Consider the following 72,089-nt stretch of genomic DNA (forward strand, 5'->3'; position numbering starts at 1 on the left):
CTTATCTGAGCTAAGCACTAAGTCAGACAAAAGGTCAGAAAAATCACAAAGAAACTCACAGTAAAGACCAGGTGGTCGATAGATAATAACAAATAAAACTGGTTTTTGAGACAAACCAGTAGCTGAGCACATCTGTGAAAATTGTAAGCATATCCTACCCACGGCAGCTGATCGCTCCAAAAGGAAAGGTAGGAGGAAGTCACACACCGGAGGGTGGACTCATGTTCTTTGTGGACCCGCTAGGATTGGCCGTTGGTTTGCAGGTGGAACCCAGACGAGAGACTGACCATGGCCCCATGCACCAAGCAAAAGGTCTTCCATACTTGCGATGTGAACTGGGGCCCTCAGTTCAATACGATGTTCAGGAGAATGCCATGCAGCCGAAACACATTGGACTTGGAGGCTCGCGGTCTCCTGGAGTGATGGCTAATTGGGCAGGGCCACAAAGTGTGCTGCCTTGGAAAAATAATCTACAATGCTGAGGATGGAGGTCATTCCTTTGGAGGAGGAGAGGCATGCGATGAAATCCAGGCAAATGTGTGACCAAGAGGAGGCAGTGGATGGAGGAGTCTGGATGGTGACAGATGGGAAGACTTACTCCTGGTGCTGAGGGTGCAAGCCTTGATGTAGTCTCGCACATCTGCCTGGACAGAGGGCCACCAGACATTCTGTTGTAGGGGATGAAGGGTTCTTCAAATACCAGGGTGACAGAAGAACTTTGAGGCATGGATGAAGTGAAGGACAGCGGACTGGGCAGCAGGTGGCGTGAAGAGCCATCTGGGAGGTCCTCATCCAAGAGTCAGGTAAGTCTTCAGGGCCTCCCAGGTGAATGCTCCAACAACCATATGGTCAGGAATAACATTGTCTGGCGATGAAGTACAGTCTTTCAAGGAGAATTGGCATGATAGTGCTTTAATGATCTGGGTCTGTAAATAATGGAGTTAAACTGTCCAAAAAACAATGACCACCTGGCCTGTCTGGAATTAAGTCTCTTGGCAGATTGAATATATGCAAGGTTCTTGTGGTCTGTCCAAACAATAAAGGGAACAGATACACCTTCAGGCCAGTGTCTCCATTCCTGTAGTTGCTCCTCCACGGAGCACCATAATTCTGCTCAGCAGGAGACAGACATACAATTGAAGACCATCTGAAATTCCTGTTCAAAGTTTCTGTGTAGGCTCTCAGTTGTCCAGGTGGTTTCCATAGTAGAGAAGCTTGAATCTTTGACTGGACTGGGTTGCTTGACGCGAGGACGTTTCGCTTCAAATCGCAGAAGCTTCCTCAGCTAAAATTCTTGCTCTGGAAGTCTGACTCTTGTAGAGAAGAATAAAACAGAAGCCAACAAAAGCTGGAGTTTTAAACCTAACCAGACCCCTCCTACTGAGAGGCAGACTGCTATAGGCTAGTGACTAAACAATAGCTCTAATTAGCAACTATTGTGCTCTAGTTAGCACACCTAATGACAGGACAGCTGTCCCTCTGATGATGGGATGGATGCCTTTCTGATGGCTCCCTTGATGACATGAATGACTCATTACCATGAACAAAAGACTGAAGCTCCTTTGACCTGAGTATCCCATTGTAAACAGGGGATAAAGCATGTCTCAGACCCCCTACCCGGTTAAGGCTGGGTTTCAAACGTTTTACAAAGAATGCCTCCTTGACCCCTCTCTCAAACTATTTCTTCTCTCTGGCTAATATTTTAACTTCCTTGTCCTCAAACGTGTGGTTACTGTCTTTAAGGTGGAGATGAGCCGCAGACTGAGGTCCACAAGCGTCCTGTTCAAAGGTTGCATATAAAGATAAGTTTGGTGACTTCTGTTCCCACAGCGCCGTAGCCCAGACCAAGGCATCACTGCGGAGCAGACTGATTAGATAACCTATTTTATGAGTGTCAGCAGTGTACCTGGATGGTTTCTGTGAGAAAACTAGAGAATATTGAAGGAGAAATGCAGCACGTGTCTACAGATCCAGAGTATGGTTTGGGGTGAAAAATAATAGGTTCCTAAGCCGCACCATGAACTGGTGCAGGTGTCAATACTAGTGAGGCAGAGGTGGACTGAGCTGAGGGTGCAATGGTTGTGGCTATGCTAACAGACAATCGTTCATTCAGGACTGAGAGGTGGGTGCATAACTGGGTTACCTGGGCAGCGAGTGCCTTCTCTTGCTGTGCTTGTGCTGTGATTTGCTGCTGTAGTTGTGCTAATAAGGTCCCCTGTGAGCTGAGGGCCTTGTGGATCGGTTCTGCCCTCGCTGGGTCCAGGTGGTGGCCAAAAACCTGTTAAGCTGGGCTTACACTGTGCAAGTTTTGGCTGTTTTCAGCCGATTTTTCACTCGTGCGAGAATTTTTTGGATCGTGCCAAGTTTCAGCTTAATTGTGCTTCCTACATCGTGTATTATACATGGAGTAACGAGCTGCGTTTAAGCTCTCATGACCACCTCCCGATCGGCAATCGCATGGTTGGATGAAAATCAAACCTGTTTGATATTCTGGTCGGCCATCTTGACGGTTCTGTGCTGTTGAAGCAGTGCTACAAGCGTCTCTCGCACTGTGCCTGTGCAAACACTGGAGAGAGCATAAACAGTGATCATCTCTTTGGGAGAGCAGCTTCTGTTTCTTTTTTCCCCATTATTCTTCAACTCATTTAAAGTCTTGTATTTATTTATTTATTTTTTTTTTTAACTTTGATGTCTCCCATCGAGAGTTTTTGGAAAAATAAGAAATGTAAATAAAGTTTAAAAAAAAAGAAAAAGAAAAAAAAAGCTGTTTATGTTTTGCTTCTGGAAACACGAGTCCAATGTGTGGTTTTTGAACGTACAATGTGAGCAGTCAGATCACATCAGAACATCGGGCCGTACAGTGCGAGAACATAAATCGTGCGCTCTGAACTTTTACACTGTGCGGTTTTGTCGCACAGTTTGAGCTGGAGCCAAGTACAACGATTGAAAATATCGTACAGTGTTTGCCCAGCTTTAAGAATAAACCAGAGATAAGTATTAGGACCTAAAATGCAGGGAGCCACAATTAAGCAAAAAAATAACAATTATATTGCGCAAACAATGTTGGAATTGGAAATGTACAAATCCAGGGAGGATCACATCAGAACAAGAAGATGCTGGCTTAATCAAAACAATGGATGGAGTGGGTTCCTGAGCCAGATGGCAGATGATGAGTGAACCAGAACAAGAACCAGGAGGTTGCGATGGAGGTGACTGCAGGCAGGAATGCTGAAGACACGAGGAAAATGGAATTATCACAGGACCAAAATACGAGGACTTAGAAAGGATCATTCGGAGATGAAGTAAGGCCAGGTACCACACAGGCAAAGCTTAATTTCTGGCGAGTGTGAAGAGGCAGGATCAGGGTTTATATAGAGCTGAGATGATTGACACCAAGGCAGCACAATAAAGTGAGGTACAGACTGGCACTCACTTTCACCTGACTTTTAACTGGATCTGATTGTGGATTTGTGGACATTTAAATTTAATATTGAAAAGCCCATTTGGTGTACGTTTTGCATTATATCTCAATCAAAAGTATCTCAATCACTCTCTTTTTTTTCTGTTATGGATTTACCTACACTACCAAAATTGGGTGGAAATTCCAATTTTGTGCCTGTTTTCTGCCAGATATCAGTAGGAAATAAATCACCAAAAAACAATGACAAATTGACCATAGCAGGGATAACCAATGTTCTGTGAAAATTATTGAAAAAGAATTCAGAAACCAAAAAAGTAAAAAAAAACAAAAAAAAAAAACTGACAACACCACAAAAAAAAACTTTGATTCAAGTCTATGAACTAAATACATACTCCTGACATTTGATCACATCTAATTTAGCTTATGAAAAGACACTTAGGACTTTGACCTTGAAAATTTTTCCAAGGTAAAAATGAGTGGAATTGGAAAATAGTGTTGGCAGAGGTTTACGCTCTACGAGCGCGTTGCTGTAGTTTGAATATCAATCTACAAACAGGGTAAGAAGGGGGGTGGGTTAGTGAGCTGTTTGACAGACGTGATGTGATGCATCAGTGGTGTGGAGCAGCTGTGTATCAAATTAATTGTCCAAGTAAGTGTCTGTGTATTTATGTCACATGGAGATAAGACAGCTTCAGACATGCCAGGAAGGACAACTGCACAACTGAGCAGAACCGAGTCGAATCAGGTACAGAACTGAATGAGTAAAGGATGAAAACTGTATAGCTGTGAAAAACTGCAGGAGATGGAGGGAGAAATGGAAAGACATCCCTGGTGAAATGTTTTTCTTTCTTTTTTTACTATATTTGACAGACTGAATAAACTCTTTTGTCCCATTTAATGCAAATATGTCCATAAGAATTTGGACAGTGACCATTCAGATTTTTATTTTGGTTCTGTACACCACAGTCATGGTGTTTAAACCAAATCAAAATGTGCTTGCAGTGCTGACATCCAGCTTTAATTGAAGCATTTTATAACATGAAATAAGTATTTGATCCACCAGAAAAACAGACCTTAACAATTGGTACAAAAACATTTGTTTGCCATTATAAATGTCAGATGTTTCCTGTAGTTCTTCACCAAGTTTTCACACACTGCAGCAGGGATTTCGGTCCACTCCTCCATACAGCTCTTCTCCAGATCTTTCAGGTTCGGAGTTTCAGCTCCCTCCAAAGATTTTCTATTGAGTTCAGGTCTGGAGACTGGCCAGGCCACTCCAGGACCTTGAAATGCTTCTTACGGAGCCCCTCCTTAGTTGCCCTGGCTGTGTGTTTGGGGTCATTGTCATGCTGGAAGACCCAGCCATGACCCACCTTCAATGCTCTTACTGAGGGAAGGAGGTTGTTTGTCAAAATCTCACAGTACATGACCCCATCCATCCTCCCTTCAATACGGTGCAGTCGTTCTGTCCCCTTTGCAGAAGAGCACCCCCAGAGTATGATGTTTCCACCCTCATGCTTCACAGTTGGGACAGTGTTCTTGGGGTTGTTCTCATCCTCCAAACCATCCTCCTTGCCTCATCTGACCACATGACCTTCTCCCATGCCTCCTCTGGATCATCCAGATGGTCACTGGTGAACTTCAAACGGGCCTGGACATGTGCTGGCTTGAGCAGGGGGGCCTTGCTGCCCTGCTGGATTTTAAACCATGACAGCATCATGTGTTACTAATGTAATCTTTGTGACTGTGGTCCCAGCTCTCTTCAGGTCATTGACCAGGTCCTCCTGTGTAGTTCTGAGCTTTCTTAGAATCATCCTTACCACACGAAGTGAGATCTTGCATGGAATCCCAGACCGAGGGAGATTGACAGTCATCTTGTGTTTCTTCCACTTCCTAATCAGCCCAGTCTCACTTTTTTTTGTTTGTTTGTTTGTTTGTTTGTTTTTTCATGCTACTGTCATGAAATGAGTCAAATTTTCATGACGGGATTTTTTTAAACTCACTATTCCTGACCCTACTCCTACCCCAACCTTAACCTTAACCATAACCTAATACTACTCCTTCCCCCAACCCTAACCATAAACCACCCCGATCCCGCTTCACTTTTAATTTTGTGCAGCCATCACAGAATGAATTAGAATGAATTTGTGCTGCCGTGACAAAAATGAGGCGCTTTTTGTCACAATATCACAAACCAATAGATTAATGTATATTTCGTGCTGAATCACGACTTGCCATGAGATCAGGTTGTTCTAATAATAATAATCATAACAGTTGTCTTCTCACCAAGTTGCTTGCCTGTTGTCCTGTAGTCCATCCCAGCCTTGTGCAAGTCTACAGTTTTGTCCCTGGTGTCCTTAGACAGCAGAATAGGAGGGCTTCTTAAAGAAGAACAAACAGGTCTGAGAGAGCCAGAATTCTTGCTGGTTGGTAGGTGATCAAATACTTATTTCATGCAATAAAATGCAAATTAATGATTTCAAATCATACAATGTGATTTTCTGGATTTTTTTTTTTTTTTTTTTTTAGATTCTTTCTCTCACAGTTCAAGTGTACCTACGATAACAATTTCAGACCTCTCCATTCTTTGTAGGTGGGGAAAACCTGCAAAATTGACAGTGGATCAAATACTTATTTCCCCCACTGTATGAAGTGTTCATGACAGTGTCATGTAACAGTTATGACAGTGTCATATTACTCTTATGGCAATACCTTCAAATAAAGTGTTACCTCATTTTTATACAGTGCACCCGGAAAGAATTCACAGTGCTGCACTTTTCCCACATTTTATGTTATAGCCTTATTCAAAAATGGATGGAATTCATTTTTTTTCCACAAAATTTGACACAGAATACCCCATAATGACAATGTGAAAATTTTTATTTTTTATTTTATTTTTTTTTTTTTTTGAGATTTTTGGAAATGTATTCAAGCCTGGCGTGTTACCTGTGGGGATCCATAGGCTTTAGATTGGGTACTGTTTATAAACTAGGTAGCTGACATTTCTCAACAGTGGTAATAAATTCTGCAAAGTTTCTATAATGACTTGTATTGGTGTGTGAGTCCAGAATGTTTTTAGAACAGTCGACCTGAAACCTCAACAATTTTTTAGAGGAAGAAGTCAACCCTATTATTTCCTGTTAGTTATGTAATTTTTTTTAGTGTTAATTTATTGTCTTAATGTATTTAGAAATTGTTTAGGTTCTTGTTATCATATACACAACATTATTAATATTTTATTTTATTATCACTTATATATTGTCATTTGATTTTTAAATGGACCACAATGGAAACAAGTGTTTTCACTTTCTTGTGTCATCCATGTATTTTTTTTATGTATTTACAATTGCATTATGTACTTACATTGAACTTATTAATGAAGTCATGTACGCACGCATACAGATGCCACTTTGCTTTTAATATGTAGATGATTTACCACCCTCTGCTGGATTGTCTTGTGAGTCCAGAATGTAATTATCAATATCCATTGTTCAGTGTTGTTAGCTAATATCCATAGTTTCTCCAAAAATATTAGGCCTATCAATGTTCCCTTTTGACAGTGTTGAGCCATGACCCAAAATACATAAGAATACCAAATGGCAAAAGTCAGCTCTCCCCAGTTTATATGTGATTTATGCCATACACATGCATGCATGCATGCACACATACATACAGAGGCCACTTGGCTCTTAATATGTATTTAGATTAAAAAAAAAAAAGATCACAAAAAAAAAACTAAGAAATCACATTTATGTAAGTATTCACAGCCTTTGCCATGAAGCTCAAAATTGAGCTCAGGTGAATCCTATTTTCTTGAGATGTTTCTACAGTTTATTCGGAGTACACCTGGGGTAGGTTAAGTTAGGGTTGGGGTCTGTTGAGATCATTACCATTCCATGTCTGTTCACTAGGTTGTGACCTGTGAGAGTCCCAACTACTGTACTTATTATACTTCAAGGCTGGCCAACTAGCTCCCTGGAAAACCTTAAGTTTGGTCCTTTCATGAGCTATCTTGCATGCCTGCAGTTACTCAAGCACTGCTATTGTTTGTGGTGCTACTTCCTGATCCAGTTCTGGAGGGTGGTCTCCTGCACAGCAGTTGACACCCCTACAAAGGGCTTTGGAACCACAAACTTAGTTGAGCTCCCCGACATGTTTGGACTGCAGAGGTACGTTGATAGAATCAACTGATGCATTATCAAATGCTCCCTGAATACTGAGAAAACAATCTAATCCATGCTGTCAACGAGACAGGGTTCTCTCAATTCTCATAACAAGATCATGCATCGCAGTCTCTGTGGAGAGCCCTGCTTGATATGTATGTTTCCTTAAATTGAGTGGTGACCTTTTAAGGACACCATCTCTGACATTATTAATTAGTCTCTCCAAACTTTTTAAAAGGAATGATGTGAGACTGATAGGTCTAAATGCTTTTGTTTCTTTGTAAGAAGGTTTGCTCGGCTTGGGTAGAAAATCACCCTGGCTCATCTCCTCAATTTGGGAACATAGCCATTAGCTAGACATGCTTGATACACCTTAGTTATAATATTGATTAGAACTCCAAGTCCTTCTGTAGAACAGCAGGGAAAAACCTATCAATGCCACTAATTTTGTATGGGCCAAACAAATTGATTGCCCATTCCAATCTAGTTTGATTAACTCTCTTAACCGCTATAGTCTACTCTTCCACAGTGGGGACACAAGGAGGCTCATCCACTGGGTGCTCCTCATTATGGGCCTTTCACACCGCATGCTTTATATGCTTCAGGGAACGCCTCCCAACGTGTCATGATGTCACATCAGATGCCTCAAGGGGGCAGGGATTTTCAGTCTGATTTTTTCCTGAGAAAGCTGAGCAATCGCCATGTTGGATTTGTGTCAATAAAACCACAAAAAAGTTTTAAAAAACAGCAGTCGAACGATTCTTCCATCACTTTGCTGGGAGAAGCTTTTTTCAGCTACTTTTTGCAGTAATGCCGAGCCGAGGTGGACTGACTACTTGGTGGGATATCCATCGAACCGCGGCAGCGGGCTGACCCGCATGGAGCAGCTGGGGTTCAGGTCTCATCCCTGGGCAGACCGAGGCAGGCAGCTGGGGTGATGGAACAGACACACTCAGTCCGAAATTCCTCACTTATGGATATATAAAAACACCCAGTTTAAGCAACGGAGGTTACTAATGCAAATATGTCTGAGGTTAGAATAATTTAAAAATAAATTGTGATGTGCGCTTCTGAAGATTTAATGTTCAGCTAATGTTATCTTAGCCTTTTAGCTGCAGAATCACAGTCAGCTGAGTGAATGTTTTAGCCCTCTGGAGCCATATACGACAGCTAAGACCAAGCTTTACTAAATTATAAATAACGTTTTAATGATATAAGATAGAAACTTACTTTTTTTTTGCTGAAAAGTTAACTCCGTGGACTTTCGAACCATCGGCCATCTTTGTACTCCTCAAAGAAGCTGTGTGATGACATGGGCAATGTGAGTGTCCAATCGGAATTGGTTCACCGTCACATGGTTTTCCAAAATCCAATCGTAGGGCAGATTTACCTCACGTGAAAAGCCAAAGATCATTTTCAGGAGTGATATGTTACTAGTTGCCCATTTGAATAGCCCCCTGGGTGCTCCAATGAGTACATACTATTAGTACATAATCAGTGTGCCCTGCGCCATTACGCACAGTGAAAGTGAAAGCACACGGAGCACCTCTGATGACAATCTCACGTGCTCAAACAAAGAGTGTGTAACTATCAGAATTACCCAGAGGGTTAACTTGGAAATAATTCTCTTTTTTTTTTTTTTTTTTTTTTGCAGAGTTTTTGTTAATTCTGAGACCATAAAAACTCAACTATAAATAACTTTTTCCTTTTTTTCATTTGTATTATTTTTAACTGTTTAGTGTTTCTTTATATTTTAAAATAGAATTTTTATTTGTCCCACAATCAGGAATATGTGCTGTGCAGACACACTTCAAAAACTTCAAGTGATGAGCTGAACATAAAACCCTGAAGTCCAGTCTGATGAAGACATCTCTGCTCTTCAATATGGGAGAAAGTGTCTTTAAAAACTCCACCAGAGGACAAAGCTGCAGAGGAGACTTTCATCTGGTTAAATTAAATGGCCTGAGAGTCCAGCAAACCAACACCTCCTAAAAAACAAACAAAAAACCCAACTATTTTGGATCATTAAACATGTCCGTGAAGGTAGAAGAAGCCCTGCCCTGGTTTTGCATAATTTTAAAACATTTACAATCTTAACAATATTCAAATCTTAATTCACAATATTTTAGAAATTGCTTTGTCCTGATTGCAACATTCAAACAATCACATAGTCAACGAAGACATAAATGTTGAAATCACTAAATTAAAAAATGATTTCATCATGAGGTTTATGTCTCATTAACAATCACATTGCAGTCATTGATAAATTATCTCCTGTTGCATTTATAATAAACATTTGTATTTATTTACAGTGTCTTTTTCAGGTTGAAATGAGATATGAATAATCTACCAGACTTAAAAATGTACAAATTTCCATGCTTTTTTATTTGTTCAAAAATAAATGTCCAAGGTTCCTTATGTTAAACAAGAAATAATCTAATCTGAAATAACAGGTAAGTTATGGTTTTAATTTACAGATGAAGAAAGCTTTGTAAAGAATCTTTTATTGTCTTTTTTAATCACAAGTGTTCTAAACTTTTTTTTTACAGTAATCAGAAATTAATTTTGAGGTAAAAATAAAAACATTTGCAAGGGTTTGGTTTTTCTTCAGAAAACTGCTTTGTATAAATGAGCAGTCCTGTGACACATTTGTTTTGTAGAGATCAGTGGATTCTGCCAGTAGTCTTCCATGTTTTGGCCTGACGCATCATTTCTATTGGACAGCGCGAAGCTACGTCACAGCTCAGAACAGTGAAAGTTGGATTGTGTTGAACTTTGACCACGGAAGCCTGTTGACAAGCAGTAATTGGCGCTCCCGGCAGAAATGTCACATTAGCTCGGCTTTAGATGTGACACTTCTGCCGCATCTAAAAAGCAACATGTCTCATTGAAAATAATGCTTTAAGAGCAAATCGTGATGCCTCTGCCACTTCCAAAGTGTGCGGTGTGAAAGGCGCATTAGTCCCCGGGAAGTGTACCTGGAACAGATTCTTCAGGACATTCAACTGGGTGTTCAGAATGCCCTGTGGTGAATAAACAAACTGCAGGTAACTGACTGGATCCTCCCCTAAGATTCTGTACAGTTTGGAGGAGGCACTTTGTCCCTCCACCTCTCTACAAAAGGTTCTCTAGGAAAGTCTTTTGGCTTTCTTAATGGCTGCTTTGTAACTATTTTGAGTCTTAACATGTTGCTCCCATCTTTTCTAGATGTTTGAGGTCTATATCTGCACCACTTGGCTCTGACTTCTTACTGGAGTCCTGTTAGCTCTGGTATCCACCATGATGGCTGCTTACCAGGCTTCCAGGTCTTCTGCAGACAAGTCATCTCATAGGCCCTCAACACAGATTCCTGGAAACCTCACTTTCTATCTGTTGTACAGTCTTACATCTGACAATTCTACCCCCCATGAGCAATGCCAGGGTCTTATGGTAATAATCCAAGTCTGTCCTCATGGGTTTCTACAACTGGTTCTATTATTCCGGCCTTAAATGTGAAGTGGAGTTGTTGATGGTCTGACATAGACTCCTCCTGGGAAACAGACTAGTTACTGACAGTTTATTGGACATGATTTGGAAAGGCACACACCTGTCTACATGTACATACACGGTCCCACAGTTGACAGTGCATGTCAGCGCACAAACCAAGCATGAAGTGAAAGGAATTGTCTGTTGACCTCTGAGACAGGATTGGCTTGAGGCACAAAGGCACAGGAATATTTCTGCTGCTTTGAAGGTCCCAATGAGCACAGTGGCCTAAGTGGAAAAAGTTCTGATCCACTAGGAATCTTCCTATAGCTGGTTGCTCTCAACTGAGCAATCAGGGGAGAAGGTCCTTAGTCAAGGAGGTGACCAAGAACCCAATGGTTACTCTGTCAGAGTTCCAGCATTCCTCTGTGGAGAGAGGAGAATCTTCTAGAAGGACAACCATCTCTGCAGTAATCCACCAATCAGACCTGTATGGTGGTGGAGTGGCCAGACAGAAATCACTCCTCAGTAAAAGGCACATGGCAGCCCACCTGTAGTTTGCTAAAAGGCACTTGAAGGACTCTCAGAACATGTGAAACAATTTTCTGGTCTAATGAGACAAAGATTGAACTCTTTGGCGTTTAGGCCAGGGTCTTGTTTGAAAAAAAATCAGGCCCCATCCCTACAGTGAAACATGGTGGTGGCAGCATCATGCTGTGGGGATGTTTTTCAGTGGAATGAACTGGGAGACTAGTCAGGGTTGAGGGAAAGATGAATGCAGCAATGTACAGAGACATCCTGGATGAAAACCTGCTCCAGAGTCCTGTTGACCTCAGTCTGGGGCGACGGTTCATCTTTCAGCAGGACAATGAACCTAAGCACACAGTCAAGATATCAAAGTACTACTCTTGGCTTCATAGTGGAGTAGAGCAGAGAAGGATTTTCTTTCACCAAAACAGATCAAATCCAGGCTTGCATCTCAGATGTACCTTCTGGCAATTTGTAGCTAAACTTTTAGGTCTTCTTTTTAAGAAAATCCTCCTCTATTCCACTTCATCATGAAGATGGATAACTGGTGATACAAAATGAAAAGCTTGTACTATGCATAATTTCTCCAATCACAGCCATGTAAGCTCATAACTTCTCCTGGGTTATCTGGGTGTCTTGGTGGCTTTCCTCACTCTTCTCCTTCTTGCACAGTCACTCAGTTCTTGAGAACTGTCTACTCCATGCAGATTTACCATATTGTTTGTATTTCTTTGTAATTGATGTAAATAAAGTCCAAAACATATTCAGTGGCAGTTATACCATCAGAGAGCTTCGTCCACAGCGACCACAAAAGACTCCAAGCTGTCGATGTTAAAGGGGCAATACACAGTATAAAGAACAGGGGTATGTAAACTTTTGATCAGGTTCATTTGGGTAGTTCTCTTGTCAGTTGTTTGACAATAAATGGCTTCACCCAACCACTAACCATGAGTGAAAAAAAAGTTTTTATGTTGCCATTCATATTCTCTTAAAAATGGCGAAAAAGCAAAAATTCTGCCAGGGTATGTAAACTTTTGAGCACAACTGTATTCTCCAAGCGGCTAATGTCAGTGCCGTTTTATGATGGAGTGATGTGTTTTGACTCATTCACCTCACTTTATTCTTTGTGACTTCCTCATCCTCTTGCTTCAGTTCTTTGTTTTCTCCTGTTTCCACAAAGAGTTGCAACAACTCGAGATGTCAGCTGAGTGAACAGGTTGTCAAATATTGCGTTTGATTTAATGCACCACTCAAAAACACCATGTTAATAAACAGTGAGACGGATGACCAAATCTGTGACAGAGATCTGTTCTTTCAGGTGAAAGATTAGCTCTTTGAAACTATTTGTCATGCCTCATGAAGACCACTTTTTCTGACTTTTCCTGAGTTGCACTGAGCTTGGTGCATTCAGGTACACCATTAAAATCAACATGCAGTTTTTTCACCTGTTAGTGTTTTTGTTGTAGCTACATATTTTAACATTTTGTGCAGTTAAAGAAGTGGAACAAGCTTAATTGTTTGCTGATAAACCACCATACATTTAGTTACATTATTCTCATGGTGGAAAACTGAACACAGAAAAAAACTATTATCCAGCTTGGAAAGAAAATATGTGATTTTTTTTTTCTGCTCGTTATAAAATTTTACACAACAGAGCAGAAAACTTTTTTTTTTCTGTGTTAAACTATAGTGGTGTCCTGTGCAGAGAATGAACACTGCCTCTGTGTGTTGTAATCTGAGCTTTTCTGTTCTTTGTTTACACAGTCAGCCAGGATGGCCACAGGTGTATTTTTAATGTACAGTAGTGTTCCGAATAATAGTAGTGCTATGTGACTAAAAAGATTAATCCAGGTTTTGAGTATATTTCTTATTGTGACATGGGAAACAAGGTACCAGTAGATTCAGTAGATTCTCACAAATCCAACAAGACATTGATGATATGCACACTCTTAAGGCTATGAAATTGGGCTATTAGTAAAAAATAAGTAAAAAAGGGGTGAAAGTAAACCCTCGTAAGGCTCCTGGGCCCGACGGCATCCCAGGGCGGGTGCTGAAAGTCTGCGCTGACCAACTCGCTGAGGTGTTTACCAACATCTTCAATCTGTCACTGAGCTTGTCTATTGTGCCCACCACCCTTAAGACCTCCACCATTGTTCCTATCCCAAAGAACCCTACAGCAACCTGCCTAAATGACTTTGGGCCCATAGCACTCACATCTGTCATCATGAAGTGCTTTGAGAGGATCATTAAGAAACATATCTGTGCCTCCTTCCCCGACACCCTAGATGCCCTGCAGTTTGCATACAGAGCAAACAGGTTGACAGAGGACGCCATTGCTCTGGCAGTTCACACCTCCCTCAGCCATCTGGAGAAGGGGAATACATATGTGAGAATGCTCGATTGATTACAGCTCAGCATTCAACACCATAATCCTGTCCAAACTGGTCACCAAGTTCACTGCCCTAGGCCTGGAGAAGTCCATATGCTTCTGGATCTTGGACTTCCTCACTAACAGACCACAGGCGGTGAGAATCGGCAGACACCTCTCCTCCACACTTGTCCTCAGCACGGGTGCTCCTCAGGGCTGTGTTCTCAGTCCACTTCTCTACTCCCTCTTCACGTATGACTGTACAGCCAAGCACTGCTCTAACGTGATCCTCAAGTTTGCTGACGACACCACCATCTTGGGCATCATCACTGACAACAACGAGACTGCCTACAGAGATGAGGTGAAATCACTGACCAGCTGGTGCCAGGAGAATAACCTCTCTCTGAATGTCAGCAAAACTAAGGAGATGATAGTGGACCTCAGGAGACAGCGCGGAGGTCAGCACTCCCCCATCCACATCAACAACACCGAGGTGGAGCAGGTCAGCAGTTTAAAGTTCCTCGGCGTCCACATCACCGAGGACTTATCCTGGACCTTACATGCAGACACTGTGGTTAAGAAAGCCCGGCAGAGACTCTACTTCCTGAGAAGGCTGAAGAAGTTTGGCACGAACACCACCATCCTCACGAACGTCTACAGGTGCATCATCGAGAGTGTGCTGACGGGCTGCCTCACAGTGTGGTACGGAAGCTGCACCAGCCAGAGTCAGAAAGCACTGCAGAGGGTGGTGTGCACGGCTGAGGACCTCACTGGCAGCAGTCTTCCCACCATCCAGGACATTTACCACAGTCGGTGCCAACGTAAGGCACGCAGCATCATTAAGGATCACACTCACCCCGCAAAAGGACTATTCAAACTGTTACCCTCTGGCAGGAGGTATAGCAGTCTGCCAGCCCGTACCAAAAGACTCAGGAACAGTTACTATCCACAGGCTGTCAGACTACTGAACTCTAAACAACACAGAACTATGATAATAACACTGCACTAAGCCACTTCTTTAACACTATATGTCTATTGCTGTTATCAATGTGACTGTATCTTGTATGTCACCACCTTACCTTTCATAACTCATCTCAGTTTTTACTATTTATTATTACCTGTGCAATAACTTGCTACACAACTGTGCAATATGTCATGTGCAATAATACTATCTGCAATATGAACAATACTACAACCTGTGAATACTACAGCTTGACTACTGCTGACTATTATTATTATTATTTTATTTATTTATTTATTTTTGCATATGCTTATATTTTCGGTATTTATATTGCATGCTATTAGTACTTCCTGCGAGTTTGAACAGTCCTTCTCATCCTAAGCATTTCATTGCACTGTTGTCTCTGTGTTAACCTGCATATGATTAATAAATTATCTTGTATCTTGTTCACAATAATAGTAGCATCTGCTGTTGACGCTACAAACTCAAAACTATTATGTTCAAACTGCTTTTTTAGCAATCCCGTGAATCACTAAACTAGTATTTAGTTGTACAAGGTCTGTCCAAAAAGTAACAGACCTTTTTATTTTTTTCAAAAACTATATGGATTTGAATCACGTGTGATTGCATCAGCCAAGCTTGAACCTTCGTGCGCATGCGTGAGTTTTTTCACGCCTGTCGGTTGCGTCATTCACCGGTGGGCAGGCTTTGAGTGAGCACTGGTCCACCCCTCTCGTCGGATTTTTATTGTCAGGGAAATGTCTGAATGATTTGGAGCTTTGCTGCATCAAATTTTTCCAGAAACTGTGAGAGACAGCCAGGTGGACACCATTCGCTAAATTCAGATGGCTTTCAAGGACGATTTTATGGGGATCACACAGACTGAGGAGTGTTACAGCCGGTTAAAAGACCGCCCACAGCGGCTGAGAGTGTGCAGCGTTCCGAGCAGCGATCGACAGGCTCAAATGACCAGATCATTTCCAAACTGAACACTGTGTTGATCCGGGATGTCGTCTGACTACCACAGAAATGGCAGAAGATGTGGACATCAAGACTTTTTCGGCACATTCCACTGTTACAGGAGTTTTTGTCATGGAAAGAGGAGCGGAGGAATGCGCCACCGTGCCGCAAATGGCGCGACACAAAACCACCTCCGTGTTGGTCCCACAGGACGGCTTTCAGATGGCTTTCAGACGGCTTTCGGTGGCTTTTCAGTCGTGTGACTATCTGAGAAATTGTGGATTAGCTGGACATACCAGAACATGTCCTGTGAGGCTTCATCACGGCATTGCTTTGCACCATGTGGCTCCGTCCTGACGCGTGAATTCCTGTGGTTTTGTCCGCGCCATTCACGGCATTTCCCTGACAATGAAAATCCGATGAGGGGGGGGACCAGTGCTCACTCAAAGCGTTCTCACAGGCGAATGACACAACCGACAGGCGTGAAAAAACTCACGCATGCGCACGAAGGTTCAAGCTTGGCTGATGCAATCACACGTGATTCAAATCCATATAGTTTTTGAAAAAAATAAAAAGGTCCATTACTTTTTGGATAGACCTCGTATAACCACAGTTTTTCATGATTTCTTCACATCTGCGAGGCATTAATTTTGTTGGTTTGGAACCAAGATTTTGCTGGTTTACTAGTATGCTTGGGGTCATTGTCTTGTTGAAACACCCATTTCAAGGGCATGTCCTCTTCAGCATAAGGCAACATGACCTCTTCAAGTATTTTGACATATCCAAACTGATCTATGATACCTGCTATGTGATATATAGGCCCAACACTGTTATGTGTCGACGCGGGTTGAGGAGCGGACCTGCGTCCGACGGAACCCAGCGCTAAAATAACCAGAAAGCGGTTCCAATAACAAAAACAATTTATTTTTTCAACCTCTGGTGCATAATAAAGTGTAGAAACTAAAACAGCGTCATTCAGGTGGAGTGAAGGCTGGCACGCTCTCCAGCGCCCAAAAGGATCGAAGCCCGGCGCTTCTGGACTCACTGTTACCGCCAAACACCCCCCAGGTGGACACGACAAACCGACTCTCTGCGAAGGATAGAAGAGGTGAGGTAAGTCAGCAGTTACAACCAATATCCTTCAAAAGACACACACTATCAGCAACACATTCAGGTCTGTATTTTAAACTTTATGCAAATGAGCAGCTTCTCACAACAGGTGGAGGATCAGTTGTCCCCATGCCACGGCAGTGAGAAGCGAGCTGCACAACTCTCATCACAATTCAAATATACTACGTAACAAAATACCAAGTTACTATCAACAATTAGTCAAACAATTAATCACCTCTGATGTGTGCTGACAGCATGTGTCCCTCACCCTTCTTCCTTCAGAGGCACGATGTGTCAAACCCAGGCGCGGTCCTCAGCGTCTCACAAACGAACATCACAAGGTCGAGTTCCCGGCAATTCTGCTTGAATCACACATGGCTTAAATGCAGAACGCCATCTCATTATCTGCTTCAGCTGAAAGTCTTTAAAGCTGCACGTGAGCACCATCCACAGGTGCTGCACATACTGTTGATGAGGGTGAAGGACTCTTCTGCCAGCACCTTCTCCACAGACAAATCAGTTTTCATACCACCTGGAGAGCAAAGAAAAGAAAAGAACACCAAAATGTCCAGCCACACCCCCCCAACACACAACAAACACCATAGTAGGAGAAACATGCCCATATCATGATGCTTGCACCACCATGCTTCACTGTCTTCACTGTGAACTGTGGCTTGAATTCAGAGTTTGAGGGTCGTCTCACAAACTGTCTGCAGCCTTTGGACCCAAAAAGAACAATTTTACTCTCATCAGTCCACAAAATATTCCTCTATTTCTCTTTAGGCCAGCTGATGTGTTCTTTGGCAAATTGTAACCTCTTCTGCACATGTCTTTTATTTAACAGAGGGACTTTTCAGGGGATTCTTGCAAATAAAATTAGCTTCACACAGGCATCTTCTGTCACAGCACTTACAGGTAACTCCAGACTGTCTTTGATCATCCTGGAGCTGATCAGTGGGTGAGCCCTTGCCATTCTGCTTATTCTTCTATCCACTTTGATGGTAGTTTTCCATTTTCTTCCACGCGTCTCTGGTTTTTTTTTTTGTCCATTTTAAAGCATTGGAGATCATTGTAGATGAACAGCCTATAATTTTTTGCACCTGTGTATAAGTTTTCCCCTCCCCAATCAACAATGTCTTGAATGTCCCATTTTCCTCAGGCTTTCAAAGAGAAAAGCATGTTCAACAGGTGCTGGCTTCATCCTTAAATAGGGGACATCTGATTCACACCTGTTTGTTCCACAAAATTGACGAACTCACTGACTGAATGCCACACTGCTATTATTGTGAACACCCCCTTTTCTACTTTTTTTAATAATAGCCCAATTTCATAGCCTTAAGAGTGTGCATATCATGAATGCTTGGTCTTGTTGGATTTGTGAGAATCTACTGAATCTACTGGTACCTTGTTTCCCATGTAACAATAAGAAATATACTCAAAACCTGGATTCATCTTTTTAGTCACATAGCACTACTATTATTCTGAACATTACTGTATGAGAATCTTGTTTGTGCACGTGTGAGTCCTTCCCTGTGAAGCTGTTACTCCTCCCCAAGTTTAGAAAGAAACAGCATTGCATTGCTACTATATCCAAGATGACAAGGGGCTTTCACAGTGGCGTATTCGTACAGCTGCTCATTGCGGCATTGTGAGTCATTGAAATACGCCCCAAATATGCGTGTGCTCGTTTTTTTCTGTTGTGCATTCCGTTAGTAGAGCTGCGTATTGCGGCGTGTGTGGCTATTTTAATACACCCGGAGTGCGCGCGTACCTTGAGTGTTCATTCCGTTCCTATAGCTGCGTGTTTATGTGTGCACAGCGTGTTTCTTTTGCCACTATAAAAAGCCACTTCCCCATTTTTTTCAGTTCTCTCCAGACAGCTGAGCAGAACACATCGCTGCGCTTGAAATTCAGCGTGATTTTATGCCTCTATAAAAAGCCACTTCCCCCTTTTTTTTAAGTTCTCTCCTGTCGGTACACACACCGAATGTTTTGGCGCGCAAACACACTTTTGGCACGTGAAGCGAGGCGCAAACACTTGGTGCGCACAGCGCACAAAAAACACATAAAAACTGCTTTTTGAGCATCAATTTCTTCTATACACACATACAAACACATACTGAGGGGGGCGAGCACACACACCGAATGTTTTAGCACGCAAACACACTTTGGGTGCGCGAAGCACAAACACTTGGTGCGCAAAGCAAAACACACTTTTTTGGCACGCCAAAAGCGCAAACACACTTCTTTTGGCGGCGCAAAAAATGAGGTGCTTAAAAAGTAAATAAGGAACTTGTTCACACGTTCTTAAAAGCAACAATTACTACATTTTAAAAATACAATACTCAAAAAAGAATGGCATGTACTTACCAATCCACCGACACTGGTACAGACATTTTTAATGTTCTGGTATTGATGAATCCAGCCAAAGCGTTTCAGGAAACGTGCATTCTCCGCCGTCATCCCGACCGCGCCACTTCCCGAAACTCCTTTTGCCGTCTTCATCAATCGGCCAACTTTGTCTCGCTGGGTTTTGACCCAGGTCTGCAGATGTAGAGCTGGTTCATCGCCGACACCTTCCACGCCCAAGTCCCTCGCCTTTTGAGCGTATAACTGCAGTTTGGCCTCCCGGTTGCAGAAGTCGTCCTAAGACTTGTCGTATAACATGGGGTGGAGCTGAACCCACTCCATGATCTCGACATGTTCCCGCTCCGTTGAAAATTTAAGTGGCGGAAGTTTCGCCTGCCGTTTCCTCTTTGCCAGGGGCTCAGTGGGTGCCGCTCGCTCGGAGAGTGGTGGCGATGATGACTCCACATCAATGGAAGCCGAAGGAGCAGGAGATGTGGGCTTGTTCGGCATTTTTCGGATATAATGAAATGCAGCCCAAGGGAGAAATTTAAAAAGTGGCCCAGAAGAATAAAATGCGGGCAGGAATAAAAACAAAACTGTGGGACACAAAAAAGCTGCCCAAAAAAATAAAAAATGACCAGAAATTAAATGACAACAGTCAGCTTCGCAACGGTGAACAGTCCTCAAATAATGAGTCCAATAAAAGTGCAGCAATGATCTTGCAGTATTTATAGTGAAGAACAATGGAGCCCGGCAGGAGGTGTGAAGTGGCGCCCAGTACCGTGTTGAAGTGTGGGCGCGCTCACAATAGCAGACAGTAGCACGGCGCTGCGTGTTCTCGCGCAAAGGCTCCATGCTGTGCTGTACGCCGAAGAAAATTAAACAGGTTTAATTTCTTCCATCCTACGCGCGTAGCCCTCAACATATGGCTGCGTATTGAGAAAAAACTCCTCGCGAAGTGGGCGGAGAGCTGCTCATTACAGCATAGACAATACGCTGTAATGAGCACCTGTATGAATACGCCACTGTGAAAGCCCCTTAATCTGGATTGGCAATGAGTGATCAAAGAGGAAATTCTTGCTTTGGTCTTGAAAAGCTGTAGCTCGTCTGATGTCTAATTGGGGGGAAACAAAAACAGTTACTTATAGCACCTTTTACTGCATGTGTGACAGGGCAGCAGGAGTCACTGTGCATATGTTTTTCACACACACACACACACCCCCACCACCACCATGTGAACCAGTCTGTATATATTCTGAGGTTTTGCTAATGTGCTTCAGAGATGGCGCACCCGCAGTAATAAAGTAAAGACTTCAAATTGAAGCAAGATGTCTGTCTTCCTCTTCCTCTGCCATGACTCAAGGTGGTTGTTATTATTATTATTTTTTTCTGATAATATGGTAGCCCATAGGCCTCACTCCCACAACAGCCAAAGGATAATTTGGCTACTCGGGCCAGAGTCTGAGTTTTAGCCAACTGGACAGAGTGTCCACCTCCCATACAGGAGATTGTGAGTTTGCCTCTCGAGTGGAGGAAGTGGGAGGAGTCAATCACACAACACAATGAAGAGAAACCACTACACATTCATAAACATAGAATCAATACTGAAATATGTTTCTCAGGGTTTAGTGGGTGACTCCTGGGAATTTCATAGCCTTAAGAGTGTGCATATCATGAATGCTTGGTCTTGTTGGATTTGTGAGAATCTACTGAATCTACTGGTACCTTGTTTCCCATGTAACAATAAGAAATATACTCAAAACCTGGATTAATCTTTTTAGTAACATAGCACTACTATGTTGTCTTTAAGTATCATATCCACTTTAAAGTTGCTCTAATTTTGGTAAAAAATTGATGCAAAGTATAGGTTGAAATAAAAGGCTTAATAAATTGTCCAAAGTATTGGTCAAACAAGGTCAGTATCCTTTGTATTTGATAACATATGACATGTTTGCCTGTAATATGATAACTAAGCATCAGAGATGTTTCAAATATTCCTTTACAGACCCTATTAATATAACCCTTTTAATACAAAAACATCATTTGCAATTTTCACTTGTTCCTGCCATTTCATTGCAAAACTGTTATGTGCAGACGCGAGTTGAGGAGCGGACCAGCGTCTGACTGAACCCAGCGCTAAAATAACCAGAAAGCGGTTCCAAAAACAAAACACATTTATTTCCCTTTTGTGCAATAATTTGTGTACAACATAAATGTGCGGTTGTCTGGCGAGGTGAAGGACGGCGCGCTCTCCAGCGCCCAAATGGATCGAAGCCCGACGCTTCTGGACTCAGATTCACCACCAAACACCCCCCAGGTGGATACGACAAACTGACTCTGTGAAGGATGGAAAAGGTGAGGTAAGTCAACAGAGCTTCAGCAAATATCCTTCAGAGGCACACACTATCAGCAACACATTCAGGTCTGAATTTAAGCTTTATGTAAATGAGCAGCTTCTCACAACAGGTGGAGGATCATCATTCCGTACGCCACGGCAGTGAGAAGCGAGCTGCACAATTCTCATCAATGTTCAAATATACTGCGTAACAAAATACCAAATTACTGTTAACACTTATTCAGACAATCATCACCTCTGATGTGTGCTGACAGCATGTGTCCCTCACCCGTCCTCCTTCACAGGCATGATGTGTCAAACCCAGGCACGGTCCTCAGCGTCTCACAAACGAACATCACAAAGTCGAGTTCCCGGCAATTCTGCTCGAATCACTCATGGCTTAAATGCAGAACGCCATCTCATTATCTGCTTCAGCTGAAAGTCTTTAAGTTTGCACGTGAGCATCATCCACAGGTGCTGCAAGTCATTAGGCCTGCACATGAACATCCTCCACAAGTGCAGCCAATAATGTTGATGAGGGTGAAGGATTCTTCTGCCAGCACCTTCTCCACAGACAAAAACCAGTTTGCATACCACCTGGAGAGCAAAGAAAAGAAAACAACACAAAAATGTCCAGCCAAACCCCCCAACACACAACACAAAACATGTCAACACTCATCACAACATGCACTGCAACTTTTCAGAAAAGCTGCCATGAAATCAGACAATTTTTTTAGTATCAATCCTCCCAAAAAGCATGTGAAATCCATCAGGAACAGACCTTTGTTCATGTAGTGAAATACAGAAGAACCATGATGGCCGTGTCAGTGCAGTCTGTGTCTCTGTCGATACAAATCCTGCAGTTCGCTACTGGGAACAGTTTCCTCAAATATTTATTCACTGTACTACAAACAAGATGAATCTCAGCTACTGCTGGGGGAATACAAAGACTTTTCTGCCTCTTCTACTCTGCGATTCACAGAAGCATGGCTGTATGGATCCATTCTGGACTATTTAATGCAGCTGGCAGGCTTCCAGCTGTTCAGTGCAACTCACAATACAGATTTCTACCAAAATGAAAGGCAGAGGTATTTGTTTTTATATCACTAGTGACCATTGCACACAAAACAGAAAGTGATTCTTTGGCTCATAATTATAAGTGAAACACTTTAGTTGCTAGATAGCACCTTTAAGTGGTGCTGCATACCTGGTGCTATATAGCACCTAAAGTAGTTCCCCTATGATTATGAGCCAGTGCGTTATTTTTGTTTTGTGGGTGTAAAGTTGTAGTAATGATTCTGCAGCACCATTTTCCTGGGCAAGGTCCTTAATCCCTGAGTTGCTCCTGGTGTGTAGTGAGCGCCTTGCAAGGGTGCAATTTAGAACTAGAAATTGGGGGGACAAAGTGCAAGCCCACCTGACCGAAGCCCATAGGCTTTAGGCCCCCAGAAGCCAACGGTTTCTAGATAAGCTTAGATGCATTCTGAGCATCCAGAACAGTAATTTTAATGTTTTGAGAATCAATCAATCAATCAATTTTATTTATATAGCGCCAAATCACAACAAACAGTTGCCCCAAGGCACTTTATATTGTAAGGCAAGGCCATACAATAATTACGTAAAACCCCCAACGGTCAAAACGACCCCCTGTGAGCAAGCACTTGGCGACAGTGGGAAGGAAAAACTCCCTTTTAACAGGAAGAAACCTCCAGCAGAACCAGGCTCAGGGAGGGGCAGTCTTCTGCTGGGACTGGTTGGGGCTGAGGGAGAGAACCAGGAAAAAGACATGCTGTGGAGGGGAGCAGAGATCAATCACTAATGATTAAATGCAGAGTGGTGCATACAGAGCAAAAAGAGAAAGAAACACTCAGTGCATCATGGGTACCCCCCAGCAGTCTAAGTCTATAGCAGCATAACTAAGGGATGGTTCAGGGTCACCTGATCCAACCCTAACTATAAGCTTTAGCAAAAAGGAAAGTTTTAAGCCTAATCTTAAAAGTAGAGAGGGTGTCTGTCTCCCTGATCTGAATTGGGATCTGGTTCCACAGGAGAGGAGCCTGAAAGCTGAAGGCTCTGCTTCCCATTCTACTCTTACAAACCCTAGGAACTACAAGTAAGCCTGCAGTCTGAGAGCGAAGCGCTCTATTGGGGTGATATGGCACTATGAGGTCCCTAAGATAAGATGGGACCTGATTATTCAAAACCTTATAAGTAAGAAGAAGAATTTTAAATTCTATTCTAGAATTAACAGGAAGCCAATGAAGAGACGCCAATATGGGTGAGATATGCGCTCTCCTTCTAGTCCCCGTTAGTACTCTAGCTGCAGCATTTTGAATTAACTGAAGGCTTTTCAGGGAACTTTTAGGACAACCTGATAATAATGAATTACAATAGTCCAGCCTAGAGGAAATAAATGCATGAATTAGTTTTTCAGCATCACTCTGAGACAAGACCTTTCTAATTTTAGAGATATTGCGTAAATGCAAAAAAGCAGTCCTACATATTTGTTTAATATGCGCTTTGAATGACATATCCTGATCAAAAATGACTCCAAGATTTCTCACAGTATTACTGGAGGTCAGGGTAATGCCATCCAGAGGAAGGATCTGGTTAGACACCATGTTTCTAAGATTTGTGGGGCCAAGTATAATAACTTCAGTTTTATCTGAGTTTAAAAGCAGGAAATTAGAGGTCATCCATGTCTTTATGTCTGTAAGACAATCCTGCAGTTTAGCTAATTGGTGTGTGTCCTCTGGCTTCATGGATAGATAAAGCTGGGTATCATCTGCATAACAATGACAATTTAAGCAATTCTGTCTAATAATACTGCCTAAGGGAAGCATGTATAAAGTGAATAAAATTGGTCCTAGCACAGAACCTTGTGGAACTCCATAATTAACCTTAGTCTGTGAAGAAGATTCCCCATTTACATGAACAAATTGTAATCTATTAGATAAATATGATTCAAACCACCGCAGTGCAGTGCCTTTAATACCTATGGCATGCTCTAATCTCTGTAATAACATTTTATGGTCAACAGTATCAAAAGCAGCACTGAGGACTAACAGAACAAGCACAGAGATGAGTCCACTGTCTGAGGCCATAAGAAGATCATTTGTAACCTTCACTAATGCTGTTTCTGTACTATGATGAATTCTAAAACCTGACTGAAACTCTTCAAATAGACCATTCCTCTGCAGATGATCAGTTAGCTGTTTTACAACTACCCTTTCAAGAATTTTTGAGAGAAAAGGAAGGTTGGAGATTGGCCTATAATTAGCTAAGATAGCTGGGTCAAGTGATGGCTTTTTAAGTAATGGTTTAATTACTGCCACCTTAAAAGCCTGTGGTACATAGCCAACTAATAAAGATAGATTGATCATATTTAAGATCGAAGCATTAAATAATGGTAGGGCTTCCTTGAGCAGCCTGGTAGGAATGGGGTCTAATAGACATGTTGATGGTTTGGATGAAGTAACTAATGAAAATAACTCAGACAGAACAATCTGAGAGAAAGAGTCTAACCAAATACTGGCATCACTGAAAGCAACCAAAGATAACGATACGTCTTTGGGATGGTTATGAGTAATTTTTTTCTCTAATAGTTAAAATTTTATTAGCAAAGAAAGTCATGAAGTCACTACTAGTTAAAGTTAAAGGAATACTCGGCTCAATAGAGCTCTGACTCTTTGTCAGCCTGGCTACAGTGCTGAAAAGAAACCTGGGGTTGTTCTTATTTTCTTCAATTAGTGATGAGTAGTAAGATGTCCTAGCTTTATGGAGGGCTTTTTTATAGAGCAACAGACTCTTTTTCCAGGCTAAGTGAAGATCTTCTAAATTAGTGAGACGCCATTTCCTCTCCAACTTACGGGTTATCTGCTTTAAGCTGCGAGTTTGTGAGTTATACCACGGAGTCAGGCACTTCTGATTTAAAGCTCTCTTTTTCAGAGGAGCTACAGCAGGGGTAGGCAACCTGTTCCAGAAAGAGCCATGAGGGTGCAGGTTTTCTTTGCAGCCACTGACTCCACCAGGTGATTTTACTGATTAATATCACTTTGAGCAGATGGAATCAATTAATCAGTGAAATCACCTGGTGGATTCAGTGGCTGCAAAGAAAACCTGCACCCTCATGGCTCTTTCTGGAACAGGTTGCCTACCCCTGAGCTACAGCATCCAAAGTTGTCTTCAATGAGGATGTAAAACTATTGATGAGATACTCTATCTCACTTACAGAGTTTAGGTAGCTACTCTGCACTGTGTTGGTATATGGCATTAGAGAACATAAAGAAGGAATCATATCCTTAAACCTAGTTACAGCGCTTTCTGAAAGACTTCTAGTGTAATGAAACTTATTCCCCACTGCTGGGTAGTCCATCAGAGTAAATGTAAATGTTATTAAGAAATGATCAGACAGAAGGGAGTTTTCAGGGAATACTGTTAAGTCTTCAATTTCCATACCATAAGTCAGAACAAGATCTAAGATATGATTAAAGTGGTGGGTGGACTCATTTACATTTTGAGCAAAGCCAGTTGAGTCTAATAATAGATTAAATGCAGTGTTGAGGCTGTCATTCTCAGCATCTGTGTGGATGTTAAAATCGCCCACTATAATTATCTTATCTGAGCTAAGCACTAAGTCAGACAAAAGGTCTGAAAATTCACAGAGAAACTCACAGTAACGACCAGGTGGACGATAGATAATAACAAATAAAACTGGTTTTTGGGACTTCCAATTTGGATGGACAAGACTAAGAGTCAAGCTTTCAAATGAATTAAAGCTCTGTCTGGGTTTTTGATTAATTAATAAGCTGGAATGGAAGATTGCTGCTAATCCTCCGCCTCGGCCCGTGCTACGAGCATTCTGACAGTTAGTGTGACTCGGGGGTGTTGACTCATTTAAACTAACATATTCATCCTGCTGTAATCAGGTTTCTGTAAGGCAGAATAAATCAATATGTTGATCAATTATTATATCATTTACTATCAGGACTTAGAAGAGAGAGACCTAATGTTTAATAGACCACATTTAACTGTTTTAGTCTGTGGTGCAGTTGAAGGTGCTATATTATTTTTTCTTTTTGAATTTTTATGCTTAAATAGATTTTTGCTGGTTACTGGTGGTCTGGGAGTAGGCACCGTCTCTACGGGGATGGGGTAATGAGGGGATGGCAGGGGGAGAGAAGCTGCAGAGAGGTGTGTAAGACTACAACTCTGCTTCCTGGTCCCAACCCTGGATAGTCACGGTTTGGAGGATTTCAGAAAATCGGCCAGAGTTCTAGAAATGAGAGCTGTTCCATCCAAAGTGGGATGGATAATGTCTCTCCTAACAAGACCAGGTTTTCCCCAGAAGCTTTGCCAATTATCTATGAAGCCCACCTCATTTTTTGGACACCACTCAGACAGCCAGAAATTCAAGGAGAACATGCGGCTAAACATGTCACTCCCGGTCCGATTGGGGAGGGGCCCAGAGAAAACTACAGACCATAAAGTGGACACCATTTGACTTATGCAATTTGAAACTGTGGATATAAGTACTTTATCCTGAGAATAGCCAGCATTGATTTGATTAACATCCTGGTCAGTGGTGTAGTCTACATTTTTGAAGTGGGTAGACTGTGTTTTTTGCCCGTCATCAACCCCGTGCGTATGCGCCCCCGGTTATTAACATTTTTAACACCATAACAACAAATACTTTCCATCTGATCATTTATATTCTATATTTGCCACTATAAATGTGAGAAATGTGTCAGAATGTAAGTAAGTAATTTGCACCAATTGCAAAATACAGTATACAACAGTAAATCTAAAAGGGTGATTCAAAAATACAAAGATCAAATACATTTAGTTTTTGGCATCTGAAAACCTAATTTAATCAGGTCATAAACCAGGAATAAACAATCTTTAAATCCAGCCAAAACTATCATATGCAAGCTACCGTGTATTGTTTAACAGTAAATAAGACAACTTTAAGTCACAGTCACTCAAAAAAAAAAGACTGTGACTCCTTGTTATTAAGAAAGAAAAGTTCTCTTAACAATAATAAGGAGCAGATTATTGCCTCCCAAGTACTATAGTAGTATATTGCAAGAGTTCACTTTTCCTCCCTCTATTTAGAACCGGATATGAGCCTGTACTGTCAAATTCAGCAGCTGCAAGATTCACCCTTCATATAATCTGCATGCCCCCATGTTGTTTGTGTACAGTTTAGACGCATAAACAAAAACAAAACAGAACACACCGGTCTACATGAGCCTGCACTGGCTGCAGAGCCTCACGCCTCCTACCACAATTTCTGTTGAAGTTGACAGTCCATCATCAGGTCCAGACGGGGGACTGGAACCTGTAGGCTTTGTGGTCCATTAAGAAACCTACCCAGTATAAACAAGCTAGTATTAGTATATGTTAAGTTACATTAAAACAGCAGCTAGGCTGAAGGACAGAAGCCGGGACAGAAGCTCGCTCCCAGAAAATTCACATACAACAATGAAAATGTGGTAGATGCTTTACTTTGCAGAAACCTTTTCAACCCATGACAAAAACATTATAGGCCAAATCAGTGGCACAAAAGTATAGTATGAAGACAACCATGCAACTAATACCAGAGAGTATGCCACTTACCAATTCCAGTCATTTTAAAACTAAACTATCCAACAGCCAACGGGACTCAAGAGACATCTGTAGATTACGGGCAAAACTATTATTTTTTAAAAAGCTGTTTCATTTTATATTTTAACAATGAATGAATGGATCATTAAAAATGTCCACGAATCAAAGTCAAAACACATTTGCATAGGTAGAAGCTCTCCACTTATTGTGCTCAAATTCATATTTTAGAAATGACATATTTTGGCGAAATTACAAGTTGAAATGACCATTAAAAAAAATTCATCATGAGGTTTATGTCACAGAAATCCTGCTTTACAATCACTGCAGTTACTCGTGTTGTTAAATTATTTCCTGTTGCATTTATAATAAACATTTGTATTTATTTACAGTGTGTTTTTCTGGTTGAAATGAGATATAAATAATCTACCAGACTTAAAAAAAATGTACAAATTTCCATGTTATTTTGTCTAAAAATAAATGTCCGAGGTTCCTTATGTTAAACAAGAAATTATCTAATCTGAAATAACAGGTGCTTTTAATTTATAGATGAAAGGTTGCTAAAGAACCATTTATTGATTTATTTAGCTATTTTAATTACAAGTATTCTAAACTTTTTTAACAGTAATCAGAAATTCTTAAGTAACACAACAATAAAAAACATTTCCAAGGATTTTTCTTCAGAAAACTGTTCCATAAATGAGCAGTCCTCTGACACATTTGCTTTTTTACAGATCAGTGGTTTGTGCCACTAGTCTTGCATGTTTTGGCCCGACATGGCGGTGAATGGGGATGGGACACATACGGTGCACTCTGCAGTGATGGACGCCTGATGGCTGTCTTAAAGGGAGAAAATAAAATTACAGTCAATAAGCGCTCATTTTATTTACACCGTCACGTTCCCCGGGGCAATTTGAAGTGGGTAGACGGAAATTCCGGGTCTTTTTAGGTGAGTAGATGGCATCTACCTGCGTTCCCCATAGACTACACCACTGATCCTGGTGTAAGTAAGGTATCACCACATGTGTAGAACTCAAAAAGAATGATAGGTTGAGTTTTCATTTAAAAAAACAACTGCAATGTGGTAAAATGTATTCATAAATATGAAAGAACAGACTATTAACTATTGCATACTGTATTTTTTTTTCTCAAGATTTGTTTTGGCATAAGTTTGAAAAAACAACAGATCATAAGTTTAGGATAAATTACTTATGAATTTAACTTTCGAAGTGGCACTAATGACAACACTCATACTGAACATAATTTTGCTTGCATAGACTGATTTTGGAGATCAAGCAATAATTGCAGATGGGCTTTCTGAGGTCCCAGATAGCTTTTCTGATTTCCTATTCTAACTTTCAGAATTTAGTAAATTAGCATATGGTCCACTGATACTTATGTGTAGACACTAGTCCCTAGAGGCAACTATTTTTGGTTTCAAATCTGGGCAACTGCAGTCCCAGCAAATTCCGAATGTGACAAACAAGAAACAGGTGTTATAAACAAGTCAGTGCTGCTAAAAATACAAACTTGCAGAAACAAAGATACTATTCTGACATGGTTTTGCACATAAGACTGGTATAGCATGTTTCAAGTACACACATATATGTCAGAAGGTGGGGGGACATACGATATTCTGTCCCTCCTGGTTGAAAAGGTGGGGGGACATGCCCCCCCTACCCCCCACCAAATTGCGCCCATGGCGCCTTGCATGGCAGCACCCTGACATTGGTGTGTGAGTGTGTTGGTATAAATGGGTAAATGTGAGGCATAATTGTAAAACGCTTTGAGCGTCTGATGCAGATGGAAAAGCGCTATAAAAATGCAGCACATTTACTATTTTCCTGGTCAGGATGTTTTAAGTAAATGTTCTACTCCTCCCATGTGTTTGCTTCATTGATTCTGATTGATGCTACAATACATTCTGTTGCAGGACTCCGTGTGCATGCACCAACAACATACTGTGATTGAAACAGACATAGCCAGACTGGTGTGTTATTGTAGCTAGTGGCCTTAACAAAAGAACTGCAGAGAGGGTCAGGTTAATCCTAGGAGCATGTGTCAATGCTGTGCGACACTGCACCCATGGAACCATCCAGGTCTGGGATACCAACCTAGGAAGGAAGGAGAACAATCCATCCTCACCTCTCAAAGTAGCCATGTATAACTCCTCAACCACATGAAACCGAGGCACCCCCTTGGTCATTTCCAGTTGCTGGGATCCTCAACATTGATTCACTTGTATATTAAGTCATACCCAGAAAATTGTGCCATATGATCAAACTGCTGTCACTGACATTTGCTCACTGCCCAAGAGATACTCATCTAAATCTTCGTAAGTAACTATTCATTTAATACAAAGTAATTCCAGTAGTACCCAAGGATTCTAACAATAATGACTTCCAGTTATTGCCTTAGGTCACTAATTCGTCACCAACATTCGCAACCATTCAGTAAGAGAAGAAGCACTAGGAATCTTGAGACTTAGACCTTTGTTCTGGTGCATAAGTATTGTGTCAACAAACACCTCGATCAGGAAACCTCATTCTTCTGTACAATGCTCCCAGCCTCAAGAACCAAGAGACATGAATAAGAGATAAGTAACTCTCTCTCTATCCCTCTCGAAATGTTTGACACTTTCACTGTACAAAAATACAACTCTGACGGCAGAGCACCGGAAGACGTTAGAGGACAGAACTTTTTAATCACTTTGTTTGACAATCGTGCTGTTCCCCATGGGGCACTGGTACACTGAGACCACATCAGTGTCACTAGTTTCTGCATACAAGCAGAAATTAAAACTCCCTGATCCTGTTGTGAGGATATATAAGAAGTGGGCCAGTGAAGTTTGGATGGCCTAAGGAGCTCATAAAGCCCCTTTCACATTGGTGTATTCATAGAGCTGCGCATTGCAGCATTGTGTTTCATTTAAATACGCCTGAAATGTGCGCGTACTCAGCCTTTTTCAGTGTTCATTTCATACTTGCCATTATTATACAATCCCTGGCAAAAATTATGGAATCACCGGCCTCGGAGGATGTTCATTCAGTTGTTTAATTTTGTAGAAAAAAAGCAGATCACAGACATGACACAAAACTAAAGTCATTTCAAATGGCAACTTTCTGGCTTTAAGAAACACTATAAGAAATCAAGAAAAAAAATTGTGGCAGTCAGTAACGGTTACTTTTTTAGACCAAGCAGAGGGAAAAAAATATGGACTCACTCAATTCTGAGGAATAAATTATGGAATCACCCTGTAAATTTTCATCCCCAAAACTAACACCTGCATCAAATCAGATCTGCTTGTTAGTCTGCATCTAAAAAGGAGTGATGACACCTTGGAGAGCTGTTGCACTAAGTGGACTGACATGAATCATGGCTCCAACACAAGAGATGTCAATTGAAACAAAGGAGAGGATTATCAAACTCTTAAAAGAGGGTAAATCATCACGCAATGTTGCAAAAGATGTTGGTTGTTCACAGTCAGCTGTGTCTAAACTCTGGACCAAATACAAACAACATGGGAAGGTTGTTAAAGGCAAACATACCAGTAGACCAAGGAAGACATCAAAGCATCAAGACAGAAACCTTAAAGCAATATGTCTCAAAAATCGAAAATGCACAACAAAACAAATGAGGAACGAATGGGAGGAAACTGGAGTCAACGTCTGTAACCCAACTGTAAGAAACCGCCTAAAGGAAATGGGATTTACATACAGAAAAGCTAAACGAAAGCCATCATTAACACCTAAACAGAAAAAAACAAGGTTACAATGGGCTAAGGAAAAGCAATCGTGGACTGTGGATGACTGGATGAAAGTCATATTCAGCGATGAATCTCGAATCTGCATTGGGCAAGGTGATGATGCTGGAACTTTTGTTTGGTGCCGTTCCAATGAGATTTATAAAGATGACTGCCTGAAGAGAACATGTAAATTTCCATAGTCATTGATGATATGGGGCTGCATGTCAGGTAAAGGCACTGGGGAGATGGCTGTCATTACATCATCCAGGCCTGTGGCATCAGCGGAGGTGATCCACCCGGGCCCGCAGCGGAGGCGATCCACCCAGGCCCGCGGCGTCGGTGGAGGCGACCCATCCAGGCCCGCGGCGATGGTGGAGGCGACCCATCCAGGCCCGCGGCGTTGGCGGAGGCGACCCAACCAGGCCTGCGGCGTCGGCGGCGGAGGTTAACTGGCTCCAATGGCTATCGGCTACCCTACAGCTAAGTCACTCTACTCGTCGTCATGTCACCTAAACCCCATTAGCGAAGGAGAATGAGGACATCAGGAAGGCACTCAACTTTCTTTCACATGAAGTCTGTGAGATCAAATCAAAACAAGACAAGATTTTGCAACTTGTGGAGGACGTTGCAAAATTATGGGCGCAGGTCGAGGAGAAGGACAGGAAAATCGCAGCCCTGGAACAAAGAGTGGATGATTTGGAACAATACTCAAGAATAAATGATATTATTGTGACTGGGTTGAAGATAAAACCCCGGTCATATGCGCACGCTGTGACCGCAAACAGCGTGGACAGAGCCGGCGAGCTGGAGATGAGCTCCGTGGAGCAACAAGCGGCAGCTTTTCAATCAATCATTCAGTTTTATTTATATAGCGCCAAATCACAACAAACAGTTGCCCCAAGGCGCTTTATATTGTAAGGCAAGGCCATACAATAATTACGTAAAAAAAAAACCAACGGTCAAAACGACCCCCTGTAAGCAAGCACTTGGCGACAGTGGGAAGGAAAAACTCCCTTTTAACAGGAAGAAACCTCCAGCAGAACCAGGCTCAGGGAGGGGCAGTCTTCTGCTGGGACTGGTTGGGGCTGAGGGAGAGAACCAGGAAAAAGACATACTGTGGAAGAGAGCAGAGATCAATCACTAATGATTAAATGCAGAGTGGTGCATACAGAGCAAAAAGAGAAAGAAACACTCAGTGCATCATGGGAACCCCCCAGCAGTCTAAATCTATAGCAGCATAACTAAGGGATGGTTCAGGGTCACCTGATCCAGCCATAACTCTAAGCTTTAGCAAAAAGGAAAGTTTTAAGCCTAATCTTAAAAGTAGAGAGGGTGTCTGTCTCCCTGATCTGAATTGGGAGCTGGTTCCAGAGGAGAGGAGCCTGAAAGCTGAAGGCTCTGCCTCCCATTCTACTCTTACAAACCCTAGGAACTACAAGTAAGCCTGCAGTCTGAGAGCGAAGCGCTCTATTGGGGTGATATGGTACTATGAGGTCCCTAAGATAAGATGGGACCTGATTATTCAAAACCTTATAAGTAAGAAGAAGAATTTTAAATTCTATTCTAGAATTAACAGGAAGCCAATGAAGAGAGGCCAAAATGGGTGAGATATGCTCTCTCCTTCTAGTCCCTGTCAGTACTCTAGCTGCAGCATTTTGAATTAACTGAAGGCTTTTCAGGGAACTTTTAGGACAACCTGATAATAATGAATTACAATAGTCCAGCCTAGAGGAAATAAATGCATGAATTTCAGTATCACTCTGAGACAAAACCTTTCTAATTTTAGAGATATTGCGCAAATGCAAAAAAGCAGTCCTACATATTTAATATGCGCACTGAATGACATATCCTGATCAAAAATGACTCCAAGATTTCTCACAGTATTACTAGAGGTCAGGGTAATGCCATCCAGAGTAAGGATCTGGTTAGACACCATGTTTCTAAGATTTGTGGGGCCAAGTACAATAACTTCAGTTTTATCTGAGTTTAAAAGCAGGAAATTAGAGGTCATCCATGTCTTTATGTCTGTAAGACAATCCTGCAGTTTAGCTAATTGGTGTGTGTCCTCTGGCTTCATGGATAGATAAAGCTGGGTATCATCTGCGTAATAATGAAAATTTAAGCAATGCCGTCTAATAATACTGCCTAAGGGAAACATGTATAAAGTGAATAAAATTGGTCCTAGCACAGAACCTTGTGGAACTCCATAATTAACCTTAGTCTGTGAAGAAGATTCCCCATTTACATGAACAAATTGTAATCTATTAGAAGAATATGATTCAAACCACTGCAGCGCAGTGCCTTTAATACCTATGGCATGCTCTAATCTCTGTAATAAAATTTTATGGTCAACAGTATCAAAAGCAGCACTGAGGTCTAACAGAACAAGCACAGAGATGAATCCACTGTCTGAGGCCATAAGAAGATCATTTGTAACCTTCACTAATGCTGTTTCTGTACTATGATGGATTCTAAAACCTGACTGAAACTCTTCAAATAGACCATTCCTCTGCAGATGATCAGTTAGCTGTTATACAGCTACCTTTTCAAGAATTTTTGAGAGAAAAGGAAGGTTGGAGATTGGCCTATAATTAGCTAAGATAGCTGGGTCAAGTGATGGCTTTTTAAGTAATGGTTTAATTACTGCCACCTTAAAAGCCTGTGGTACATAGCCAACTAATAAAGATAGATTGATCATATTTAAGATCGAAGCGTTAATTAATGGTAGGGTTTCCTTGAGCAGCCTGGTAGGAATGGGGTCTAATAGACATGTTGATGGTTTGGAGGAAGTAACTAATGAAAATAACTCAGAACAATCGGAGAGAAAGAGTCTAACCAAATACCGGCATCACTGAAAGCAGCCAAAGATAATGATATGTCTTTAGGATGGTTATGAGTAATTTTTTCTCTAATAGTTAGAATTTTATTAGCAAAGAAAGTCATGAAGTCATTACTAGTTAAAGTTAAAGGAATACTCGGCTCAACAGAGCTCTGACTCTTTGTCAGCCTGGCTACAGTGCTGAAAAGAAACCTGGGGTTGTTCTTATTTTCTTCAATTAGTGATGAGTAGTAAGATGTCCTAGCTTTATGGAGAGCTTTTTTTTTTATAGAGAAACAGACTCTTTTTCCAGGCTAAGTGAAGATCTTCTAAATTAGTGACACGCCATTTCCTCTCCAACTTACGGGTTATCTGCTTTAAGCTGCGAGTTTGTGAGTTATACCATGGAGTCAGGCACTTCTGATTTAAGGCTCTCTTTTTCAGAGGAGCTACAGCATCCAAAGTTGTCTTCAATGAGGATGTAAAGCTATTGACGAGATACTCTATCTCACTCACAGAGTTTAGGTAGCTACTCTGCACTGTGTTGGTATATGGCATTAGAGAACATAAAGAAGGAATCATATCCTTAAACCTAGTTACAGCGCTTTCTGAAAGACTTCTAGTGTAATGAAACTTATTCCCCACTGCTGGGTAGTCCATCAGAGTAAATGTAAATGTTATTAAGAAATGATCAGACAGAAGGGAGTTTTCAGGGAATACTGTTAAGTCTTCAATTTCCATACCATAAGTCAGAACAAGATCTAAGATATGATTAAAGTGGTGGGTGGACTCATTTACATTTTGAGCAAAGCCAATTGAATCTAATAATAGATTAAATGCACTGTTGAGGCTATCATTCTCAGCATCTGTGTGGATGTTAAAATCGCCCACTATAATTATCTTATCTGAGCTAAGCACTAAGTCAGACAAAAGGTCTGAAAATTCAAAGAGAAACTCACAGGAACGACCAGGTGGACGATAGATAATAACAAATAAAACTGGTTTTTGGGACTTCCAATTTGGATGGACAAGACTAAGAGTCAAGCTTTCAAATGAATTAAAGCTCTGTCTGGGTTTTGGATTAATTAATAAAATGGAATGGAAGATTGCTGCTAATCCTTCGCCTCGGCCCATGCTACGAGCGTTCTGGCAGTTAGTGTGACTCGGGGGTGTTGACTCATTTAAACTAACATATTCATCTTGCTGTAACCAGGTTTCTGTAAGGCAGAATAAATCAATATGTTGATCAATTATTATATCATTTACTAACAGGGACTTAGAAGAGAGAGACCTAATGCTTAATAGACCACATTTAATTGTTTTAGTCTGTGGTGCAGTTGAAGATGCTATATTATTTTTTCTTTATGAATTTTTATGCTTAAATAGATTTTTGCTGGTTATTGGTGGTCTGGGAGCAGGCACCATCTCTACGGGGATGGGGTAATGAGGGGATGGCAGGGGGAGAGAAGCTGCAGAGAGGTGTGTAAGACTACAACTCTGCTTCCTGGTCCCAACCCTGGATAGTCACAGTTTGGAGGATTTAAGAAAATTGGCCAGATTTCTAGAAATGAGAGCTGCTCCATCCAAAGTGGGATGGATGCCGTCTCTCCTAACAAGACCCGGTTTTCCCCAGAAGCTTTGCCAATTATCTATGAAGCCCACCTCATTTTTTGGACACCACTCAGACAGCCAGCAATTCAGGGAGAACATGCGGCTAAACATGTCACTCCCGGTCCGATTGGGGAGGGGCCCAGAGAAAACTACAGAGTCTGACATTGTTTTTGCAAAGTTACACACCGATTCAATGTTAATTTTAGTGACCTTCGATTGGCGTAACCGGGTGTCATTACTGCCGACGTGAATTACAATCTTACCAAATTTACGCTTAGCCTTAGCCAGCAGTGTCAAATTTCCTTCAATGTCGCCTGCTCTGGCTCCCAGAAGACAACTGACTATGGTTGCTGGTGTCGCTAACTTCACATTTCTCAAAACAGAGTCGCCAATAACCAGAGTTTGATCCTCGGCGGGTGTGTCGCCGAGTGGGGAAAAACCGTTAGAAATGTGAACCGGTTGTACACGGGGCTTCTGTTTAGGGCTACGCTTCCTCCTCACAGTCACCCAGTCGGCCTGCTTTCCTGGCTGCTCGGGATCTGCTGGAAGGGAACTAACGGCGGCTAAGCTACCTTGGTCCGCACTGACTACAGGGGCCTGGCTAGCTGTAGAATTTTCCACGGTGCGGAGCCGAGTCTCCAATTCGCCCAGCCTGGCCTCCAAAGCTACGAATAAGCTACACTTATTACAAGTACCATTACTGCTAAAGGAGGCCGAGGAATAACTAAACATTTCACACCCAGAGCAGAAAAGTGCGGGAGAGACAGGAAAAGCCGCCATGCTAAACCGTCTAAGAGCTAGTAGCTGCGCTAAGCTAGCGGATTCCTAAAAACACACAAAGTGAATAATGTGTAAATAATTTAGAGGTGATTCAGCAGATGGAGTGCTTTAGTTAAGACACGTGAAGATTACACTGTGAAACAAATCGTTATCTAGATCAATCTAACTGCGCAGATTAAACAGCTAACAGATACAGCAAAACACTGCTGTGCTCTGAAACAGGAAGTGATACAATACCGCAGTGAGAGCCAACCACCAGTAGAGGCAAGACATCAACAACATCAAGAACACATGGAATATTATAAATGAAATAATAAATAAGAGTAAAAATGTTAGAGATTATCCTTCATTTTTTCATTTAAATAGTAACAATATGATTAATAACAACAAGTCTATTGCTAACTACTTTAATGAATATTTTGTTAATGTTGGGAAAAATCTTGCTAGTAGTATTGACTCATCGAATAACAACTTCTGGGTCAATAATACATCATTTAATAAATCTATGTCAATGTTTATTGGTGGCACTGATGAGAGAGAAATAATTGATTTGGTTTTTGTTTCCATAAGTAAGAAATCGACTGATTTTAACAGTTTGGATATGGCTTTATTGAAAGAATTATTGACAGTGTACTAAAACCTTTCAATTACATTTGCAATTTGTCACTGAGCACTGGTACATTTCCCTCTCAAATGAAAATAGCCAAAGTAATACCTCTGCTTAAATCCCGTGATAAACACACCCTTTCTAATTATAGACCCATTTCACTTTTGCCACAATTTTCCAAACTTTTTGAAAAAATTTTTGCTAAGAGACTGCAGGACTATTTATCAAAATACGACATACTCTGCGAAGAACAATACGGATTCAGAAAGTCTCGGACTACATCACTTGCTGTGATGGATTTGGTGGAAAATATAGCGACTGCAATTGATAATAAACAATACACAGTAAGCATTTTCTTTGATTTAAAGAAAGCATTTGACACAGTTAATCATGGAATACTGTTATCTAAACTGCAGCAATACGGAATCAGAGGTCTGGCATATGATTGGATTAATAGTTATTTACATGTAGATTTCAGTATGTTCACTTTAACAATATCGATTCTGAACTCCGGGAAATTACGTGCGGTGTGCCGCAGGGATCAGTATTGGATCCATTGTTATTTTTACTGTATATTCATGATATAAGCTGGGTGTCGAGATCACTGAGGTGTGTCCTTTTTGCTGATGACACAACTGTGTTTTGCAGTGGTGATAATGTCGAACAGCTTCTGGACATGGTGGAGAACGAATTGGGAAAGTTTGAGGCTTGGTTTGATGCTAATAAATTGTCACTCCACCTTGAGAATACTAAATGTATTATATTTGGAAATAAACAATTACCTAAATTTAAAAATAAACAATACGGAAATTGAGGTAGTAACAGAGAATAAATTCCTTGGTGTTATAATTGACAATAAGCTAAGTTGGAAAGTACATATAAACTATATTAAATCAAAAATGTCTAAATCTATCGCCATCTTGTATAAAGCCAAAGACACACTATCAGGGGAAGGGTTACTTACTTTATACCATTCATTAATAGCACCATACATGACATATTGCATTGCGTTGTGGGGAAATACTTATAAATCAAACAATAATCAAATATTCCTTCTACAAAAACGAGCCATACATATCATCTGCAATAAACATTTTCGTGAACCAACTCATTCCCTATTTATTTCTTTGAATATAATAAAATTTAGAGACATGGTGGAGTACACTACACTACAGATTTTGTTTAAAGCAAAAAACCAAGCCTTGCATAAACATGTCCAGAGGCTGTTTGAAATGAGGGATTCTGAGTATAGTTTACGTGACTGTGTATTATTTAAGAAACCATTAATTCGCACTAATGTAAAAGGTTTTTGTGTATCCGTGACAGGGGTGAAGATGTGGAATGAGCCTCCTATTGAGATCAAAACGTGTGGTACTCTGGCATGTTTTAAGCAATTCTGCAAAAAAGTAATTGTTTCAAAATACTGTAGTGGGATTCGTCGTGAAGTGACTGTGTCAAGTATATAATGTTAGCTTGTATGTATGTATGTATGCATGCTTAGGTATATGTGGGTATGACCTGTAACATGACTGGGAAGCATATGTGATGGTATATGTACAAGTATTTGTGTGTATATATATATATATATATATATATATATATATGTGTGTGTGTGTGTATATGTATGTATATATGTGTTTGCATACATGTGTGTGTGTGTGTGTGTGTGTGTGTGTGTGTGTGTGTGTGTGTGTGTGTGTGTGTGTGTGTGTGTGTGTGTGTGTGTGTGTGTGTGTGTGTGTGTGTGTGTGTGAATCTAATTAGTAGTGAGTGTATTTATTGATTTCGTGGAATAAGGGGTGGGTCTTGATAAGTTATGCTTCTACCCACCCCCTTTCGGTCACATGGGTTTTGATTTTGGTCAGTTTTTGGATTATTGCATTTTGTTTTCTGTTTTGCTGTATTGTTGTTTTGTTATGTGTTTGTAAATATTGTATTTCTTTTTTATTTAACCATGTGTGTCAAAATAAAATAATGCAATTCAATTTCACATCATCAATAAATGCACAAGTTTACGTTGATATTTTGGACACTTTTCTTATCCCATCAATTGAAAGGATGTTTGGGGATGATGAAATCATTTTTCAAGATGATAATACATCTTGCCATAGAGCAAAAACTGTGAAAAACATTCCTTGCAAAAAAGACACATAGGGTCAATGTCATGGCCTGCAAATAGTCCGGATCTTAATCCAATTGAAAATCTTTGGTGGAAGTTGAAGAAAATGGTCCATGACAAGGCTCCAACCTGCTTCCTAAAAAAGTAACCATTACTGACTGCCACAATTTTTTTTCCTGATTTCTTATAGTGTTTCTTAAAGCCAGAAAGTTGCCATTTGAAATGACTTTAGTTTTGTGTCATGTCTGTGATCTGCTTTTTTCTACAAAATTAAACAACTGAATGAACATCCTCCGAGGCCGGTGATTCCATAATTTTTGCCAGGGGTTGTACCAGTTTAGTGCTATTTTCTGCCTCTGTGGAAGTGCGTTCTGTTCTCTACTGCAGGTGTGGCGCGGCTCAAAAACAGAGTCATTTAACATTATTATTATTTTTTTTAGTTTTTATTTTTTTGTCTTGGTGGATCAGTTTCATTGTGTACAGATGCTGCTGAGTCTGGCTGTGGTAAAGGCTGCCCTGAACGAAACGCCGTGACTCATTAAACTTTTAAACCTCCGATTGCTCCGATCAGGTCCGCTGATTTGATCAGACCTGATCGATCAGGGCATTTGATGAGCACACTGACATGCAGCGAGTGTGCTTTTATTTAAAGTCACAGGTCTGATCAGACCTGATTGATCAGGGCGTTTGATGAGCACACTGACATGCAGCGAGTGCGCTTTTATTTAAAGTCACAGGTCTGATCAGACCTGATTGATCAGGGCGTTTGATGAGCACACTGACATGCAGCCAGTGCGCTTTTATTTAAAGTCACAGGTCTGATCAGACACACAGAGAGAGAAAGTGAGGGAGCGCACGCGCGCGCGAGAGAGTGAGCGACCGACCTGCTGTTTCTGGATTTCTAAGTTGAGGTTCGATTCCCTGTTCTGAACACACAGGTGCTGTGTGCTCATGTTCTCATGTTCACCAGCTGACACACTCAGTTTTTGGTCGTGTACAGAAGCACAGTGTTGCACAGATTTGCATGCAGTAACGCTGTGCTGCACAGCGCTGTCCAGGGCTCTACGCCGAAAAAAATTAAACATGTTTAATTTCTTCCGTCCTACGCGCATAGCCCTCAACATACTGCTGCGTACAGAGCAAAAACTCCATGTAGAGCTGCTAAAAGTGGGCGTAGAGCTGCTCAACTCAGTGTTGACGATATGCTGCAATGAGCAGCTCTACAAATACGCCACTGTGAAAGGGGCTTAAAGTTTGCAGATGACACCTCCCTCACAGGGCTTGTCTGTGAAGGGGATTAATCTGATAGAGGCTCAACCAGGGGTGGGCAGTGAGGGCCAAGACAATGCAGGTTTTCTTTGCAACCAATCATCTCAGTAGCTGGGTTTGCTGATGAGCTTCTTCCCTGAACATAAACACCTGAACATCAAAGAAACCACCTGCTGAGGTGATTGATAGAAAGGGAAACCTGCGGTGTCTTGGCCCTTCATGGCAGATGATTGCTCACCCCTGAGCTAGACTTTGAATGTCTGGTGTCCTGGTGTAGCCAAAATATCAAATACTTTATCTAAATGCTCTAAAGACAGTTGAGATGGTTGTAGTCTCTAGAAACTACCCAGCCCCAACCATCCATTCACCCTATGTGACTCCACAGCTGACAGTGTGGCCTTTCTTTCCTTTCTGGGGCACCATCATCACCCAAGGCCTCAAGTAGAAGTTGGACATCCCTCCTTCATAAAGACGGTACACGAGGATGTACTTCCCACAGCAGCTAAAGAAAATCAGCATCCCAAAGCCAATGACAATTCACTTCTACTCACTTCCATCACCAGGGCCATGCTCAGATCTTCCATCACCATCTGGTACTCTGCTGCCACTGTGAAGGATAGATGCAAAAAAAAAAAAAAAAAGACTTTGGCTGGTGCCTTCCACACTAGTCAAATAATGTTTGAATTGGCTCCCTCTAACATTAGGCTGTGGTTGATCAGGACTAAAAGCTCATGGCACAACAATTCCTTTTTTCCCCTGATTGCATTTGACCTCACTGTTAAAACCATATACTTTACAAACCCCACGTGATGTCACAAACAGGTTTTCTATTGAGACCTGGAAGAGCTGTTTTGAAGCTCAAAAAGTGCTTTTGTGGCAAGTTGGCAGTACTTAGTCTACTTATGTCACAACCAACCCATGAATGGGTTAAGAGGTGGAAAATGGGTGAAATCCTACATGAGGTGGGATGAATGGACCATGAACATGCTGTCATCTTAAGGCGCCTTGGCACTTGCACGAATTTGATCTGCGCACTTGCACACACTTATCACAAACCACTGTAAACTGTGCACGGCTTTGTGCAAGTGTGCAAAGAAAATTTTGAAATGTTCAAAATCTGTCATGCATTAAGTACGTGAACTTCACATGAACATTGCGCAAACAATTAGAAAACATTGCATGTGAGTACGAGTGATTGCATCAGCGCACCGCATCACAGCGCAGGTCATCTGAATGATTATGATGAGATGTTAAATCTATCATCAATATAATTTTACAGATACTCATAAGAAGGAATGAATATGTTTTACCAAGCTATAACATAAATATTACAAATATTACCTTTTATAGTATTCCAAATGTGTTCTCCATCTCATGAAGCACACAAGAGAGAGGAAAAAAAAAAACACCAGCTGGAACGGTCCTTTGTGATTAAAAAAGCGATTAGGTGTTTCTAATATAACCACTGAGTGGATCCTTGTCATTTGATTGGTGCTTTGTATGTCATGTGACATGGATTATTCATCCCATTTGTGTTGCGTTGTATTTAGAGTGCAATTTGGTTCCATTTATTGTGCAGATTTGGTTCTATATGTTTAGTACCATTGCACTCTGCAAATCCCACCCACTAGTGTGGCCAGTGCTTAGCTAAACATGCTGAGTTTGTTTTGCTGACTGACAATTTGGAGGAGCTAATTGATGGTGCAAACACACTCCAAACACACACACGCGCACGTGCGCACACACAAAACAAATCCATTGCGCTGTAAGCCGTCTGAAGGCATGAAGAGCTGTTAGGAGGAAATTAGAATGAAAAGCTGGACTGATTTCTGATGTGATTTTTTTTTGTGTGTCTTTTTTGGGGGAAGTACACTAAGTTGGTGCACGACATCATCAGAATTATTAATGGATTCCTATTTAAAGTTTGTGTTGGATTGTTGATGTCAGAGCAGCAGTGATGCACCAAAGCTGGACAAATTCCTGACATGATTTTTCGCTGGAGTGAGGACATATACAAACTCGTTTTCTTTTTTGGAAGTACACAAAGTCTGTGCAGTGACACACCAAAATGTAAGTTCTGTTTCTGTTGTTTATAAATTAATATAATATCAAATTACACGGATCTATTTTAGTCGTTATATAAAACAAATGATGAATATTTTTGCATTCTTTCAATGGAATGAATATTTAATGTGGTGAAATATTCATACTATTGAACTCAAACATTCATTATTTGTACAGTCACTTGCCCAGTTTCGGACCATTGCCAGTTCTGGATCACTGCTGTAGTTTTTGTGCCGCCGTTTCTCGTAATCAGCACGAATAAGCTAATACTTGGTACCAATGGAAAGATTGATGTTTTGTCTACAAACGACCACAAGCTCGACTGGATCCAGCCGTCCTTGTGATCAGCAGAGGAATCAAAACATCCCGGTGTCTGCGGTGTGCACACTTTTTCTGACTCACTCATTCCTGCAAGTTTTAAAGTAACGATCTCTAAAATGTAGCAAAGGTGAGTTAGCCGTTCGGTGTTTTGGGTTTTAGAGTGGGAAAATACTTACTTACTTGGGTAGAAAATGTCAGTGTGTTATGTCTTGCTGTTTAATTGCTGCGCACATTTATCTCCGACGCGAAAATTTGCCAGTTCCGGATCACTTGAAGCAGCAGCCTCGTGTCTGTAGTTGTGAGCCGTGTGTACTTTGGGGGTCATCTCGACATCACAAATGGACATGAATGTGGGGGCTTTTACTTTTTAATTCGGGAGAAATCTCACCTCCACACTTCATTTTTTGCTCGTAAAAACGTATAACGGCACTTTTCGAAACGAAGCAAATTCTCATTTAATAAGTGTAATTTATATCATTTTGCCAGATATATATATATATATATATATATATCATTTTGCCAGATGCCAGGAATGACCCCAAAGTGAGGCAGAGTGTCGTGATCCGGAACAGGCAAAAGTGATCCGTTTCTGGCAAATGTTTGCACCACACTTAATGTGGCTTCACACTTTAAGTAGAAGCGCTACTCTATCCAGACTTTTTCAGCTAAATAACATCCAAATACCCAATACAACAATATACAATAAAGAGCATTCAGTTGCATTATGGCTCCGTATAGCGGGACTTTAAAAAAGGTGATCTGGAACTGGGCAACCGTCTGTCTGTGAACCTTGCTCCCAAAGTGCTGTAGCCCAAGCGCGTGCCTCACCCCGAAGCAAATGAATCACGTAAGCCACCTTGCTGGAGTCAGACGCGTACATCACGGGACGTTGTGCAAAGACGAGCGCACGTCTCCACACAACCTCCGTACGGCTCTGGGGGGCTTATGTATGCTTCAGGGGATGGTGGGGGGGGTCGTTGAATGACCAGTGGAATGTCTGTATTCGGCACCGGGTCGGCAGGAGGAGGAGCTGCAGCAGCGCCCTGAGCGCGCGCTTCCACCTGCGCGGTGAGAGCCTCCATCCTGCGATTAAGGATGACGTTTTGCTCGGTCATCAGGTCCATCCGCGCGGTAAAGGCGGTGAGGACATGCTGCAACTCACCAATCACGCCTCCAGCCGACGCCTGTGCTCTTCCATTGGCTGTCCAACAGATGGTTGACGCCCCTCGGGATCCATGACATTGGCCGAGATATCCTGTTGGGGAAAGTGTAGTGACACGGACCCACAAAAGGGGGTGCAAATGAACGGTCAATAGATGAGCCAAAACGTAACAATTTAATGTTGTGAATGTACACAACGACTATACAGACAATCAGAATATGATAGCAGTCAATACACAAATGTGACGTGTGGGCAGGCTCGAGGATAGAAGACGTCTGTCCTGAGAAGAGTCGGAACCACACGATTTCCGCCGCCACCGAACCTGGTGAATACTGGAGCCGCCAAGTCCCGAATTCCCAGGTGATCACCGTCCCCGACTGTCGGATCTGGTACTGCTGGTGAGGAGCACAAACAGTGAGATGTGGGTGTGTGCACACCCAGTAACATAAACAGTCAGAAGGTGGAAAGTCACCTCCACCTCTAATCACACACTCGTGCAGCTCCTGTTAACCACTTATCTGGTTGGAGTGTGAAGCGAAGCCGTCGCTGATCACACCAAATGCCAATCCCACAGATAAGGAAACACTTACAGGAAAACCGCTGCAAAGAAGTTCAGACTATTAGTCAGTGTTTTCGGTTCAGCAGAGAATTACCTTCACAGGTAGATGATATCTCGGCAATGAGGTGGAGATGACGTCCGGGTTTTATGGAGTAGTATGATGAAGTGTAGATGGGTGACAGCTGTCATGAGATAATGAGTGACAGCTGTCACCCCAAGGCTGTGTCCGTGGCGGCAGCGCCCTCTCGTGCCTGAAGCCTGCACTTCAGGCAGGGCGCCCTCTGGTGGTGGGCCAGCAGTACCTCCTCTTCTGGCGGCCCACACAACAGAAAGACGGGTTTGTCCCACGTGTATTTCTTGGCCCACCCTTAGCCCAGTTTCTAAGAGCGGGCATTGGTGTTTAACCGTTTGGGGCAGTCTCTCTGCTGATGCTCGTTTGAGCCACAGACAAACCACTCTCCGCGGACCAGTCTCCTTTGTCTATTAGTGGCTCTGACTTTAGCCCTGCTCGTGTCCATAGCATCGTCAGCAGGGGGAGCTGTCGCCAAACGGAGCGCTGAGGCAGTGGAGCGTGGGGATGGCGGTACCTTTTCGGAACCGGAAGGGAGAGGGATGGCGCGTACCCGACCACGCCCTTCGTCTCGCTCCCGACGGCGTTCCTCTAACCGATTGTCTAATCGTATGACCAGATCAATAAGCCCATCTAAATCCCGCGGCTCATCCTTAGCCACCAGATGCTCCTTCAGGACTGACGACAGTCCGTTTACGAAGGCGGCGCGGAGTGCAGCGGTATTCCAGCCGGACCTCGCAGCCGCGATGCGGAAGTCGACCGCATACTCAGCTGCACTCCGGCGCCCCTGTCTCATTGACAGCAGTGCCGTAGAAGCAGTCTCGCCTCTGTTTGGGTGATCAAATACTGTTTTTAACTCCCTCACAAACCCAGTATAAGACGTAAGGAGCCATGAATTCTGCTCCCAGAGTGCCGTAGCCCAGGCGCGTGCCTCGCCTCGAAGCAAATTAATTACATAAGCCACCCTGCTGGCGTCCGATGCGTACATCACGGGACACTGTGAAAAGACGAGCGAACACTGCATTAAAAAGTCCGCGCGCGTCTCCACACAACCTCCGTACTGCTCTGGGGGACTTATGTATGCTTCAGGGGGTCGTTGAATGACCAGTGGAATGTCTATATTCGGCACTGGGTCAGCAGGAGAAGGAGCTGCAGCAGCGCCCTGAGCGCGCGCTTCCACCTGCACGGTGAGAGCCTCCATCCTACGATTGAGGATGACGTTCTGCTCGGTCATTAGATCCAACCGAGCAGTAAAGGCGATGAGGATTTGCTGCAACTCACCAATCACGCCTCCTGCAGACGCCTGTGGACCCTGCTCTTCCATTGGCTGTTCAACAGATGGTTGACGCCCCTCGGGATCCATGACAATGGCCGAGATATCCTGTTGGGAAAGTGTAATGACACGGACCCACAACAGGGGGTGTAAATGAACGGACAATAGATGAGTCAAAAATACAACACTTTACTGTTGTGAAATGTGCACAACGAAATACAGACAAATGCAGAATTTGGTTCACAATCAAAATATACAAAGTGACGTGTGGGTAGGCTCGAGGATAGGAGACGTCCGTCCCGAGTAGAACCGGATCCCACACGATTTCCACTGCCACCGAACCCGGAGGATACTGGAGTCGCCACGTCCTGAGTCCCCAGGTGGTCACCGTCTCCAACTGTTGGATCTGGTACTGCTGGCAGGAAGCAGAAGACAGAAGTAATGAGTGTGTGAAAAACACACCCAGTAAACAGTCAGCAAGTTCTTTTTGTGTTAGTCGGGTGGGAAAGACACCTCCACCTCAAGTACACAGTTTATGCAGAGTCTGTAATCCTACTTATAGAAGTTCGGAGTGAGGAGTGAAGTGCGTCACTCCTCCACCATCCGCAAACCCAGCCTCCAGCTGAAAGTAGCGATCCAGACACCTGCAAATAGTTCAACACACACGAAAACACGTAACGTGCGACAACACAACAACGGCTGAGAATTTACCGTGAAGGTAGATGATATCTCGGCGACGAGGTGGAGATGTCGTCCGGCTTTTGTGTGTGTGGGTGATGACCAGGTGATTGGTGACAGCTGTCATAGTTGATGAGTGACAGCTGTCACCCCGGCTGTTCCTGTGAGGCGGCAGCGCCCTCTCGTGCCTGAAGCTCGCACTCCAGGCAGGGCGCCCTCTGGTGGTGGTGGGCCAGCAGTACCTCCTCTTCAGCGGCCCACACAACATTAACATGGGTTTCCATGTATGGACAGTAAACAAAAACTGCAACTTTATCTTCTTCAGGGTGTGCCTTATTTTGGACAGCTGGAGGTTGCCACTTGGTTAAAACCTAAGCACCATTGTCTCTCATGTTGTATACTATCAGTCCAAAGCAAATTGCATGTAAAAACCTGCTTGGCAATAAACATGATAAAAGTTGCAATATACCTGACTCAACTGATATACTTATGCATTAAAATTTCTTTCCATTTAATTGTGTTTTTAGATGTTGCTTGTAGTTTAATTATGCATTGTTTGTGATTGTGCATGGATGACAGTGATGTTGGCTTTATGGTGTTGATTTAAAAAGTTAATCTCAGGACAATCATTGCAACTATGTCTAAGTATAAAGAAGTGACACTTTTCTTTTGCCATTTCAGCCCCTGCACACACAAAAGAAAAGATTTTAAAGTTTGTTCAGATTCACACACAGAGGACAAGATGAAATTACAGCTTTCTATATTTTTCTCATTAAACAAAAGGAACACTGGCCACATTGCTTTTGGCAAACCATCATTTAAGATTCACTTTTGTTTGCTTTAACAGAGTTAAAGTGGTTTTAACCCATTTTTTTTTCTTTAAAATGTGGTGTTCAGGCTCTTCAAGCTGTAACTATAAAGAATTACAGTGATATGGTTCCATAGAGGAGTTTTGGGATTGTTTTTACTCTTAGGTGAGCTAAATGCATAAAGTGTAAATGAGAGAACTGTTTACTCAGTAATCGGCTGGATAGCTCCATCAATTGGTCCAACACTCTCCCATAAAATGTTACTCCAAACAACCTTGTCTGAAATCTGCAGATTCTATTCATCCAAACACATTTTGGCAAGAGACTCCAGCTGTGTTAGGCTGTCCTCGGAATCACAAGGTCAACTCTTCCAGGGGAAAAGCAAAATCAACAGCCCTGGAATTCAGCAGATGGATCTTTTGTTCATCGTCCCATGGATTACTTGTTTTTAAACTGCTAAGTAGCATGTGAGCATATGTAAGATGGATTTCATACCTTTGAGAACATGAAGTAGTTAATATACATGAAATAGCGAGACATATTTTCTTCAAAAGTACACTTTTAAAATGAAGGTTCAAAGTTCATACAGAAAATGAAACTGCTTTATACCACTTCTCAGTGTAAATAACAAAAGAGAAACTATGTTCCAGGCACAACAACCTTGTACTTAAGGTGTGATACCCGTGTGTGCACAATCTCAGGTTCACACACCACAAAGCAGAGGTTTGATGTTTGCACAATCAAACATTTGCCCAATGTCACCTGAGGTATTTTTTAATGCTGATGTAATTAAAACATAACTGAATGCTTACATGAAAGCTATAAGGCCTTTCAAATTTCACAAAACTGAGAAAATTTGGTTTCTACTGAAATCCAAGCATTATAATGTAGGTATATTTTTGTAACATGTTTGAAAATTACTGCTCATTTTAATGAGGACATATTTATCTAGGGGGAAATTCCATTGTGAATATTGTCTTGTCACCCTCATGCAGATTAACACCTTTGAGGTTTTGTCTGTGACCTATCAATTTTAAATTTAATTTTAACTTATTTAATTTTAATTTATTTTCATTTATATAGCACCAAATCACAACAGAGTTGCCTCAAGGCACTTGACACAAGTAAGGTCTAACCTTACTACCCCCCAGAGCATCAGTGGTAAGGAAAAACTCTCTCTGAGGAAGAAACCTCAAGCAGACCAGACTCAAAGGAGTGACCCTCTGCTTGGGCCATGCTACAGACATACTTTACAGAACTCTCAAAACAAATATACAGGAAAAGCTGTTGGTGCACAGGACAGGAGGGTCTCCAGCACAATTTCCACACCCATCTCTGGATGGAGCTGCACTTTAAACAGAGAGAAAAAATGTTTCTGTGTAGGCTCTCAGTTGTCCAGGTGGTTTCCATAGTAGAGAAGCTTGAATCTTCGACTGGACTGGGTTGCTTGACACGAGGACGTTTCGCTTCAAATCACAGAAGCTTCCTCTGCTAAAATTCTTGCTCTGGTGGTCTGACTTCTGTCTTGACTCTTGTAGAGAAGAATAATCAATAAGTCACAAAAGCTGGAGTTTTAAACCTAACCAGCCCCCTCCTACCAAGAGGCAGACTGCTATAGGCTAGTGACTAAACAATAGCTCTAATTAGCACCTATTGTGCTCTAGTTAGCACTCCTGCTAAATAAGGGAGAGACACTCTTCTTCTTGTCTCCGTCTCCTGTCTACCTGGTCTCTTTGTTCTCTGGGACTTCTGCACTTTGTCCAGGGACCATACTGTGAGGGCTTTCCGGACAAGTTGTTGTTCTTTAGCCCTTCCCTCTGCCGTTATGGGCATCTGTAGGGCTCTGTGTTGAAGCGTCCTGATCACCCCGAGCTTGTGTTCAAGGGGGTGGTTTGAGCCAAAGAGCAGATATTGGTCAGTGTGAGTTGGTTTTCTGTAGACCCCTGTCTGGAGCTGCCTGTTCTCTCCAATTGTAACAACACAGTCCAAGAAGGCTAAATGGTTGTTTCTGGCATCCTCACGTGTGAACTTGATATTGGCGTCCACCGAGTTGATGTGTTCTGTAAAGTCCTCAACTTCCTGTTGCTTGATTTTAACCCATGTGTCATCAACATATCTGAACCAGTGACTGGGAGAGATGCCCGTGAAAGACATCAAGGCTGTCTTCTCCACTCGCTCCATGTACAGACTGGCCACAATGGGGGATACCGGAGACCCCATCGCACAACCATGAATCTGCCTGTAGTAGTTCCCCCTAAACAGGAAATACGTGGTGTTAAAACAGATCTCCAAGAGTTGGCAGATGTGGTCTGGTGTGAGTTTGATCCTTTCAAGTAGAGACACATCCTCCAGCAGTCTCTGCCTCACGGCTGAGACAGCCTCAGCAGTGGGGATGCAGGTGAACAACGAAGTCACATCAAATGACACAATTGTTTCATGTGTCTCCAGCTGCAGGTGCTTGATCTTGTTCACAAAATCTTGTGTGTTCCCCACATGATGGTCTGAGTTACCCAATAGAGGAGCCAAAATCCACTTGAGGTGCTTGGCCAAATTGTACGTGATGGAATCTGTGCTACATACAATGGGCCTCATGTATCAAAGTTGCGCACTTGTGGCATAAATTTACGGTGTAAATTTGAAGTACACCAAAGTTGCCGTGACATGTATCAAGCAGTGCGCACCTGCCCAGATCTGGCGTACGCCTGACGTGGCCTTGATAAATGCGGCGGGTGAAAACAATCGGAATTATAATAAACACGCCCATAAATATGCAGACTCTGCTTCATACACACCCTCATTTTACGACATGGAAGCCAGGAAGACAGCAAAGAAAAAGAACTCCACCAAGCACGACGCGTGCCAATAGAGCGTCAAAAGCAGCCGTCGTATCAATTGTTTTGTAGTATAATCAAAAAAGTGTTACTGTGGTCCCTTGTTTATCGCGGGAGTTCCGTTCTAAAAATAGCCCGTATTACGCGAAATCCGCGACGTAATCAGCGTTATTTTTTATAATTATTATAGATGTTTTAAAGCTATAAAACCCCTCACTACACACTTTATACACTTTCTCAATCAGGCATGTGTGAACACTCTCAAAGTTCAAACCTTAGTAGAAAAATAAGACCAACCTGTTTTCAGGCCCAAACATTTGTTTGAGAAATAAAAATAGAACGTTTTCCTATAAATAATTATGATGGCTTTTAGAACTAGTAAGTCCCTTCGGCTGCTCCCTTGTTTGCACTCGGGGTCGCCACAGCAAATCCAAGGTGGATCTGCATGTTGAATTGGCACAGGTTTTACGCCGGATACCCTTCCTGACGCAACTCCACATTACATGGAGAAATGTGGCAGGGATGGGATTTGAACCTGGAGCCTTCTGCACGGAAACCAAGCGCATTAACCACTTGGCCACCACCCCTGTCACGAATTTAATTTTAACGATCAACGTACGAGGTTGGACACATTAATGGTGACTGACCAGTATTTCACAGTTCCTCTGATTGCGCCTCTTCGTCCTGGCACCGCGCCTTTTTCCACTGAGTCACACCTCGCTGCAGGTGTCTTTTTCCGAGTGAAGAACACAGTTATGAGTAGTTGTTGGCGCTCTTTTTTCTTCTGGGCGAGAAGATTCTTATAAACAGACACGCACACCACAATGCACTGTCAAAAACAGCATGCAAAATTGGACTAAAAAAATCCACGAAACTGCGAGGCCACGAAAGGTGAACCGCGTTATAGTGAGGGACCACTGTATTCTCTTTTCACATGTCAATAATTCTTGACATGTGGATATTTGCTAGCTCAATTAATAAGACACGCCTAATTTTTCAGATTTCTTTATTTTAAAATTTTATTCCTTTATTTATTTTATTGTAACAAACGAATGGAGAAGACAAAACCTGATTGCAGCATGGGCGAAGGGAATGACAACACTACAGTTGTAATTATCAATTTCATTGTCTAAAACGATCACACCACATAAAGTTAAGCTCAGCGCTTCTCTAGCTCCAGGCGCGAAGTCTGGAGAAATTGCAAGCAGCGCTTTCTTTGCGGTCAGCGCTGTGGCCACGGATCGTGCTTGAGACCAACAATCCCGCAAAAGCGGGATTTGTATTAATTATTATGTAGTATAATCAAGAAAGTGTTATTTATGTAACATATGCATTGATTTGTATAATGGCACTGTTCATCATGTCAGGAAGTTTCACAACCTTTTAGTGCAGAAAAGGCATACTTTCAGTGGGAGTATTTTTAAAGATACACCCAGACAAGTTAGTGACAACAGGGAAAATTGGGTAAAGAATCTCTCCAACAGGGTTCTTACACAGACAGAAAAGGATGAGCTCGCTAAAGTATTACATTTCTCAGTGACCCCTAAACATATACTGACAGTAGATTACATCACTGCAGTAGAGTCAGCCATTAAACATAACAGTTTGTCAGAGTCAGAAGCTGGGGACCTCCAACTAAGAGTCACAGCAGTGCTGAACAGTGCTAAGCCTCCTCCGTCCAACATCACAGGAGAAGAAAGGAAAGCTTTGTCAGCACTGCAAAAGTACCAAAGCATCCTTATCCTGCCAGCAGATAAAGGCAGATGCACGGTGGTCCTGAACACATCGGATTACGAGGCCAAGATCAATCACTTGCTCAGTGACTCCAATACATACGAACATCTGAAGAGAGACCCCACGAGCAGCTATAAGAAGAAAATCATTAGCTACCTCCAAAACCTGGAGAAAGAGGGACTCATCGACAGGCAGACATACTACAGACTGTACCCGGAGGACACCACTCCATGCATCTATGGACTGCCAAAAATCCACAAACAGGACGTGCCACTCAGACCTATTGTAAGTAGCACAGATTCCATCACATACAATTTGGCCAAGCACCTCAAGTGGATTTTGGCTCCTCTAGTGGGTAACTCAGACTACCATGTGGAGAACACACAAGATTTTGTGAACAAGATCAAGGAGCTGCAGCTGGAGACACATGAAACAAGCGTGTCATTTGATGTGACTTTGTTGTTCACCTGCATCCCCACTGCTGAGGCCGTCTCAGCGGTGAGGCAGAGACTGCTGGAGGATGTGTCTCTCCTTGAAAGGACCAAACTCACAGACAGTGTTAACCTGCTAATTAGCATGTGAGTATATGTAAAATGGACTTCATACGGCTTGATCATCTGATGGTTGCACTGCTCATACATGGGGCTGGATAATCTGATCACTGAGGCTGGATCATCTGATCACTGCGCTCCACTGTCCGCCACCCTGCTACAGAACTGTTTTTCTGGAGAGACAGACAGAAAGTGCACATGCGACGGGGGGTGGGGGTTGGGCGCAGCTGCTGTGTAATGCTTTACTGTCAGGACCTGCTTTACCTCCCCTTTGGATTACATGCAGTATGTCATCCAATATTTATACCAATATATCGTCCTTAGCCTCCTGATTACGGGTTGACTGTAATACACTGTGGACTGGTGGCTATTATCGGTGTCCGCAGTGGTAATATAGGTTCCAGATGTGCACATCAGTGTTCTGATAGCTGTAATACTATGAACACACACAATTACATGCACTGCAGTTATTCAATCATCAGAGGACACTGGTTTAGATGTTCACAGTTCATAGTTTGAATACCATCCGATATCAAGCAGGAAGATGCGGGAGGTCCTCAAAAGACAGCTGACCACAGTGCTCGTTCTGCCACACCCTTCCCCTTGTTTGCCTTCTACCCAGACTTTGGGTGGTGATCGGACTGCACCCGCAAAGCATTTGAGTGCATTCCTTTTATTCCTACTACATTCTGGGTCTTCATACTGTGTTCCAACTACATTTGAACTGCATTCATAAGCATACGCACGGGATGTGCACGAATCAATCAAGGCAGGATCCGCCCACATTCGGAGTAGTTGAATAGCATTAATATACGGATGTTCAAATGTCTGACCCTCCCAACTGCCCCTTGAATTTGAGCTTTTTTCCCCCATTCTGGCTGATGCGGCTTGATTCCTGCTAATTCCTGCTCTAGTATGACGGGGCCCTTAGCTTTCGAATGCAACTACAACAGGAGTGAATCCTTAAAAAAAAAAAAAAAAAAAAAAAAAATCCAACCTGGATTGGGAACAGAAATTCAGTAAAAACAGAGAGGAGGATGGAATTAGGATGGATGGAGTTTGACTCTAAGGGCCTCGTCACACGTGAGCATGAATGCCGTACGAATCACACTAACTGAAAAAACAAACAGAATTCCAGCTGCATTCATATGGGACAGACATTTGTACAGCCGTGTATGAATGCCATACGAATACGCAGAATGTGGTACGAACTTGGTTCAAATGATTCGCACACATTTGGAGTGCAGCAGCTCCTGAATCTACATCGACTAACCTCAGTTCAGGTCAAATGCGGACACAAACACACCACATAATGCAACAAAATAAAGACAAAGAATAAAAAGAACACAGCATGAAACCCCACAATCCCAGCAGAATCCAAAAATCCCCTCCACTGCTGTACGTGCCACCCAAGTGGAAGGCAGGTGGGGAGCGGCGTGGTAGGGCGAGTGCTGTAGTCCACTCCTTGCTGAGTGTTGAATGATATCCAACCCATGGACTGATTACATATAAAACAGGGTCCCCTGACCATTGCATCACTGGAATGCATGTGTGATCGGATTATTATGGACATCTGATCAAAAACATGCACACCCATAGCCATTATTACTGGCAGGGGTGAAAGTAAGATTAAATTCTTGCAGGAACTGTGCTATTCAAAGATTTTTTGCTTGCACACTTTGTGCATCACATCGTATTAATGATATTAAAGACTGCTCTTCACCCACCTGTGGCATTGAGCAGAGATGCTCCACAGGGGAAGACAATTATTATCAGCTTTAGGTTGCAGGCAAGATTACTTTATACAGCACGTTTCAGCCAAGCTGCAATCACAAGCCAGGCGGATGTGTTGACTTGATCCACACCGCAGAGGGTTGTCCAAGAAGCGGTGAAGAAAGGCAAAACCAAGGACCTGCACTCATTGCTGCTGTAGCAGAAAGCTGTGATCAAACAGCCAACATCTTAAGATGAGACCATGGGGTTCCTTCAAACCAAGATAAACTCCATACAGCAAGGCCTGGTATATCTCCAGGTGTCAAAGAGGAGACATTTTAAGCCATACACGGCTTGGATCTGTCAACAAAACCCACCATATTCAGGATTTAAAACTCCCCCAAAGTGCATTCCCCGCATAGCTGGGAATTCTTATCAGTTACCCAAAACCAGATGCCACTTAACTCCCCTCTCACATGAAAAAACCTCCACGGAAAGACACCTTCTTCACCAAAAGGCCTGAAAAGAGGTTTTTCACACTAAACTCAAAAGAAAACAGCTCACTGAAAGATTACTCTTGAGGTGACAATTATTGCAAAGGTTTTATGGTTGAAATCAACCCAAAATTACCTATTTTACATTTCTGCTAGATAAATCCAAATCTAACAATGGAACAAGAGTGACCCCTGTGGAACGATTAGGGAAGGACAGGATTGATTTCCTGCAAGACTCCAAACCTCATTTTAAAAAGAAGTTTCATTGTATTGTTGTGGCAAAAAGAACAAAAAAAAAAAAAAAAAGAGAGAAAAGGAAACATGTCACTCTTTTCTATGCATGCATGAAAGTGTTATATTTGATGTGTTATAACTCTGTTCATTGGGGAATGTTTACTTAGTGTGTTCCTATATATATATGTGTGTGTGTGTGTGTGTGGTATATAATTCCAGGTAAAACAGTTACAAGATCTATTCTGCAGGACTTGGTTTAGTTTCAAAGCGGAATGTTGGAGCCATGCTGATTTATATATATATATATATATATAACTAGACACAGGAAACTCCAGAAACTACATTACCCAGAATTCTTGAGGGGGGAGTTAATTAAACCTTTAAAAGAGCTCACGCCCGGGAATTCACCCTCTTGTTCTTTTCTCTTTGCCCTTACGCTTTTCTCTCTTCTTTGGGTTTAAAGACGCCTCAGCTGTCAATATTAAGATTTATGACCCTTTGTCTAAAGCCACATGCGACTTAAGACTAATTCTTGTTTGGCGTACCGACAAGAATTTACATTATTTTTCCGACAGATAACTTTTGCAACCTTTGTCAAGTTAAACGCGCCGGCGCATTTAACTTCCTTTTTTCGAATTTTGAAATTAAGACCTTTTTCCTTTTCAAACTCCAAATTCCTTTCACAAACATTTTTCTTCTAAAGTCAGCTAATTTTGCATTGAATTCTGATTCGACCAAGCTTCCAAAAAGACGACGACGAAAGACAAATTTTTGATTTTTAATAGAATAAAGACGCTCAAACCTTTATTCTGAGTAGCCATACTCCAGAGCGCTGCAGAGGAAAAACATCCAGGTCAGCTGAGACGTCCACAGCGACTTGAACTGCCGCTGCGAAATCACAGCCCCACAACAGAAATCATCCCCGCCACTGACGAAACCTAGCAGGTGGGACCGGCAGAGCCTCTTTGTTAAGGTCCCTGATGAAGCTGTGTGGCGGACAGAGCATCGACTGAACCAGATGATTCCAGCATCAGACCTCACAGAGACTCGCTGCTGCAGGGCTTTCCTTCCCACCTGCGCTCATTGCTTAAAGTGGGGATCAGCTCGCGCACACCAATTCCACTCTTTAGGCAAGGTGGCACTCCACAGTGGCACAGACAAGCTGAGACGGCTGTGGCGACCACCAGGCTGTAGGTTTTACATTAGAGTGACCTTCTCCTAGCCTCTGGCTAAAGAACCTTCCTCGGAGGCACGGGGGCAGTAACCCAGGCTGGGGGTTTAACATCAGGGTTTTCCTTCCCCTAGGTGGACCGCCTTAACAGGGCTAATGAGTTCCATCTACCCACTGCTATAACTTATTTAACTCTATTCAAAATCATTAATCTTCTCTCAGGTGAACAATACCAAAGTAAATTACCTGTTAAATTAGGACAAATCTTACTCCTAAAAATCCCGCTACGAAACCAAACTATCAGAACATCGTATAATCATTGCTAATTGATTGTCGTCATCCTTAATTTGCTCACTGTGATATGTCCTGTTATTTAACTCCTACCAGAGTTAAATAAATAAATAAATAAATATCTTAAACGTGTGAAGTTGTCTGTGATTTTTGTATGGTTGTACAGAGGGTGTCGGATCTGACCTGTGGAGCTTATCCTGTAGAAACTGGCCACACTGCGCGTCAGTGTGTCACGGAGACATGCTGACTCACAGTGAGACACAGTGTATTTGGTGTGATTGTGCAATGTTCACGTGGAGTGCACACAATGATTGCATGCCACAGACTTTGTACATTACAATATTTCCGTTGCGCACCCCAAAAAGGATGCACGGAAGGAGGGGGCGGCTCATCAGGGGCGCAGTCGGGATGTGCTGGCAGGATTTGGCATGGGGATGATGCCTGACTAATTCGTACAGCCTCTCAAACATTTTGAATTGCCGTACAAATGTTGTACCACATTCATACAGCAGTCAGAATGCAGTATGACTGCAACTCAACCACCATTCAAATGTTTTCCAACACAAGTGCAACATGAATGTAGAGTGCATGGGCTCTGGCCACATGAGTGTGCTGACTACTGTATGAGGTGTTAAGAGTGCAGCTTGAATTTGCATGACTGTCGTTCGAATCCTCATTCATATCAATCAATCAATCAATTTTATTTATATAGCACCAAATCACAACAAACAGTTGCCCCAAGGTGCTTTATATTGTAAGGCAAGGCCATACAATAATTATGTAAAAACCCCAACGGTCAAAACGACCCCCTGTGAGCAAGCACTTGGCGACAGTGGGAAGGAAAAACTCTCTTTTAACAGGAAGAAACCTCCAGCAGAACCAGGCTCAGGGAGGGGCAGTCTTCTGCTGGGACTGGTTGGGGCTGAGGGAGAGAACCAGGAAAAAGACATGCAGTGGAGGGGAGCAGAGATTAATCACTAATGATTAAATGCAGAGTGGTGCATACAGAGCAAAAAGAAAAAGAAACACTCAGTGCATCATGGGAACCCCCCAGCAGTCTAAGTCTATAGCAGCATAACTAAGGGATGGTTCAGGGTCACCTGATCCAGCCCTAACTATAAGCTTTAGCAAAAAGGAAAGTTTTTGTTGTGTGTTGGGGGGGCTGGGTGGACATTTTGGTGTTCTTTTCTTTTCTTTGCTCTCCAGGTGGTATGCAAACTGATTTATTGTCTGTGGAGAAGGTGCTGGCAGAAGAGTCCTTCACCCTCATCAGTGTGATATGCAGCACCTGTGGATGATGCTCATGTGCAACCTTAAATACTTTCAGCTGAAGCAGATAATGAGATGGCGTTCTGCATTTAAGCCATGTGTGATTCGAGCAGAATTGCCGGGAACTCGACCTTGTGATGTTCGTTTGTGAGACGCTGAGGACCGCGCCTGGGTTTGACACATCGTGCCTGTGAAGGAGGACGGGTGAGGGACACATGCTGTCAGCACACATCAGAGGTGATTGATTGTCTGAATAAGTGTTAATAGTAATTTGGTATTTTGTTATGCAGTATATTTGAACATTGATGAGAATTGTGCAGCTCGCTTCTCACGGCCGTGGCGTGTGGACTGATGATCCTCCACCTGTTGTGAGAAGCTGCTCATTTACATAAAGCTTAAATTCAGACCTGAATGTGTTGCTGATAGTGTGTGCCTTTGAAGGATATTAGTTATAGCTGCTGACTTACCTCACCTTTTCTATCCTTCGCAGAGTCGGTTTGTCGTGTGGTTTGGCGGTGAACGTGAGTCCAGAAGCGCCGGGCTTCGATCCCTTTGGGCGCTGGAGAGCGCGCCGTCCTTCACTCCGCCAGATAAACGCACCTTTTGTTGTACACTGAGTATTGCACAAGAAGGGGAAAATAAAATTGTTTTGTTTTTTCTGGAACCGCTTTCTGGTTATTTAGCGCTGGGTTCAGTCAGACGCAGGTCCGCTCCTCAACCCGCGTCGGCACATAACAGTTTTAAGCCTAATCTTAAAAGTAGAGAGGGTGTCTGTCTCCCTGATCTGAATTGGGAGCTGGTTCCACAGGAGAGGAGCCTGAAAGCTGAAGGCTCTGCCTCCTATTCTACTCTTACAAACCCTAGGAACTACAAGTAAGCCTGCAGTCTGAGAGCGAAGCGCTCTATTGGGGTGATATGGTACTATGAGGTCCCTAAGATAAGATGGGACCTGATTATTCAAAACCTTATAAGTAAGAAGAAGAATTTTAAATTCTATTCTAGAATTAACAGGAAGCCAATGAAGAGAGGCCAATATGGGTGAGATATGCTCTCTCCTTCTAGTCCCCGTTAGTACTCTAGCTGCAGCATTTTGAATTAACTGAAGGCTTTTCAGGGAACTTTTAGGACAACCTGATAATAATGAATTACAATAGTCCAGCCTAGAGGAAATAAATGCATGAATTAGTTTTCAGCATCACTCTGAGACAAGACCTTTCTAATTTTAGAGATATTGCGTAAATGCAAAAAAGCAGTCCTACATATTTGTTTAATATGCGCTTTGAATGACATATCCTGATCAAAAATGACTCCAAGATTTCTCACAGTATTACTAGAGGTCAGGGTAATGCCATCCAGAGTAAGGATCTGGTTAGACACCATGTTTCTAAGATTTGTGGGGCCAAGTACAATAACTTCAGTTTTATCTGAGTTTAAAAGCAGGAAATTAGAGGTCATCCATGTCTTTATGTCTGTAAGACAATCCTGCAGTTTAGCTAATTGGTGTGTGTCCTCTGGCTTCATGGATAGATAAAGCTGGGTATCATCTGCGTAACAATGAAAATTTAAGCAATGCCGCCTAATAATACTGCCTAAGGGAAGAATGTATAAAGTGAATAAAATTGGTCCTAGCACAGAACCTTGTGGAACTCCATAATTAACCTTACTCTGTGAAGATGATTCCCCATTAACATGAACAAATTGTAATCTATTAGATAAATACGATTCAAACCACTGCAGTGCAGTGCCTTTAATACCTATGGCATGCTCTAATCTCTGTAATAAAATTAATGAACTAATGAAAATAACTCAGAACAATCGGAGAGAAAGAGTCTAACCAAATACCGGCATCACTGAAAGCAGCCAAAGATAACGATACGTCTTTGGGATGGTTATGAGTAATTTTTTCTCTAATAGTTAAAATTTTATTAGCAAAGAAAATCATGAAGTCATTACTAGTTAAAGTTAAAGGAATACTCGGCTCAATAGAGCTCTGACTCTTTGTCAGCCTGGCTACAGTGCTGAAAAGAAACCTGGGGTTGTTCTTATTTTCTTCAATTAGTGATGAGTAGTAAGACGTCCTAGCTTTACGGAGGGCTTTTTATAGAGCAACAGACTCTTTTTCCAGGCTAAGTGAAGATCTTCTAAATTAGTGAGATGCCATTTCCTCTCCAACTTACGGGTTATCTGCTTTAAGCTGTGAGTTTGTGAGTTATACCACGGAGTCAGGCACTTCTGATTTAAAGCTCTCTTTTTCAGAGGAGCTACAGCATCCAAAGTTGTGTTCAATGAGGATGTAAAACTATTGACGAGATACTCTATCTCACTTACAGAGTTTAGGTAGCTACTCTGCACTGTGTTGGTATATGGCATTAGAGAACATAAAGAAGGAATCATATCCTTAAACCTAGTTACAGCGCTTTCTGAAAGACTTCTAGTGTAATGAAACTTATTTCCCACTGCTGGGTAATCCATCAGAGTAAATGTAAATGTTATTAAGAAATGATCAGACAGAAGGGAGTTTTCAGGGATTACTGTTAAGTCTTCAATTTCCATACCATAAGTCAGAACAAGATCTAAGATATGATTAAAGTGGTGGGTGGACTCATTTACATTTTGAGCAAAGCCAATTGAGTCTAATAATAGATTAAATGCAGTGTTGAGGCTGTCATTCTCAGCATCTGTGTGGATGTTAAAATCGCCCACTATAATTATCTTATCTGAGCTAAGCACTAAGTCAGACAAAAGGTCTGAAAATTCACAGAGAAACTCACAGTAACAACCAGGTGGACGATAGATAATAACAAATAAAACTGTTTTTTGGGACTTCCAATTTGGATGGACAAGACTAAGAGTCAAGCTTTCAAATGAATTAAAGCTCTGTCTGGGTTTTTGATTAATGAATGAATGAATGAAAACTGTTTATTTCGAACATTTGATACAACAACAATTACAAGATAGATCAGTAAAGACAACAACAAAAAAGTTCCTACTGTGTACCCAACATGTCCGAAAAGGGGTAGGGTGAAGCATCAGCTTATTTATCCCTACCCCTTCTTCCCCACAACCAGTAATACCCTTTGCCACATATACACATAGATTCCTACACACCTAAACCGATATCAATATATATATATATATATGTATATCTCAACATACATACACATACATATACATATATATATATATATATATATATATATATATATACATATATATATATATATATATACATATACATATATATATATATATATATATATACATATACATATATATATATATATACATACATACACACATATATACATATATATATATATATATACATACATATACATATATACACACATATATACATATATATATATATATATATATACATACATATACATATATACACACATATATACATATATATATATATATACATACATATACATATATACACACATATACACACATATATACACAAACATAAATATACACCTACACATACCTACTTATATACAAAATACTATATATACTCAACAAAAATATAAACGCAACACTTTTGGTTTTGCTCCCATTTTGTATGAGATGAACTCAAAGATCTAAAACTTTTTCCACATACACAATATCACCATTTCCCTCAAATATTGTTCACAAACCAGTCTAAATCTGTGATAGTGAACACTTCTCCTTTGCTGAGATAATCCATCCCACCTCACAGGTGTGCCATATCAAGATGCTGATTAGACACCATGATTAGTGCACAGGTGTGCCTTAGACTGCCCACAATAAAAGGCCACTCTGAAAGGTGCAGTTTTATCACACAGCACAATGCCACAGATGTCGCAAGATTTCAGGGAGCGTGTAATTGGCATGCTGACAGCAGGAATGTCAACCAGAGCTGTTGCTCGTGTAATGAATGTTCATTTCTCTACCATAAGCTGTCTCCAAAGGCGTTTCAGAGAATTTGGCAGTACATCCAACCAGCCTCACAACCGCAGACCACGTGTAACCACACCAGCCCAGGACCTCCACATCCAGCATGTTCACCTCCAAGATCGTCTGAGACCAGCCACTCGGACAGCTGCTGAAACAATCGGTTTGCATAACCAAAGAATTTCTGCACAAACTGTCAGAAACCGTCTCAGGGAAGCTCATCTGCATGCTCGTCATCCTCATCGGGGTCTCGACCTGACTCCAGTTCGTCGTCGTAACCGACTTGAGTGGGCAAATGCTCACATTCGCTGGTGTTTGGCACGTTGGAAAGGTGTTCTCTTCACGGATGATGCAAAGGAGATGTGTTGCACTGCATGAGGCAAATGGTGGTCACACCAGATACTGACTGGTATCCCCCCCCCCCCCCCCCCCCATGAAACAAAACTGCACCTTTCAGAGTGGCCTTTTATTGTGGGCAGTCTAAGGCACACCTGTGCACTAATCATGGTGTCTAATCAGCATCTTGATATGGCACACCTGTGAGGTGGGATGGATTATCTCAGAAAAGGAGAAGTGCTCACTATCACAGATTTAGACTGGTTTGTGAACAATATTTGAGGGAAATTGTGATATTGTGTATGTGGAAAAAGTTTTAGATGTTTGAGTTCATCTCATACAAAATGGGAGCAAAACCAAAAGTGTTGCGTTTATATTTTTGTTGAGTGTATTTACAAGCCGAAGCAAAAAACACCCTAACCCTCATTACCCTTCCTCCTCCCTATACCTAGAAAAAAACTTTTTTTTTGTACCGCTGTTTGAACTGGTTCATGCTTGGACATTGCTTGAGCCCCACTCCCAATCTGTTCCACATCTTCACCCCGCAGACAGAAATACAGAAACCTTTTAATGTTGTTCGTGCCCACTGATGCTTTAAATTAAATTTCCCCCTCAGACTGCAATCCCCTGATCTGTTAAAAAACATATTTTTAATATCTGCTGGAAGTAAATTGTTTATTGCTTTATACACGATTTGTACTGTTTGAAAATGAACCAAGTCTGTGAATTTTAAGAATTTGGATTGTAAAAATAGTGGATTTGTATGATCTCTATAGCCAGTATTATGAATAATTCTTATAGCTCTTTTCTACATTACTGATAGTGATTGTGTTGTACCTTTATAAGTATTACCCCATACCTCTGCACAGTACTGTAAATATGGTAAAACCAGTGAGCAGTAAAGAATGCGGAGTGAGTTGTGGTCCAGAATGTTTGGCTTTGTTTAGAACTGAAATGCTTCTTGACAGTTTACTTTGTATATGTTTTATATGAGTCTTCCAGTTTTGTGGTGTGGGCCGCTGAAGAGGAGGTACTGCTGGCCCACCACCACCAGATGGTGCCCTGCTTGGAGTGCGGGCTTCAAGCACGAGAGGGCGCCGGAGCCACTGGGAGTGACAGCTGTCACTCATCCTCAGCACCAGCTGTCACTCATTCATCTCATCACCATCACCATAAAGGCCGGACTGCAACTCCAACTCCTCGCCGAGAAATCAACTACCAATCAGGTAATTCTCTGCTAAACCTCAAATTCGAGTATTAGTCTGATCTCTTTTTGCAGCCGTTTTCCTGGGACGGATACCCTGTCTGTGGAGTTGGCGTTTGGTGTGGACTGCGACGGCTTCGCCTCACACCCCACCCAGATAAGTGGTTATCTCAGGAGCTGCACGAGTGTGTGATTGGAGGTGGAGGTTCTCCCTCCTTTACTGAATACAGACTGTGGGATTACTGAGTGTGCGATCTCACACTCATCTGGACTGTCTCTGTTCTCTGCCAGCAGTACGGGGTCTGACTGCTGAAGACAGCGGCCACCTGGGGCGCAGGGCTTGGCGGCTCCAGTGTTCTTCAGCTCCGTTGGCGGTGGAAGCTGTGTGGATCCGGCTTTTCTCTCGCCAGGCGTCTTCTATCGTCGAGCCTGCCCACACGTCACCTGGTGTATGATTGACAGTCACTGTACTGTTATTGTCTGTACATCGTTGTGTGTTTCACAACATTAAATTGTTACTTTTTGGCTTATCCATTGTCCGTTCATTAACGCCCCCTGTTGTGGGTCCGTGTCACGACACTTTCACAACAAGTTTATCTTATCATCTATTATCACCCCCAGAAACTTGTTTTCATGTACCCTTTCAATATCTACCCCCTCGACTTGTAACTGAACCTGTATGTCTGTATTACAATAGCCAAATAACATGTATTTTGTTTTACTTAAGTTTAATGATAATTTGTTTCTGTCAAACCATATTTTCAATTTTCCCATTTCTATACTGATCCTCCTCAGTAACTCCTGCAAATCCCCCCCTGAACAAAAAATGCTTGTGTCATTTGCAAATAATACTAATTTTAATATTTTGGAAACATTGACAATATCATTTATATAAATTAGAAACAGTTTTGGACCCAATACTGACCCCTGTGGGACGCCACAAGCATTGTCCAAGCATGATGATGTATATTCCCCCAACTTCACAAACTGTTTTCTGTTACTTAAGTAGCTTCTCACCCAGTGCAACACCAACCCCCTAATCCCATACTGTTCAAGTTTATTGATTAATATGTCATGATTGATTGTATCAAAAGCCTTTTTAAGGTCTATAAATATTCCAACTGAATGTAATTTGTGGTCTATGGCGTTTGTAATCTCCTCAACTGATTCTATTAATGCAAGTGATGTTGAACTATGTGCTCTGAATCCATATTGACTATCAGTAAGTAATTTATGTTTATTTATGAATTTGTCTAATCTATTATTGAATAACGTTTCTAATAATTTGGAAAATTGTGGAAGCAAAGAAACAGGTGTATAATTTGTGAAGTGGTGTCTATCCCCAGTCTTATACAGCGGCACAACCTTAGCTATTTTCTTTTGATTGGGAAATTTACCGGTTTGAAATGATAAGTTACAGATGTATGTTAATGGTTCTACAATCCATTCAATGACCTGTTTTACCACCACCATATCAATTTCATTTAAATCGGTAGATGTTTTATATTTACAATTATTCACAATGTCTATAATTTCTTTTCCATCCACTGCTGTGAGGAACATTGAACAGGGATTTCTTTCTATGAGATTATTATCCCAATCCTCAGGTTGGGAATTGGGAATTTTTTCTGCCAAGCTTGGTCCAATATTTACAAAAAAATTATTAAAACCGTTGACTACCTCATCCTTATTTTCCTTCTTGACATTATTATCAATGAAATACTGAGGGTAACTCTGTTTTTTATTACCATTTTTGATAATGCTATTTAATATATCCCATATTCCTTTAATATTGTTTTTGTTATTATATAATATGTTGCTATAATATTCCTTCCTACATACCCGTATAATATTAGTTAATCTATTTTTGTATTTCTTATATCTATTTTCTGCCTCTTTAGTCTTTAGTTTTACGAATTCTCTATACAGTGTATTTTTCTTATTACATGCATTTCGTAACCCTTTCGTCATCCATGGTCGAGCTTGGATTGTTTGTTTTCTGTAGTCTTGTTTAATTGGACAATTTTTATCATATAATGATGTAAATATTTGTAAAAAAAAGTTTCATATGCACTATCAACATTACTTTCACTGTATACCTTTTCCCAGTTTTGCTCCTGTAAATCCTTCTTTAGTGTGTTCATGTTTTCCTCTGTCCGCACTCACCTGTATTTTATTTTCTCCTCTGGCTGATTCCGCCGATGGTTTCTATTATAAACGATGAAAACTGGTAGATGATCACTAATGTCATTGATTAATAATCCACTCACAGTGTTATTCTCAATATCATTGCTGAATATATTATCAATTAAGGTAGCACTATGGGATGTAATTCTGCTTGGCCTGGTGATTTTTGGATATAAACTCATACTGTACATTATACATTTTTCCCATACAGTCAGTGAATGTTTCAATACTAGATCCTGGTGCTCTATATATACAGCTGACTAATACATTTTTGCTTTTTTCTTCACATATTTCAATAGTTATACATTCTAATAAGTTATCAATCACAGTTGTCATATTGTCTACTATTTTATAATCCATGTTCTTATCCACATACACAGCCACTCCTCCTCCACTCTTATTCTTTGTTTGCACAATTAAATTCATATCCATCCAGTTCAAAATCCATTCCTTTATCTTCATTGATCCATGTTTCTGATATAGCAATTATGTTAAATATTTTTTTAAATTGACTTAAATATTCTTTAATGTTGTTAAAGTTTGCATATAGACTTCTGCTGTTGAAATGGATTATTGATAATTTGTTATCCGTTTTAATGATCCGATTAAATTGTTCATCTGTATAATAGCAACAACTGTCATTGATATTTGAGAAGAAATTATTGTCCGGGTCTATATCGTGCTCCAAGTCCAGTACATTGTGGTCTGTGTATTTAAATGTTCTCAGTTCTACTTTTCCATGATCAGCAATCCTTTGAGTTATATCCTTCTTGTCTCCAGATGTAGATGATGTAGTAGATGAATAGGTTCCTCTGGTCTGTGGCATGGTGTTGTGATGTGTTTGTGTCCTCATACCTTATTGGTCATATTTGTCCAGATCCTCGATGTTCCTGATTACCATAACCTTCGCTTGTTCTGGTGTTCCATTCAATTTGATAAATGTTTTGCAGTTGGATGTCCATGCCTGTTGAATTTTTCCCTGCTTTTTTAAGAAACGAGCTTTCCTGGCGATGTCTGCGTTTCTTTTGGTCAGATGTTCATTGATGAATACGTTTGTTCCTTTAAGTTTCCGTCCCTGTTTTAACAATGCCATTTTATGTTTTCTGTTGACAAACCTCATTATAACTGCTCGCTTGTCTCCATCCTCTCTCCTGGGCAGGGGGTGGCATGCTTCAATGTTATTACAGTCCATTTGAATACCTTTAGATTGCAGGAAGTCAGAATTAATAAGCTGGAATGGAAGATTGCTGCTAAACCTCCGCCTCGGCCCGTGCTACGAGCATTCTGGCAGTTAGTGTGACTCGGGGGTGTTGACTCATTTAAACTAACATATTCATCCTGCTGTAACCAGGTTTCTGTAAGGCAGAATAAATCAATATGTTGATCAATTATTATATCATTTACTAACAGGGACTTAGAAGAGAGAGACCTAATGTTTAATAGACCACATTTAACTGTTTTAGTCTGTGGTGCAGTTGAAGGTGCTATATTATTTTTTCTTTTTGAATTTTTATGCTTAAATAGATTTTTGCTGGTTATTCGTGGTCTGGGAGCAGGCACCGTCTCTACGGGGATGGGGTAATGAGGGGATGGCAGGGGGAGAGAAGCTGCAGAGAGCTGTGTAAGACTACAACTCTGCTTCCTCGTCCCAACCCTGGATAGTCATGGTTTGGAGGATTTAAGAAAATTGGCCAGATTTCTAGAAATGAGAGCTGCGCCATCCAAAGTGGGATGGATGCCGTCTCTCCTAATAAGACCAAGTTTTCCCCAGAAGCTTTGCCAATTATCTATGAAGCCCACCTCATTTTTTGGACACCACTCAGACAGCCAGCAATTCAAGGAGAACATGCGGCTAAACATGTCACTCCCGGTCCGATTGGGGAGGGGCCCAGAGAAAACTACAGAGTCCGACATTGTTTTTGCAAAGTTACACACCGACTCAATGTTAATTTTAGTGACCTCCGATTGGCGTAACCGGGTGTCATTACTGCCGACGTGAATTACAATCTTACCAAATTTACGCTTAGCCTTAGCCAGCAGTTTCAAATTTCCTTCAATGTCGCCTGCTCTGGCCCCTGGAAGACAATTGACTATGGTTGCTGGTGTCGCTAACTTCACATTTCTCAAAACAGAGTCGCCAATAACCAGAGTTTGATCCTCGGCGGGTGTGTCGTCGAGTGGGGAAAAACGGTTAGAAATGTGAACGGGTTGGCGGTGTACATGGGGCTTCTGTTTAGAACTACACTTCCTTCTCACAGTCACCCAGTCGGCCTGCTTTCCCGGCTGCTCGGGATCTGCCAGAGGGAAACTAACAGCAGCTAAGCTACCTTGGTCCGCACTGACTACAGGGGCCTGGCTAGCTGTAGAATTTTTCACGTTGTGGAGCCGAGTGTCCAATTCACCCAGCCTGGCCTCCAAAGCTACGAATAAGCTACACTTATTACAAGTACCATTACTGCTAAAGGAGGACGAGGAATAACTAAACATTTCACACCCAGAGCAGAAAAGTGCAGGAGAGACAGGAGAAGCCGCCATGCTAAACCGGCTAAGAGCTAGTAGCTGCGCTAAGCTAGCGGATTCCTAAAGACACACAAAGTGAATAATGTGTAAATAATTTAGAGGTGATTCAGCAGAGGGAGTGCTTTAGTTAAGGCACGTGAAGATTACACTGTGAAACAAATCGTTATCTAGGTAACTAGATCAATCTAACTGCGCAGATTAAACAGCTAACAGATACAGCAAAACACCGCTGTGCTCCGGAACAGGAAGTGATACAATACCGCAGTGAGAGCCAACCACCAGTAGAGGTCATATGGTATATTCATGCTCTGTATGACAGGGGTATAAACAATAGCAAAACTTCAGGTGAAAGCCATTAAGGGTGGAGGAACCAGACATTTGACCATTGATAAAAACCTAGCTGTGGAGGAAGTAAGGGTCTGGACAGAGTTTTATGAGAGATGCACAGTGTAGCATGATGCAAAAGTGCCTTTTATCAGGCACGATTTTCAAATTGAAGAATGGAAGGCTGTTGCTAGAGTGCCTGATTTGGGATGGAAATGTGCAGGCTACTTCACAGTGCAGTTAGCAGCCCCATGCGTGGAGGAGGCACTATATGGATCGGTAGATAGCAGCTGCATGAATTTTTACAGCATTTGTCGGAGCAGAGCGAAAGTTTCTTCTCAGTGCCTTGGATGACTTTGATTCAGTCGAAAAGGAGACTCTGCTTGACCTTCTTGCAGTGTATACTGAATGGGGAGCTAATGAAAGAGGACAGAATGGGTGTCCATGAGTGTCACCAGGTGCCAAATAAAGATAATCTAGTCCCATTACTCTCACAAATGGGTCACAAGTGTATAATCCATGCACCAATGTACATCATTGAATGCTGGCAGCCCATAGTTGATACCTTAGCCCACACGCTCCCAATCGAAGTGATGCATCAACTGTTAAAACAAAAAATAACTTTGAAGACGGTGAAGGAGCTTCTCCAGTTCCCAGATGAGATGACTCCAATACAGTATGCAGTTGCTCACCATCTGAAACGTTACATTGTGGAAGTGACCATCAACCTTTACAAAACTTCCTGAGGGTTTGCACTGGCCCAAATCGGTGGGCATTCCATTAAGGTCGCATTCACTGAAACATGTTTTTTAGCGAAGGCTTCAGGCTCACACATGTGGGTGCATTCTTAAATTACCTGTTGGTTACTACAATTACCCATACCTCAGGAATGATTTTCACAGTGTGCTGACTAGCGCTGTATGAGTAATGGATATTGTATAGATTGTCTCATCGGCTACATAGGGTCAGTTTGCAGTTCTCAATAGTTTGGTAAGCTTTATAAAAAAAAAAATTGCAATGCCTCAAAAAACTAGGATTTGGTAAGTTGTTTTGATACTAAACAACTCGGGTTATTTAACATTCTAATCCAATTACTTTTTTTTCATGAATATGATTGATTAAGCGTGGGAGATTTCAGACCGTAAAATATCGGGGTAACGGTGGCAACATATTCGACTGTTTCACATTTGGATGTATTACTCCGCACCCTGACCGGTGTTCTGACAAGATGTCTTTCCTTTCAAATGTCATTCCTGTCCTACGCACAACTGGACACATGCAGAATATTGTCAGGATGTGGAACTATTGATTTATGTGACAGTACGCACAATACAATACAGAATTACCATTTCACATTTGATGGATTTTCACGTTTGATGGATTACTCCATGCCCTGACTGCTGTTGGAGTGACACAGTCTCAGCTCGACGTTAAGTCGAGCCAACCGAATTACGTACAGAAAAATAAACAGTGCAAACGATGGAAATGAATTTGAAAGGGAATAACCCCCATGTGTCTGATGATTTGCGGATGTTCATGCAAATCGCAAATAACCGTACAGTCGCAAATAAACGTTTTTTTAAGTAAAACTCCTTTTTACCGGCTCTGCTACCATGTCACCGGTAAAGCTCTATTTGCGACCGTATAACCAACATGAACGTCTGCAAATCAGACATAACAGTGTTATTCCCTAACTGTTATTTAGCAATTAAACTGTCAATGTGTGCAAAAAATGTTATTTTCAATGATCAATGTTTTAATCATTCCTGGATTAGACAGGTGTCTACTTTCTTTCTGAACTGTTACACAAGTGTTCACAACAGGTTTTAATGTAGCAAAGAAACAGCACATTTTATTATGCATTATTTTTCCTGAACTATGTGCATGTGCAGTGTTTGACATATGGGCAGGTGTTTTTGTAGTTTAAGAGCAAACATTTTATACGAGTATGGCCTGTATTACTTGTTATGCTGAGGAACTATTACTTATTCAAGTAATGACATTTAACTCCAATCCCCTCTTCAGCATCACATTCACGCAAAAAATTACATACATATAGTCCTTTCTCATCTAACATCTCTTTTACTTTGTGTAGTATATCAATCATTTTTAATAATTTATTCTTCATATAGTTAATGTGATTTACAGCTCAGGTTCTCATCAATCACAACACCCAGAAATTTTGTTTCCATCACTCTTAATTTCTACACCATCTATAATAATTGGGGTATTCATACTTTTATCTCTATTACTAAATATCATGAAAATAGTTTTGTCAAAGTTAAGCGATAATTTATTAATGTCAAGCCAAGTTTTTATTCCCATGAAATCTTTTTTGACTACTCAACACATGTTGTAAATTTTTACCAGAATAGAAAAATGTGGTATCATCAGCAAACAGAATACAATGGAACATCTTAGATACATTAACAATATCATTGACATACAGTGTAAAAAGTTTTGGTCCAAGGACCGACCCCTGAGGTACCCCACAGGTAACACTTAATAATCCAGATCTTACATCATTTACCTGTGTAAACTGTTTTCTGTTGACTAGATAGCTTGATACCCATTTGTGAGCAACCCCTCTGATTCCATATTTATTTAATTTTTGAAGAAGTAAAGTATGGTCAACGGTATCAAAAGCTTTTTTGAAGTCCACAAAAATGCTCACAAATAATCCTTATTGTCTATTGCAGTGCATATTTCTTCAGTTAGTTCCATAATTGCCATGGCTGTAGAGTGACTAGTTCGAAATCTATACTGACTATTACTTAGAATGTTATATTTATCAAGGAACTTATCCAATCGATTTACAAATAATTTCTCTAATATCTTGGAAAATTGTGGAAGCAAGGAAACTGGTCTGTAATTAGAAAAAACATGTTTATCCCCACTTTTATATAGTGGAATTACCTTAGCTGGTTTCATGCTATCAGGAAAAGTTCCCGTTGAAAATGACAGATTACAAATATAAGTAAATGGTACAATGACTGATTCAATAATGTTCTTAATTAGAAACATGTCTTTATCATGACAATCTGTTGATCTCTTGCTTGCACAACCACCCACGACGTTCAGTATCTCTTACTTTTCAACCTTGCCAAGAAAGATGCTGTTCACATTGTCCATGATTAGACTTCCAACTGCAGTATCAC

General features: G+C 41.6%; 1 long non-coding RNA gene across 1 annotated transcript; it reads left to right on the top strand.

The window, feature by feature from the left end:
- The first annotated feature begins 8,412 nt into the window (after positions 1-8,412).
- LOC117508012 lies at positions 8,413-26,424 on the top strand. The gene is made up of 3 exons (XR_004559942.1): positions 8,413-8,593; positions 12,143-12,145; positions 26,414-26,424. It is a non-coding gene; the product is annotated as an uncharacterized LOC117508012 (long non-coding RNA).
- The last annotated feature ends 45,665 nt before the right edge of the window (positions 26,425-72,089 follow it).

Source organism: Thalassophryne amazonica, chromosome 3 (genome assembly GCF_902500255.1).
Source record: "Thalassophryne amazonica chromosome 3, fThaAma1.1, whole genome shotgun sequence".
NCBI classification, from domain to species: Eukaryota; Metazoa; Chordata; class Actinopteri; order Batrachoidiformes; family Batrachoididae; genus Thalassophryne; species Thalassophryne amazonica.